The sequence below is a fragment of the Lepeophtheirus salmonis genome, chromosome 4 (genome assembly GCF_016086655.4).
Source record: "Lepeophtheirus salmonis chromosome 4, UVic_Lsal_1.4, whole genome shotgun sequence".
Classification (NCBI taxonomy): domain Eukaryota; kingdom Metazoa; phylum Arthropoda; class Copepoda; order Siphonostomatoida; family Caligidae; genus Lepeophtheirus; species Lepeophtheirus salmonis.
The window spans coordinates 43,846,186-43,918,274 of record NC_052134.2 but is presented as its reverse complement, the minus strand read 5'-3'; the positions used below and the strand labels follow the sequence as shown (position 1 = coordinate 43,918,274).

Here is a 72,089-nt window from a genome sequence, read left to right as displayed (position 1 = left end):
GAAGCTCCAAGTGGAACCAAGACTCTGCACCATGGCCAATGAAACTAAAATATAGGGAAATCACATTAGACAAACCAATTAAGTTGGTCAAATAATACATAAGCCTTTTAAAACTCACAGAAATCTGGATCAAACGAATACTAAGATCGACATATTGATTCTTGGACGGTCGTAAGTTTACGGCTCAAATACAGATCTTGGACAGATGTATTTCCTTTTGTGAACCTTATAAAGACTGTGGGAAAATGTATAATTCGGTCATCCACGCATTCGCTGAGTGCCCCTGTCTAGAAATACTTTTACTATTTTTATCCCTAAATATGAAGGGTCTCATAAATACAAAGTCAAGTTAGCTATCGGCCATTATTCCTTTTGGGTTATCTGTGAGAAGAAATTTGCCTGCAAAAACCAAGCCACTGTAAATGCACTTTTAAATTCCAAGGCATATATTGCCAAAAAACTCACTTTGAAAGGGCCGATCAGGGTAAAAGATTTAAGGACCATTTTAATAGATGTTACAGCCTAGGAAAATACGTTGCTTTTAGTATGAAAATATCGAGAATATGGAAAGTTATGAGACTTTGCCTCTGATATAGTGAGGTGGGTACCCTCTGAATCAAATGTCACCTGAAAAATTTAAAACATATTGTGAATATTTTTAGAAAGCATAATCGTCCCTCTGATAAATTATAGGTGTGGAAATTTTTATTATAACTTTTAACGTTTTCATAGTATTTGTGTCCATTTTTTAAATCTTTTTGTAAATTTTATTTTTTGTATGCTTTATTATGGACTCTTTTCATTTTTATTTTTGTTTCCAATATTGTTAAATGAATACTTAATACTTTTATAGAATTTTTTAAATTAAGACATAACTAAAAAGAACGGGGGAATTGGTCTCATTTAAACTAAAATGTTTATTTATATTGTTATAATGCAATTCCTCCAGGTATTTTATTTAATTGTTGTGGTAAATGTTATAGTTAATTTATATTTTTAAATTTTTTTTGAAAATCACTCCACTTCCTCAATTCAAACGAATGCCAAACAGATAAAAATAGAACGATCTGTCTGAAAGTTGGTGAGTGTTCTTCCAAGAGATACTACTAACTAAGGATAACCTCGATAATCGCCAGTAGTGACATCTCTTGGACTTTATACGGACTTTTCAAACGACCCTCGTGCAAGATGGTATTGATTTGTAATTTAAACTGGGACACCGAATTTGCGAAGAGATAGTTTACGTGTAAAAGAATATCTCTTTAAACCAGTTATTCATCTCACAAATTGTTTGCATCAATTGGGGAATTTTACACCCCAATTTCCCTTGTCTATTAAAAGAAGAAGGGATGGATTAATCATCCATAGCCATAGGAGATAAGGTTCAAGTTCCTGATGACCCTATTCCTCGTCATCGTGATCAAAGCTATCTTTAGCTACCTTCGACATAGGATTCGTTAGATTTCCCACAATTGACCTCTTCCCAAGGATTACGCCAAAATTTACAGATTGATTTTGTTCAAACTGTAACGGTAAAAAACAGCATTGATGATGATAAATTCCCGTTGGTAAACTAATATGATGTTAATACAGTTATACTGCTATAATATTTTTCTAGTCATAGTTTTATACCAACATCAGTAAGTTTCATTCAAATAATTAATTAAGAAGTTGAATAATGGTTATCCTACATAATCTTGAACAAACACGTACTAAAGTTGATACTTTATTTTTGAAGGACAAATTAGTTAGTTTAATTAATGGGGTTTGAGCGTTCTTTAATTATAACCATTTGTAAACAAAGCGGATAGTATCTTTATATTACATATTATCTTCGTACTAAGTTTGAAAAATCAATCAGTAAGTTTTGGCGTTCAACTACCTTGGCGGAGGTTAAAAGTTTTGTTTCAATCTTATGTCTCTAAGTGTACAAATATCGGAGCAAGAACTAGAGAGGGAAAGTGTGTACAATCTGGTAAAAGGCAATAACAGCACCATACAGCCAAGAAGAATCAAATTTCTGCAGCAACAATATTGCTGACTTCTGAACCTGCCTCAATGGTTCCTCCTTCAGCTCTGACCTCAATCTCCAATACTTTACAGTTTGGGGTGTCTTAGAGAAGAATATCCGCTGTACCTCTCATTACAGCGTACTGTCTTTATCCAATATCCCTGAGTGTGAAAAAATGTCAGAGTAACAAAAAAAAAAAAAAAAAAAATGAGACGCGTCTTCGATTTCTTCTACGCCTGTGTTAGTGCTGAGAATGGTATATCCATTCAGACTCCCTACAACACCAAGAAGTTCATTAAAAATTGGAATTATTTTGAAATTCGTATTCTGAATATAATTATCTTATAATATGGCTAACTTCTGCCCTGCCTCCATGGGCCTTTCCTTCGGTTCTTACATCAACACCCTGGACTATGCCGTTTGGGGGGTCTTGAAGAAGAATATATGCTGTTCTTCTCATCCTATTGAATGACCTACGAGTTGCCATGATGACAGGGTAGTAAACCATGGACTCGGCCTTAAACTTCAAAAGCTGACAATATGTTCGACGGCATGTTGAGGCTGGTATTGCTCGTGAAGGATGGAGTATTATTCAATAAGCAATATAGCTAAATATATAATTTTAAGCAAGTAAAAAATCGGTTTAGAGCTTTCTTTTTTATTCCAAAAAATTACATTTTTATAATTTAATCAAGTTATTGGATGTTTTGGGTCCCAACTCTATATGGGGGTAAGTTACTCTGAGTAAATAAACAGTATAAAAAGAAAAATATGACAGATAAATCCGGACAAAGTTTGACTTCAACAAGATGAAAAAAGTGGGTATATCGGTTGAATTAAAGGACATATATAAGAAGTTTAGAATCTTAGCAAAAACTTGGTTCCGATTTTGCCACAAAATATCAGCAAAAACGTTAGAAGCGACGCAAGGAGTGACTATTTCTGAATTAACTCGAGCAAGAAAAGAGATCAAGGCTATCATCGACTTCAATGAGAGGTAGCCAAGGACCACTAACGATGTTTTAAAGTATCTAAACGAGTCCACCTATGTCACCCGGAGGCTCTAAAAGCCTCAAACCCACCAGAAGAAGACGCCAATATTCCTAGCCGGAGTGAAGCGGTCAATTGTGGGGAATCCAACGAATCCCATGTCGAATGTAGCTAAAGATAGCTTTGAGCACGATGATGAAGAATAGGGTCATCAGGTACTTGACCCTTACCTCCTATGACTAGGGCAGATTCACCTTCTCTTGGTCACTACCAAATCAGTTAAAGATTGGCTTAATTCCTCCCCTGAGATTTTTCTCAGACAAAAAAGTTTAAGACGTCGATGCCCACAGCAGCATGAGGAACGACATGTGGATCCCCATGAGCAAACCCAAGGTTGTCCCAATGCAAAAGAGTATGCACACCACCTCCATCATGGTCCTCGGCGTATATCTATTGAAATTAATAAAATAATTCTACTTTATATATAAAGTTCAAACTTTATTTTAGTGTTTATCAAATTATTTTCATGCAAGAGTCACTCAAATGTCAAAAAGTGTATTAAGAACGCCCATTTGATTTTTGTCGTAAACCACTAATTATTTTTAAATAGACTTAAATATGAAAACAGAAGTTTCATTTAAATACAATTAAATAAGGATTAAGAGTAACAAAAAGAACTTTTGTCACATTAGATTTTTTATGAGTACTTTTAAGAGTACTACATTTCAGCAAATCCAATGAATTTGGAGCTCGTCAATATACAGGGGATTCCCGCTTATAGCGATTTTGTGAACAAGAAAGATCTTCGTTGTATGGGGACATTTTGAGTAGTAAACCCCGTAAATTAGGGAAATTATAATTCTAAAGTCCACTTTTTAGTATTTTTCCTTTGTTTTTTTGTATGGTTAGTACAATAGAACATTTTATTGAACATAATTATTTAAAATAATTTATTTCAGACAAAATACTTGTAAAATAATTATAAAATTTAAATTTATATGGATATAAACTTAACTTTTAATCCGGTCATTTCATATTGTAAAATTTAAATAATCGAAACTTAAACAATTTTTTATTCAGCAACCTTTTTCATAAAAAAATTTTTATAATAAGTAATAGCCAAAAGTGTTCAGTCTTTGTATCAAATCGAATACTTACAGGACACTCTGCTCCCCCGATGAAAAATTATATGTACCCGTATTATATATTTTATTTCGAATTATTTTATTAATGCTTTATATAACTCCAGAATTTAGTAAAGCTGGTCGAAAAATAACATTTGAATTTCTTACATGCCTTTGGCTATAATAATTAGAACATTTATTTCGACCAAAATGAAGATACATACTAAGACGAACTCACTAATCCTCTTACTAATTCCCATTTTAATTCGTATGCAATATACGTTTTACTTTTTTATGTTAGTACAATAATTCATTTTTTGGATTTTTAATGTTTTTGGTGCATTTCCGAATCAAAAACACATACCTTAAAAAAAACTTTGAGAAAGGGGGAATCGATCTTGTTTTATGAAAAAAAGTCAACTTATTTTCCAAAAAAGAAACTTCCCCTCCAGAGCCCAGATATCTTGTCTGATCAGAATGAAACATAGCTTTAGGTACGTAGCTCAGAATTCTGAACAGATTTTATTTTTTCTAAAGTCTGTATCCACCTCCGTTTTTGAAATAAATACACATTGTGTTTTTATCAGAGTAGATACCACTAATATTATATTGGTGTAAATAGCATGAAGGACCTCATCAAAACTGTAAAAAAATCTTATTTGCCTCATTATATAGTTAATTATAATTTATTATCGTAATATAAAAAAATACGATATGAGAGGAATATATTAAACTATATGGAGAATCAGACTAAGTACAAAGACCGTGTTATGTGTAATCCACGGTATTTGAAACTGCATTATCCGGGACCTCTTGTAAATGTATATTAATAAGCTTTCACATAATAAAACCCCTTTTTTTTTAGTGTCGTATCGGTCTTTATTTATTCGATCCTGTCCTTGAGGCCGGTCCTTAGATGTTTTTATAAAAATATCGATGGTTTATCAACGCATATCAGGTATATGAGATATATGTTAAGAACATTGCACATATCTTATATTTTTTTCTCGATATAATGTAATATAAAACGAACATATTCTATCTTTACTTAGTAATTTATTCTATAAAAATAGATTAAATAAAGAAATTTAAAAAAGACCCTCAAAAACGTCACGAGGTATCAATTTTAACTTTTTAGGTATCAAAAAGTAAGATTGAACTTGATTGGATGGTATGGACCAGATTGGACTACAGTCCTTGGTTCTAAATGAGGACGGACAGTCAACACAACACTACTTGTTTTAGTTATCTTTTTAAAGCTACCTGTTTTAAGTGTATCGCTGCTTAAATCGGCTCTATTCTGTTTTCAAATTTAGAATTGTACTAAATAGAAAACCTGGTTTACGAGGCCACTTGCACTAAGTGATTGCTTTTTCGGTTTCCTTTGCCTGACTACTTAACGCAGGTTTGACTGTAAATGCGTTCTGGAGTCTCTGTAGACGAGGATTTCGGTCATAATGAGTAAGACTTGAGAGTTTAAATTCATAGGATATGTGTGCTCAAACAGTATTAATCTCCCTGATAACAGGATATTTTTGTAAGTAACAATTATTATAATTAATAAAGGGAAAACGTTGTTGTACACACAACTTTTCAACTCATTCAGGCTCTCTCGTTTTTTATTTTAAAATTTAGCATTACAAAGTTATTACTGATTCTAAATCATCATTAATTTAAATAAAAGTTCATAAGATTCATAATAAACTACCCCTGGTATAAAGATTCTTTAAGGACTCGGCGATTTAAAGCTTCTTTTTTTTTTTTTTTCAAATAGGTTTTTTTTTGTTTTTTTTTGCCTTATATTCCTTAAGAAACCCTTTAATACAAATATTTTAAAATATAGAGTAAAATATTGGAAACTGTAGTAAATAGTTATATATTGGGGATGCTTTTTTGCACTTGGTTGGTTATGTCCACAGCATATATCCATTACTGTAATTCAGAGGAACTTAAATTAGATGAAAAGTGTAAGAAACAAAACAAAAAAATAATACATTATTTATAAATTGTAAAAACCTGATTTATTACTTCCTCATTGACCCTCACATCGCTGCTTTGGTGATACATAATCTGAGACCATTCACTTTGGGGCCCCAAGAAGGTAATACCTAATATGTTTGCATGTATCCCATTAAATTGAGCTGTTTTTACACTCCATTCACTCTCTTGTCTTAAATGAAATCCCGATTTTAATGAAATATGTAGCAACAAAAACAAAGATGAATAAATGAGTGGAAAATGGCACTCTTACATAACCTTGAATATCTACTTCATACACGACAATTCCATGCATGACTTTTGCTATCAGGTGTGTCCACAGGATTATAATTTAGAGGGGGCTTGGTTTTTGGAATTTTTTTGAAAATTTAATATTTGAAAATTAATTAAATATTTCAAATTTTTTTCCAAAAAATTTAATTCTTTGTGAACATCTTTGTATTTTTGAAATTTTTTCTCCTAAAAAGTTGTATTAGATGAATTTTTGTTTCTTAAAAACTATATGTAAGAAATTTAATTTTTGAATTTTTGTTGCTTAAAAACTGTAAAAAAGAAATATAATTTTGAAATAGTTATTATTGTCCTCAAAAATATTTTTTCAGGACAGTTCTAAATTTTTGAAATTTTTTTCACAAAAAATTTAATTTTTGATAATAGCCATGGGTTATTGAAATTTTTTGTTAATAGTTGTTGATTTTTTCAAAATAAATTATAAAAAATTGTATATTTGAAATTTTTTTTCAAAAAATTTTATATTTGAAATTTAATTTTTGTTTTTCACTTTTTGATTTTTTTCACAAAAAATCCAAAAACCAAGCCCCCTCTAGAATATAATCCTGTGGACGCCCTTATAGAAAAATGTTATTTTTTAAATATTGTTTATAATATTAAAGAATTGAAATTGGCATCGGTAATTTTTACTAGAATCACATCGAAATAGGCGTCAGGATTTTTTTATTTTTTTTTTTTTTTAATTCGTCCAATCTCTAATAAATATTCATAATTTTATTTTGGGCAACCTCAAAGATAATAATAATACACATAATCAAGATTTTTTTTTGTTGTTGTAATATTTGGAATAATTAGTAATAAAATGACCCCTTAGAGACACTAAGGAAATGATCGACAAATGAAACCCGTTAAATTTGGAGGTTATACTGATTGGCTTTAATTTAATTGGAAAGGTAAATTATGTAAACTTGATAAGTCATTGGTGTTTGAATATTTTTACATATTATAACTAATGAATGTAATTTGATAGTGAATTATGTGCTTTATTTTTGAAAAGTTTGCATTCCAACTAGTTGTATCAATCCTCATTATCTCATTTAAGTGATCTTGAGTACATTTGTTACTACATTTATTTTCCGCAAAATTCATAATAGATAATAATAACTCGCAGAACTGTGTTCTACAAACATTCCACGTACATGATCCAATTGCTTATTACGATGAACAAAATTCATACAGTTCATTAGGCCCAACAATCATACTGTTAATGAAATTGAGTTAAAAATATATTAAAACAATCTATTATGCTTTAAAATAAAAAAGAAATGGACTTGTTTCATTATGCAGGTTTTAGAAGATAAAATTTTCATCCAGAAAATCTGATGACTCGTTGCTGACCCGTAGTGAGTATTAGACTTCCAAGGGAGTCCTCAGGGCAAATCCTCACAAAATTAAATCCAAGGGGGATTTCGTTGCTGTGGATTCCTCCCCAAAAATGCAATCTTCTCTATTGACAAACACCTATACCGAATTTGGGATCTTACTCTCAAAAAGATTTCACTTCAAAGCTCTAGGGCCTAGTTTTTCCCTCTCTATTTCTCTTCCCTTCTCTCTCTTTCTTAAGATATGGCATGCAAAAGTATGGACTTTTCTTATGAGATCAATTTAAAAATAAGTTTTATCCTTGAAATATTGTGGTGGCCTTATCTCAACTTGATAACGATATAGAGTGTTTTTGAGGAGGCTTTTTTTTAATTAAAGTTCAGAATTTCAGCTATCAAATGAGATACTTTAAACTTTTTGAATTTATTCGTCTTGAAGCAATGAGCCTCTGAATAAAAAGAACCTATTTTCAACTTTAAACAAAACTCGAGTTATTAGCATGATATAGACATAATAAAAATGGTCTTAGAATTCTTTAACATTAGGCCTAAAATATATTTACATACTGTATCCCTGTCTTCAACGCCGAGGGCTTAAAAAAGCTTTGAGCCTGAAAAATAGCCAAAAATAACAAAAAATGAATAGCTTTTTTCTGAAGGCCACGAAACTAAGAGAAAAAAAATAAGGTCATATTTGGAATCAAGAATAAAATTCTTCTAAGTTGAGTAAATATTGTACTTGATCAATTTTTGCGGTTGAACAGTTAATTCCTCAGCCTCTTATGAAATTTTTATTTTTTAAATAAATTGAAGAAACTTTGCATTTATCAGTTTATATTAACATAATTTTATTTAAATGATTTAATAAAATTTAAACATCAAACTTTGATAAAGAATAAAATAATCTTAATAAGTCATATAACAATTATATAAAAGGCTTACCTGGCGTTGCTCAGACAAAATTACATTAACAATGGTCAATAGTATTTCTTCTTAATGTTTAGACCCCTTCGGTGCGGGCGAGCATTATAATATATGTATCATTATGAATTTTAAAAAATAAAATTGTTTTATAAACTTTAAACAACATACCAACATATATGTAAAAAGAAAATTGTCTAGATTTTTGGGAAAAAATTCCCAAAGTTCGTAAAAACTTTTCATCACTAACTTTGCAAAAAATATATTAAATAGTATTTCTTGGAATTGTAAAGAGGGGCACAAACCATCCATTTTTTTTTATCTAGCCAAAAACTTGCAAAAATCAAAAAGTTAAGGAGAATAATGTCGTCGAAAAAATAACCCTTGATAACTGGTTCATTTTTGGAAATATTGGAAAAATTATATAATAAAGTATTTCCAAATAGATAGATAGATGTTGTTAGAAATTAAAAAATTAAGTCCAAAATGCATTGTTATGTCGCATTTCTTTTTAAAAAAATTGAAAACTGACGTTAAATTAAAAAAAGAGAAAAAACATAAATATTATTAAGAAATGACAAATATTTCAGTTAAACATCAGTTTTAATGTGTTAAATTTATTTGCATACGAATCTCTAGACAAATTTCTACAAACTTTTTTTTTTTGCATCTGAAAAAAACGTCCATACAATTTTTAGAATAAGTAGTTATTCGTATAGCTTTTTTTTGAGACGCCATCTACGTTTGAAATTTAGCTTAACCCCCTATCTTGGCTTTTTGTGCTTCAAAAAACAACTTTTGTGTTTCAGGTATGGAATAAAGCCCCCTTATGTGACCTCCCCTCCCCCGGTCTTAGCCTGAACAGCTTCAAAAGAGGCCCACATGCAAAATTGCATCCTCCTAAGTTCAATAATGTGGGCATCCATAAAGGAAACCGACAACACAAACTCTATTATACATTCTCTCAAAAAAGTACCAGGAATTGTTAATTGAAATCGCGCTAAAGGGATTTAAATCTCTTTTTTTTTTAGGTTTGCAGCCTGTCTTTCATTATAATACCAAGTTGGAGTGCGATCTGTAGTCCAGTTTGCTTGCAACAGCTGGATAAGTAAGTCTACCACAATAGTGCTCTACAATTTTTGCAATGAAATTTTTCTCCCTCTATTCTGATGATTGATGGCTTGTTTGCATGCCATACTTGTAGACCCACGTCTCATCACCAGTTATGATGCGTTCCATGAACGTCGGATCGGAACTCACAGTATCAAGCATGTCCTACGAGACTTACTAACGGTACTGTGTTTGCATAAAATTCAGCTCTTTTGCAACAAGCCGTGCTGTGACACGTCTCATACCCAAATTGTCAGTCAAAAAAGTACAAACTGAGTCATGAGAGATGGTAAAGCAATGTAATAACTCCCTTAAGCTAGTATGACAATTTGTTTGTTCAATAATTTCGTAAATATAATACCTAGAAAAAAATATCCCTTCAGCGCGGGCAATTTAAATTTACAATTCCCGGTAATTTTTTTCACAGAATGTAAATATATATAGATTATCACATTATCAACCCATTCCAATTAATTAATTTATTTTTTTTAAGCAAAAGGAATTAATTTTGAAAAAACTTTTAAGAAGTGTTTTTTTTTTCTTCATTAAAATCAAATGGTTTTCACACTTAGGAATAGGAATATAACAAGAGAAAACCTAATCTTTTAATTAATTGTTTTAAATTTGTTTTACTCTACAAAAAAAAAAAATGATGGAGAGAGTGGGAAACAGGGTATTTAAAGAAAGTCATACAAGAAATAAGATCCTGTGTTGTGTTTTATACTTTCATATTGTCATCTTATTTATGCATGAAAGTTAAAAAGTTGAAATACCACAATATAAATTTATAAAAAATGGGTTTTCTAATAACTAAAAGAAAGAAAAGTGGTTATAGTGGGGGGGGGGGGACCACAAATAGTCCTCTACTGAGGATGAGGAAAAGTCCTCATACTGCAAGTCCATGTATTTAAATATTTTCAGTAGTGCTTTGTTCAATCCTTATTTATTCGCTTTAGTCCAGTTTTAGGACCGATCTTATCAATCCTTGGGACTGTCCTTAATACTCTATACTCCAAGGTCAATAGAGATACAAGCCTAGAACATTATGTAATCGGGCTTGCTTGAATTTTCAATTTGGTGTATCATACCGACAGATTATGACAAAACATCCAATCAATCATATTCTATGACGTCACTAATAAAAAGCGTGGTGGATGTCTAACATCAGTCGTATACACATTATGGTATAACCTTGTATTTTTATTAACTTTGGTATACTCTTATGAGAACTGAGGAGTGATGAATTCGATATAGAGCAATAATTACCAAATAAATAATCAGATAGAAATAGAGGGATTTCTCATCTTTGAGCTACTTCATTAAATCTATTCCTTCTAAAGTCGACTATACCTTGCATTCTACCCTAAACAAACTCTTTGATCGGTTTTAATCCTTGAGTGACCTTCATATACAAAAAAAAAATACTCATCTGGAACACATTAATAAGGGTTGTCAATTACATTTAAAAGATGAACTCGTGGTATTCAGCCCTTACAGACAGTTATACATCCAATACATTTCAATTCGGGATTTCAATTTCCTACTAGTTATTATTTTGATTTGTGAGTATTTTGTTATTGAAAAAAAAGGATGGAATTAGCACTTGTTTTAGTATTCAAGAAGGTGATCATTGCATTTTCATGTTGAAGTCTATTTAAACTTTCTGACATAGTCTTCAGATTAATTAAGAACATTATTATTGTCGTCAAATTGGATTCATTTTTATTCACAAGACAGGCCAACGAACAATAAGGCTATGGATTATCAGAGGCATATATGTATTTCATAAAAGAGATAGAAGATAACAATACTAATTTTTATATAATGGAAGAAGTAATGCAAAGATAGGACTCCAAAAGGACTCTATTATGTATATAAAAATACATTTATGTCTTATAAAATTGGTCAATTTCATATTTGAACTAAGGAAGCTAAAGCTTGTAAAAAATATAACTTATATATAGAATATAAATGTACTTAAAAAGAGAGTTATTCTAATATACAGCTTTTAAGTAAATTTTAATACAACCTATTAAGTTATACTTGCAACATTTTGCAAGGAGTAAAATAATAGATGTAAATAATATACAATAAACTTGTGCTAATTCTTCGTCCATAATGCATTTACTCTCATTCACTATGAGATTATAGACAAGTTATATTTACACAACCATAGAAAAAGTAACGTAAATTTTAATCTATTAATTTGGTTGTGTAGTCTGGAATGATTTTATTTTGACTAATAGTGGTGAAATCAAGAGCTGGACATATAAGAAGTTGCATTTCAGTCTTTCATTGCAACTCCTCCACTTCTATAAATTTCTTGAATAAGCGTGGCCCATATTGTGAAATCAAGTTGTAGCGCAAGGCTTCAAAATATGGACTCAAGTATATGTGGATTTACATGTCCGTACATCTGCTATCAACATGGCCCAGAGACTAAATTGGCACGAAATTTAAGCAATAATATCTCGTAGATAGCAAATAGTAGAAATACAGGTTAGATGCCGTAATTAATATTTGGTTATAAGCTATATATTGATATTTTGTGTGGCACGATGCCACATTGGCACAGTTATACAAAGAGCTAAAGAAAATTCAATTCAATGAAATGGAACACCGATCCACTATGATTCGGATTTTGGTACCCAATAAAAGCAAAATATCCAACAAGGAGGTTTTCTTAACTCACATTTGTACTTTTGAAAACTGTACCTAAAGGCCTTGGAGGGTACAGAGAATCCTCAACGAGTGATCAATAATGAGCCAAATGTATAGACATATATATTCCCCTAAAAGTCCAAATTTTAAAATTATGCATTGTTTTGTGTGTGGTTATTTTGAATCTCATACCATTAGACGTCTCTATCAAGAAGAAGATGGCCAAAATAGGTATGAGGTAGGTAAAGAAGCCTGCACTTCCTTCAGAAGAAGGATTGAGTGGATACAGTATATCAATCGATGTCCATTATTTATTTTATTTTTTAAATAAAAATTTTACGCAAATGCTCCGGTACAATTTATATATATGTATGTTCTATATAATATATAAACCAAATAAAGAATGTTGAAAAAGGAAAAAACAACCTTTGAAAATAACAATGTTATCGCATTTTTTGTGTGAAGGTTTTTTTTCGTGCCAATTTAGTCACCGGGTCCTTTATACATTTAGTAACAACTATTTAAATATAAAAGTAATTAAGTAACAGATAATAAGGACTATATATGTATTTAATTAACCTTTACCTGATTGTAAACCCTGATATGCCCTAATTTAATTCATTAATTAAACATTAATACTGAAATGTATTTAACTCCTTAAGAAAATGTGTAGTTAAAAGACAAAAGCAATGTGTTTTAGCCATTTGTGTGTTATTTGTATAAGCTTATATTCATAAGGGATTAAAATATACTCGTGTGTACATTGTAGGGAAGCTAAGAACAGTTGCATCACTTTTTACTCAATTAAGATGGATTTACTTAGATTCGTCAAAATTTAACTCAGCACACAAATGTATGTTTTAATATATTCGAGAAGTTATAACAGTAAATAGTTTTAAACAAATTTCATAATCAGGGATGGCTGCAACATATTTCTAAATATGAGTTGAAGTTAGGAATTGTTAGAGCACCTTTGACTTCCCTACTTCCCCTCTTTACTGTTTGGGAAGAATGTTGATGACTTAAGTAAAGTGGACTGTAATTATTTCTTTAGTATAATATATTATATTAATTTTCCTAGCAATACATGGGAGTCACATTGCACACTGATTAAAATTTACTCGCTATTGCATGATTAGAGAATACATTTAAATGTTCCTGCAATCACAACCCAGTGCGGCCATACATAAATAGTCTATAAGTCTTAGGACAGCAACTTCAACTTCGTATTTTTTTCTAAACGAGTGTATATTTTTTTAATCTGTTTGTTGTACAGGATTTATGCAATCTTCATCTCTGTTTGTTGTTGAAAAAACTTTTCTCTATAACGTGTTCTTGAACCTCTAACGACGATATCATGAACCCGAAACGAGCCATCATTTCACTTCAGGGAAGAGCTATAGGGGCATTAACAAGGCTCTAAAAGACCTCAAAATGTCCAAGTCATTGGTCTACTACACAAACAACCTGTACAAGGAGACCATGAGTGTAGATCACAGCCCCAGGAGTGGTAACTCGAGGTCCATGAGGACACCCAGGCTGATGGAGGCAATGAGGTCGAAGATCAACCACAAAAAGAAGTGATCCATGAGAAATATGGTTCATGAGCCTGGTGATTCTCAAGAAACCATGTGTACGGTTCTCAGGGAAGACTTGGGAATGAAGCCGTATCGTCTACAAAAGAGGCTGATTTTCAGTGAGGGTACAATGGCCAAGAGGCTGACCCGGGCGAAGGTTCTCCTTAAATTTCTCAATTCTTGTATGCACGTTTCAATCATTTGGACTGACGAGAAAATCTTCACCTAGGAGCTTACTTACAACGGCCACAACGGTTGAGTGCTGGCTTGGAGTATCAAAGGCATTTCTTTGAAGGAGCATAGCATGTTCAGGGGCCAAAAGACGGCTTGTTGATGGTCTGGATGTGTTTCACCTCCTGCGAGATGAATACGCCCTTGATTTTCATTTCCAATGGTGTGAAGGTCAATCAACGTATCTATCTGGACATGTAACAGTCCCAAGTACTTTCCTGGCACCAATGGGAAGTTCTTACTCCTTCCTGCAGGACGGATAACCTTCATATACTGCTAAGTCGCTGCAAGGGTGGTGCCAAAACACTTTGGAGCACTTTTGGAGCAAAGACATGTGATGTTGCCTTCTTCCTCCTTTGATCAAAACCTAATGGACTTCTCCCTTTAGTCCATTCTGGAGTCCATTCTGGATAATCCTTTATTTATATTCAACTCGATAATTTAAAAGGGACAACATGAAAAAAAAAATTTTTTTTGATATTTTACAGGTTTTCAAATCAAAACGCGTCCATGAAGGAAACTTTTTTCGGAGGATCAAAGGTTATTTTTTTTTTAAGTGAATAAAATGCAAAATAAAAAAATTTCTGGTATACAAAAATTCCGTACTGTTGACAGTTTGGTTCAGTCAAATATATATATATATATAAACACTACTCTACAAATCCCTCAGTCATTTATGAGTGAATAGAAATAAAGAAAATTAGACTAAAGAATATTTTTTGATAAATAAATGATTAGACTTTTCATGATGTAAGATAATTATCAATTTTCAATGTATGCAGATGAAGATATTATAAAATCTGTCTATAATCTACATACATATATTAATCAAGTAAAATGTGTCAGTATATCGGGGCCTCATTTTTGAGGGGGACCTTAATATCTTATAACTGCGTGACTACTTGATCTAAGAAATAACAATGCAGTAAGGAGAGTATGTGGCTAAAGCACAGTAGGGCATATTAAAAAAGAAAAGAAAAGGGAAGTACTTCTACGAGTACATTCATGCATCAAATATGTATCTCTGTCTGTTGACGCCTAATAAATACGAGCAATGTCGGTACTTCTGCTAAGATATTATAAATAAAAATAGTTTTTTTGTCAGATTGTAAAGAAAAAATGGGAGCAAGACATATGACACACCTGAATTATTATCAGCTACCTGTTTTTGGATTTTGGAAGGAGAAAATTACTGCCATAAAATGGAGAGCCTTCTACATTTAAAATAACATTAGTGCAGGCAAAACATTATAATTATATTTACTTTATTATACATTTTTAAATCAATTTACACCAAAGATAGGCGATAACTCTTCTTTTAGAGTGGGATGTTAATGAAGAAGTCTACACAGGTTGGTTATCTTACTTCAACTGACTTTATTAGAGTCCTTCTATGAGACATATTATTGGTATAAACAAGAAAAGCTCTAAGAGATCCTTCATTAACACCACAACGACCTATTAAATAATGAACAAAAAAGAAGAAAGAGCACGCGTAACAACCGTTTTTCCTTTTCTAATCGCTATACTTAGTTTTTTCTTTCCACACATTACCACCTCCTTGATTATATATCACTAAGCAGTATTTTAGATAGTTATTCCTTTTCAAACACACATGTTTGAGAAACATAACATTTCGTAACTATCTCCGACTTCCCTACATGTACATATATTATCAAGCTCGGTCTTCCCCATCAAATTTATTTACATAACGTAGGTACTTACATAAATGTATTATTTTTTTATTGTATTGAACTATCAATAAAGCTTTGTCTGATTTGTTACTTTGTTCCATACTTTATAGATACGATTTGTTAATAATATTTTGAAAATGGGACTAGGGAAAAAAATTATCCGAGGAAGAAAATGATCGAAGGAGGTTAATTGAGCAAAAAAAAAAAATGACCCGAAGCGTAATATCGTCACCAAAAAACTTAATTTTTATCCAACTTTGAGAGTACGAAGTTTCTTATAACTAAATCACTAAACCCCTAAAAACTGCACTAATTTAACTAGGTCTTGTTTAAAAGACAATTTAGTTTTTTTTAAATAAAATGGTTTCATTTGATTTTATCATAAAAAGGTTTTATTTACAATATTCAGCTTCTAATTGCATTATTTTTTTCCCCCTTTTGAATAGTATTTGATTGAAAATAAAGAAAAATGTAAAGAAATCATATTTATTTGTAATCTTAGACAAAAAACAATATCATCTTAATTTTCATTCACATATTAATCAAGAAGTCATGTTTAACCATTGTATTTTGGATTCTTAAAAAAAAAATGCGTAGAATGAAAAAAAACTAAGCTGAATATACAGGGTAAGGTCTCAAAAATTAGAAAATTTTAATAGCAGTTTTCATTCTACATATTTTTATTATGTGCCATTTTTATGGCAAACTTTTGAAGCAAAAGTTGGTAATTCAACAACTTTCTACACTTTTCATTCATTAAGTCCTCCTCCATTCTGGATTAAGGCTTCAATACGGGGACGAACAGAAGCACAGCTGGCCTTGATGAAGTCCAAGGACAAGTAGTTTCACTCCTCCGTGATCACGGTCTTGAGGGCTTTGACATTTGGGTGAGAAGTCTTGTTCATCTTGCCCTCCAAGACAAACCAAATAGCAAAGTATAGGGGGTTCACTTTGCGTGAGGAAGAAGGCAGGAAGTCTGCCTGTCAGAAGGTAGCCATGTTCTCCCTGCAGAAATGCTACACCTTCTTGAACGTTTGTGCCTGGGCGCCATCTTGGGTAAACACATATAGTTGTCCCTAGAAAACGTGCTCTTCAAACATGACAAGACATTGGTACCTAAGGACCTTGTAGTAGATGTCCGTGTTGACTTTTTCGTTGGCCTAGAAGAAGTAAGGAGACATCTTGCTCACCACAACACCGTCTGTTTGGTCACCCCTCGACAACTCTTGATTCCGAGGACCTTGACCTGAGCTGGATGTTTGGTCGACTTGAAGGTTCCCTCGGTTATGAAAAAAAAAAATTAACAAAAGATTTTTTTTTGTCCAACTTTTAAAACTGCAACGAATATACCTCACTCTTTGTTTCTCAATTTTTTGGATAAAAATTCCAAAAATTTGTTATACAAACTATAACTTTATTTAACAAAGGAAGCTTGCATCTTTTTTGGATAAAACAAAAGATTTTTTTTTTTTTTTAAACAAATATATTTGTTCCACCTTTTGTTCCAGGCAAAAATTTTCCACCTAGTAACTTTAAATATGCATAAATTACACGCTCACTTTTACAAATGAATTCAAGCCAAAAGAGAAATTTATTTTTGAGCACAAAATCAAAAGCAGATCTCAGTTTTTCTTTCAGTCGCCTGAATTCTGAAATTTTTTGGAATTATTGTAATTCGGGACTATTATCATTCAGAGTCATTTTTTAACTTTAAAACAATCCCCAAATTAAAAGTAAGATTAATAAAATTGATATAAAAGTGTTTTCATTGATTCTTCAATTTTTTCTGAGCTATATATATTTTCATTTTAGGCTGAAAATGATGAAAAACGACACACTTCTTTAGACCCTTATAATTAATTCATAATACAAAGGTAATATCATAGCTAATATTATGTAAAAATATTCAATGTATAATTTTAAAAAAGATCTACTCTAAAAATATGTATTTCGAAGAATTTTTATATCCTATATTGAATTTGGGGATTGTTTTAAGGGTAAAAATTACTCAGAACGATAATAGTACAGAATTACTTTAATCCCAAATATTTTAGATGACTGAGAGAAAAACAGAGATCTATTTTGGATTTTGCATCTATAGATAAATTCAATTATTGTCTGCAATTCATTTGTACAAATTTCCCCCTCTCCCTAAATTGTTCCACTGTGTTATGCTTAAATTTCGTAAGTCGTTGAATTCCAAAAGAAACTTTGTATATTTAAAGACATTCACGTAAATAGCAGGCCTAAATACACCCTTTTTCTGTACAGCCATTGGACTGTCATGAGTGTACCTGAGTATCTTGAAGTCTGCTATACCCGGGATACATCACTCGCACAAACCAAAATCAAGTAATATTTGGATCAAGCTATCTCTTATACGTTAAATTTGAAAGAGTATCCAGACACTACTTTCAATTTTAATATCATTTTAGAGGACTTTAATCCAGCTTTAGATGATATATTAGATCAATAATTGTATTTTCTTAGGAAAATATTGTATAATTTTTTTTAACCCTTTAACGTCATCACCAATAACAACAACAATCGATGGGTTGTTTTTACGGAACCCATATTTTAATTTTGGTAATGAGGCCCTTGGAACAGCATACGATGATGCGGGAAATCTATATTATATTTGAAATTTAATTTCTGAAATTTTTCTCAAAAAAAAATATTTTTTATGTATCAAATTTATTTCTACAAAAATATTTTCTTTTTCTTATTTTTTTTAGTACAAATTTCATGGGACATTACCCTCACTATGACATTTGTTGTTTATTGATGATAATTAAATAAAAGGATATATTGATAGAAAAGTAAGCATTCGTACGATATGGTGTTACCTCTCTAACACAAAAGACTATATGTATTTTGTTATCAGCTATCGTCTCACTTGATACATTATGGCTATTTCATAATGTATTCTTTTTAATAAATAAACGAAGTAATAAGTTATAAGTTATTTATGTTCCGTTTCCAGAAGGACAGGAATACACTTTCTTGTTGATCCTTCGTCGTATATATATTTGTCCATCTTATTATTTCTATGAATAAATTTTGGATATCACAAAGAAATACAAATATGTAGCGACTCTTTGAATAAAAATATTACAAAGTATTATTATTATACAGTATTGAGTAAAATATTATGTAGGATTTTAATATACATATATGTTACGGGGAATGCGGAAAATCAATAAAATTCCAGATGAGTGGTCATTTTTCTGCTTATTTTTCGATGAAAGGTTGCATGATATAATAAAAGTAGCGACGTGACAAGGCTGAGACAATAAGAGATATGTTATAGGGAGTATCATCAGATATCTTAAGTAAATGGGGAAATTTGCCCAATCATTACAGGGTATGTATGTACACAGTATAGTGGTTATAGTCAGGATTTTATTTTGGGAGGAGGGGCTTAATTTAAAATGGAACATTTTATCGTTATTTATTTTTATTTTGGGGGGGTAAATGCTCCTTTTCCACCTTATTTGTCTTGTTTTTGCATCAAAAAATGAGATTAAATATGTATAGCAGTTCTGACGAGGATACTGCAATGATTAAAAATTGCATTAGATGATAGATATATTACTTTTTTGATGAAGATTACTTATGGATATAAGAATTTTGTAGCACATGATATAGTTTTAGAAGCCATAAGAATTTAATCATAAGTAAATATATACATAATATATAAGCAATTTTTACAAGAAACGATATTAAATATATGATGAAAAAAAGGTAGTACAAATTTCAACTTTATTTGCTGCTTCTATTGGTTACAAATCATACAATATACCGGTTTGATTTTCAACTTTAAATTTTTTTTCATAACATGTAGTACAGAAAAGTTGCCTTGACTTATGAAAATACAGAGTGGTTCATTAAAATCTGAACACTTTGAATTTTAAACTTCAACAATAAAATTTAGATAAAATTAGTAGTATTAGAGCGGCGGAAGACCAAGTACCCACTGCGGATGTAATTTCATGGCTGTTAATGGCTTTGAGGGCATGGATGTTTGGATGCCAGAGTCTTCAAGGCTTCCCCTCGTCATGCACCCAAAAGGTGTAGTCAAAGAGATTGGCATCAGGGATGTAGGGGACCAAAAGTGTCAAAAAAAGAGTTCAAAAGAACGTTTTGCTACATAGGTTCCTTTCATTGCTGGTTTCAAAAGGGGATTTTCACCCTCACAAGGCTCTTCTTACCATCACCTTTTTTGACAGCTCTCTAGAGAGTCTAGTGTGAAATCCCAAAATCTCTTCATGGGCCCTCATGAACTTGAGCAGACTAGGATGGGATGTTTTCTTTAGTCCAGCGGATCCACCATGGCTTATTTGACAGATCCCTTCTTCATCTCCAACGTTTCGGACTTGCTGAGGGGGTGGACAGTGGTCCTGGTGACGTCCAACTGCTTGGAGTGCGCGAATGGAAATTTGTCGAACACGGTCAAGTGTCATTTTCTCGACTATTACGTAAGCTAGATAGCTCAGGTTTGTATTGTTTTGTAACTAATAACTTATACTTTAATATATCGAAATATGAATAAATGGCAATTAGTCAGCCTTTATTAATCATTGAATTAGTAAGTGTTCAGATTTCAATATACCACCCTGTTATTGGTACAAAAATTCTTTTTTCCTACGATTTCATCTTCATGTGGCACATTTTGTTAAAAGTTTTTGAAAAAATGATAATTTTTCCTTATTTGAACTATATTTTTTGATAAGCACATATATCATAATATGTATTTGGATTTGACAACTATTTATGATTGCAAATAAATTCCATATATTAAAATTTCAGATGTGCCGTACGATTTGTGACAACCATACATTATTTACAACAGGTATTAATCATCCAAATGATTAGTTTAAGTAAAATAGGTGTTCTAAGAAATTTTTATTTGTCGTTTGGTGTGCCTTTGGCACAAAAAATTTGGGAGCCACTGTCTTAGAGGACATGTATTTACTAGATTCAGTGCAAAATAATCCAGTTAAGCCTGATAATGAGCTTGAGCTTGTACAAAAGTTTCTCAAGTTTGAGAACTTTTGCTTGTGTAAAATTTTGAGATCTTATGTCAATTTACTTATCAAAAATATAAGAAAATCATATTTCAGTCTGGAAAATTCGTTCACAAATAATAAAGATTTATCCTTCAACGCTATCTTCACACAGGAAGGAGGCAGTGGTGTCTCTGGGGGAACCGATATCTGAGTCTTCTTAAAGGTGCCATCTACATGAGACGTAAACTTGTCAACCAAAAACGGCAAAGAGTCACAGATATTGTCTATTCTTCCAATCTTTAAAAGTTATTTTTTAACTCTCAAATTTTTCGATGTTATTTCATAGGAAGAAGAATCAGAAAAAGTAATACAAATTTCTATAAATGAATAAAAATTCGTCAAGAAGGAGGCGACGAAAATAGAGAGGGTCGTTTATATTGAGTGAACGCAAGATATCATTAGTTGTCCATTGTTGCTGTTTAAATAAAAATCTACAAAATGACGATTTGTGTTTTTTGTGTCAATTTCACTTGAGGATCTAGGATATGTTATTCGGGTTTCTTTGTTTGTTTTTTAAAATGTATTTTGTTACCCATAATCTAATTACTAGTTCTTTTTTCTGGAGCAAAAAAATATATTTTTTTTCTTTAGAGGATTAGCATCAATTGTATCTAACCAAGTAATTTGATACGGTATTAACTAAGTTTTATTTTTCTTGAAACAGTCATTTTTATATCCCACTTATATTTTCAATATAAAATACACAATATCCCTTTTTCTCTCTATCTCCGTAAATGAGCCTTATGGACTTAAAATAAACGATTTCAATTATGTATATCATAAAAGTTTCTTCACGCGACATCTCTTCCTACTCATTTCCTTTCGGCAATAGATTTTCAGCACTAGAAAGTCATATATATCTCTTATGATAGGAATCATTAAGGGCCTTTTAGAATATAATATATATTTATTTTCTAATAAAAGGGATTGCAGTTTCATCACATTTTGCTAATTCATTCAATGGTGGTACCATCTGGTGGGGAGGAAAAAAACAACCATTCTTTATCATGAATTTAATTATATCTTTTTTTTAATACTGTTAAATCCTATTTTAACGATTTTAGTTCCCCCATTTCAGTAATATGCGTGAGTAGAAAGTTCATATATATAATATACCAACACACACAATTTCTTTAAATAATAAACTTTTTATTTAAAGAAAGCATGTTATAATTCTCTTAATTGTATTTCAAAGTGTATGTATAGTACTGTATTCTGTCCTTCTTTTTTTTTTTTTAATTAATACTCCCAACCACCTTTCACAAAGACTTTATCTTCAAAGGATAATAAAAAAACTAACCTATACAAGAAATAGGGCCTCACAGGCCATTTGTAGGACAATTGTAATTTGAAAAAAACAGGATTTTTGGAGACGAATTAGCCATTTTTAAGCCTTTTGCATAATCGTTCCAAATATCTTTTGGAAGGGGGGGGGGCAAAATTTAGGAAATTACGTCATCGGTCAGGCTATTAATAAAACAGGCGATAAGACAAATTAAATACTAAAAACAAAATATACCTCAAATATTTTCACTCATTCACACACTGTCGATCAAAAAATTACCAGGGATGGGACTGTTGTAGAATCCAATTAAAAAACAATATTTATCTACAAAAATCCCATCCTAGACAATTAAGCTAGTCCAAAGAAGTTCATAGAGTAAGTTGATAAGTTTATAACCATTCGTATTCAAGGAGAGATTTTTTTACTATTATACTACTATGTAACATCACTATTGGTCCTTTTAAGCCCTAAAATTGTACTTGTTATATTTATAAATATTTGGTTTTCCATAAAAAATATTGCACGCAATTGAAAGGGTCTAAGAGATGTGTTCTAGGATTTGTAATTTCCCTGTTTTATCAAACATGACAAAGCCTAAACTAGAATGGGCACTCGGTAGAGTGCAAGCTTCACTTTGGTGCTTTTTTCTAAATTAAATATCCAATTCTTATTTTAACCTTGATTTTTTTTTTACTAATTAAAGCATGTTTATTAAACCTTCAGCTCTCTATCAAAATTATTGGCGATTATGTTTTTTTAACTTTTTGTTCTACCTTGACCTTTGACCTCTCAAAATTTAATGACCTCTTGCTATGAGCATATATAATCTGTAACTTTTGTTGTAATCCTGTTGGCCAACATGCAAAAAAAAAAAAAAAAAAAAAATCATAACCTCATGTCCAACTTCGTTGGAGGAGTTAATTGATTCTAGTTATAATGACAATTCTTGAAAAAAAGTAGCTATAAAATAAAACCACACTACCTCAACAAAATTTCAATACCATGCAGCTGCTCCAAACCCAAAATGATGCTTACTTACAAAGTAGGTAGCAAATACATAAAAAAGTAACCCCAACTAATACGTGTAAACCATGGACCCCCGTTAATAAAGAAAAGGTTGACAACATCTTATTCCTTATACTAAAGTATGCCTCAAAGTGTTCTATCCCTTGTAAACAAGTGAAGTAAGTCCCTAATAACACAGTAACTAGCAACCTTAAACCAGCATTTTTATTGTCCTCTTGTACCAATTCTATGATGACTTCAAGTAACCCTAGCTTCTGACCTTAATAAAATGATCATGCTTAATAAAGGAATTTCCCAAGCTCTCAATCCTTTGACCCACTGAGTAAATATTTTAAGAAGAATAATCAGATTTATTTTTGCATATACTTGTGAGTATGTTTGTACTTATTTCATTTCATTTGATCCTCTTCGGTTAATAGGGACTGGTTTTGATTTAACGAGAAGGCCAATAATAATCCTTTTATTATTTTTTATACCTTTTTTTCTGCTGAAAACAATAAAAAAGCTGACTTTATCAAAGTTTGTCTCTTCTAAACTAATTTTGGGCATAGTAGGGGACATTTTAATTTGATTAGGTTTAGATGATAAAAATAGGGAAATTCAAATTCATTATGCCATTTGACGAAAACATTTTAATTTTTTCAAATTAAAATGCCCCCTACCATGCCCAAAAATAGTTTAGAAGAGACAAAATTTGATAAAGTCAGGTTTTTTTTTTTTATTGTCTCCAGCAGAAAAAAGGTATTTGTACATGGGGAGGGGGGATCAAGCTGAAAATGGGACAGTCTAATGTACATTTGTACATATTATATTGTTATATGTTTGTTCTTTTATAATTAAAATTATTTTTTGAAAGTTTTACAATTTACAATCTACGTTTTTCTTGTTTTAAATTGAAAGGAAATAGAATTAATTTTAAGGAAAGTGTAATTACTTTATTAATTCCTGATTAAATGAAGTTTTTAAAAAGCATAATTATCAGTAGAGCTATAGGAAATATTACCTGGTGGCATGCTATTAAAAAAACCAAAATCAACGAGGAAATTCTGACCCGTGTACAAAAAATTGCTCTGGAGTAAATTTCCTGTCATTTACTTACAAAATTGGAATACCTCGACTCAAAACATGTTTTCTGCAATAGCAGGGACATCAAGCACGTAAAAAAATACTACCGCCACTTCATAAGGCATTTAGGCATCCATTGAATACTTGAAAATGAAAATCAAGCCTATAAGTTCAAAAATTCAAAAAACATTAACTACGCAACTAATACAGAAAAACAATTATTTATATAGTATGGTTTCTTAAATAGGACAGTGTCAGTAAACCCCCAGGACGTCTGGGCAACCTTGTATAAACCATAAAAAAATTAATGTGGGCTGGGAATTGATTTAGAAGTGTTCAGAAGGGACCTACAAACTTTGTGAAGTGTTGATGGTAGTTTCTACTCTGCTTTGTGGTTCTGTTTTAATCAAACCTGGGGTTATTTTGGAGCATTTTAAAGGGCTTATATGGTTTGTGAAGTAGCAACAATGGTTTTAACCTACTTAATGTATATTTTCCCTAGCCTGAATCAACTCATGTGCCAGGGTTTATTTTGAAATATTTGAAGGGAGTCTAAATACTTTGTGAAGTGGCCACATGTGTTTTAACCTGCATTGTGTCCCTACAGTAGTTTTAAGCGACCCATGGGCTTAGGGTTCAGTTTGAAGTATTTGGAGGGAGTCTAAATGCTTTGGGAAGTAGCTGTAGTTGTTTTTAACCTGCTTATAGGTCCTGCACTTCACAAAACAAGTTTTGGGTCGACGTATTCGGATTTTTTTTTATTAAATGACAGGAAATTTTCCCGATGGCAATTTTCCCTAATGGTATTCTCCTAGAGACATTTGAAGAATGATGTTTGGAAGGAGAGAAGCTTAACTGTCATTACATTTTATTGGATTCGCTACAAACTGCTATGAGAGGAAGAAAATAAACACAAATCCCTCTCTGTAATTAGTGAAAGCATATGTAGGTAATCCATCAGTGTAACTCCTATTCATTCATGAGCACTATATACTCAGATGTTTCCTTTTCAATAATTAAAGAATAACAATAACAGTTTTGGCAAAAAAAAAAAAAAAAACTTTTCAGTTTTGCAACTGCAAAAAGTATTGCGCTCGTCTAAGGTTATAGTTTTTCCAACTATAGCTATGTACAAAGTACGCACGTGTGTAGGAGGGGGAAGGGGTTTATTAATGCGAAGAACAGCATTAATAAAGTGCATACGTTTTGTGTATCAAATGCGAACAGGAGAGAGAGGAACAAAAAATGGCAAATCATTATATAGCTTCTTTGTACATGGAACAAACGGATAATTATCAGAATTGTTGAAAAAATTGACATTCCTGATGTATAATCAGAGTATTGGGCTGAAGTTATTGTTGTTGTTTTTTTTTTCAGGCGTAATATTAGATTACGGGTTCTTTTTGACAAAATATAACATTTTTTGTGAAATGTTTCATAACTTAACAGCTGAATCATACTGTTTTTTTGCAATAAATAGGATTTTATATATTTTCAAATTTAAGAATGACTTAATTACACTTTTTGACAATTCATTATGAAATATTACAAACTTGAAAAATAATTTCATTTATCATACTTGACAACAGTTTAAAATTATTGAGTAGTAGTGGTAGTACCCGGCATTTGCCGGAGTAATTATGCGGCGTCGAACAAACAAAGTTTACCCAAAAATATATACATTATTATCGCTTTCCTAACTTCCACCGTAGTCACAAGTCTGTGTTTATAATTTATTATTATTTCAAAATTCGTATAGTAATCATGAAAAGAAGTAAATCAATTGATGAAGTTTGAGCTATGAAAAGAGGAAAATGTTTTTTGGTTTTTTTTACTACTTTAACATTTTGAGGTAATTGACGGTAACTGAGAATCCCTCTTTTTCAACAACTCATGGAATGGCATTAAAGTCTATACAATTTTATAATTCTAATTATGCTGCAAACCAGGGCTGTGGAGTTTGTACATAAAATGTACAGATTATGACTCCAACGTGCTATTTTATAATAATACATTTTATACCCTATATGAGTACTATTGAGTCATTTGAGTGTAGAAACTATGAGAGGAATAAAGAAAAATTTATTTAGAATATAAAATATTTAATATGATCAACAGCAAATGAAATGGATCAAAAATTATAGTACATTATTATATGTATATTTCTAGTAATATATAAGTTTCAGAACATAATTTATGTATTCATAACCAACGAAAGGCAATACACACAACTTTTCACAACCACCTTACACTATACACTGATAAAATTGACTGTTCACTACACTAAGTAATGAACTAGCATGGCTAGTGGCTTTGCTCTCCCCCAACATAGCAATTTATACTTTTGAGTGCTCAAGAATTGTGATTCTATAGATTATAGAACACATTTGAAATTTGTGCAGTAAACTTATAAATGAGTTAACTTTCAAGTAAAATAAATTAATACTACTTCATCCCAATAATTTATAACCATTTAGGAAGAAACTTAACGAACACACAATGTAAGCCTTAGATTATAAATAAGTTTTATTTACATAAATTATAATAATTTCCAAAGCCGGAGTCGAAGTATTTATAAATTTTACGACTCCAGACTCCGACTTTGCAGCCCTGCCCCTTCTACTCAGAGGCGGACCAGCTACCAATCCAGCTATATAGTTAAATTCTATGAACCTTCAATCCTTCAGTCACAAAGAATATACCACATGTAGAATGCAATGCTAGTAACAGGAACTAAGCTCTATCACACCCACTAAATTCATGGATGCTCAGAATTTAAGGATTTTTTAAAATTAAAATCATTGCCAATTGGCAATTTCTAAGAACAAGAATGGTTTTTTTTTTTTTAAGCAAGTCGAAGATTTTTGTGTTTTTGGTTAGAATTTGATAATTTTTTATACTATTCAAAGAAACAAAATGACTGTTCTTGCTGATGTTAATAAAAGAAAAGTGACTAATTTTCAGCATAAAACAACTCCCAAAATTATATTTGTAATTTTTCAAAAAAACATGTAATTTATTATTTTTCGATGAGGTGATACTTTATTTGCCAAAAAAAGTGGATGGTCATAAGTAATAAATTCACTTTTCACGGTAAATGATTCATTGATTATATATTTGCAAATACATCCATGTAGTTTTCTAGGCAAAAAAATTAACAAATTCTCACATCCAGGACTCCAAAATTCATGTATCAAAATTTATTCGTATGCCATTATAGAGTCAATAGACTTGGGAGTAGAAGTAACAGGGGAATACTTTGTCTTGACATGTGACTCTAAATGATGTTATATTTCACCCATATTGTATTCAGGCTAATTATACCAACAAAGTTTCATATATTTTTTAGCTTTTTTTAAAGGTACTCTATTAGTGGATTACATTTGTTGTGCAAACAAAGATCAAATCATAAACACGGAAAACAATGTGGAAAATTATATTGTAAAAAGCATTAGTTTCTAAAATAATACATTTTTTAGTCACATAATATTAATAAGATATATGAAATGATTCTCTGTTGTAAAATGACTAAGGAGGGTATTTGTGTAAAGGAAAAACAAAGTTAACTAATTAGAAAAAGAAAAACGGTTGATGTGTAGACTCTTTCTTCTTTTTTGTTCATTATTTAATAAGTTGTGGTTGGGTTAACATCTCCCTCTAAAAGAAGAATTCTCGCCTTTCTTTGGTGTAAATTGATTTAATAATGTATAATAAAATTAATATATATGAACTTAAATTTGATTATAATATTTTCCTTGCACTTTGCTAATTTAAATGTAGATAATTCGTATAACAAGGAGTTGATATTAACAATGATATTTATTCAGTAGTACTATATCTCAAACTTATTAAAGTAATATTGGTCATGGCTTTATACCATAGATGCTTCTAATATTGTCACGAGGCTTCCAAATCCTCAGGATTTGCAGGAGGTGCATCCAGAGCTGGTAATGCTATGAATTTTGACATATATTTATCTAACTTTGCAAAGTAGGAGGTGTAGCCTATATGAAGCCTAACAAGCACTTATTGCCCCCCTTATATGTGCTGTCTAAGGGCGGGTGACCACATCTATTATACTGTATACACGTCTAAGTGTACATATATGTATATTTATATACAATGTATGTATATATCATTATCTATATGTATATTAGGGGGTATCACGGGAGCCCCAAAATTGAGATATTACGCATTCTGACCCCTCAAAAGCTGCGAATGGTAAATAGGAATCCATTTTACTAATAAAAAAATTGTAAGGAAAAAAATTTACCCCCCCCCCTTTTTTTTGTCCGGAAAGGTTTCTGTATAATGTAAAGAAAAAAATTGAAATAAACTTTTTTTTTCTTATTTATAAAAAAGTTTTATCTGCTTAAAAAAATGATACTGCACGATATGTAAATTTTTTCTATAGTTAATCCCTTACTTCTACAGCCAGATAAACGTTGCGCGCTCCTGGATTTAGTGCGAAAATAGACAAAAAAGATAAAAATGACTTATGAAAAGGAGAAATTCTACCAATATCTTATTCTTTTTATTCAATATAAGTTAGTATATAATAATGTGGAGAATTATTCTTAATCTTTGCTGAAATCTATTTTTAAACATGCAATATATAAATATACCAAGCTGGTTACTGACACTTATTTTTGAATTTTCTTAGTTTATCTCTTGATTTTAAAGTCAACAAAATGTATCTGTGTCTTTGGTTATATCCGTAAACCTTACAAGAAGCCTCTGTAACTAGTTTCACTGCCCTTTCTACAGATTAGGAATGGCATGGATATTTCTTTAATTTCAAAGGCTTTCATAAGTTCTTTATCTGACCAATATTGTAAGATTGTAGGAACTGAAATTACTATCTTAGACCAATCAATCAGATTCATGAAATGATTTGATTCATAGTTTATTTTATTAGGAATTATGTATTGCCTATGGGGGCCATACGAAATATTTGCATTCAAGACTTTGTTCAATACAAATTTACTAACTTCTGAATCTTCATCTACCAATGCGGCTAACAATATATTTTCATTATAAGTAAAGAAAGAATTTTGGGATAAAATTTTTGTACAATAGGGGCCAGATCTTGATCAATAACTCTTGATAGTAAAATTGCTAGCTGAAAATGCTTCGAACCATCATAGCAATTCGGTTGACATTTACATAATTGCAAACCACATTGGAGCGTAATAGTTTAAGATAAATGCTACCAATTTTCAGAGGTTTTTGCCACGCTTTTTATTCGATTTATAATCTCACAAAATGCGACTAACCTTGGTAAGTCATCTAGGCTCGTGCAAGGTTCCTGGTGATTTAAGAGGAACCAGGAGGAATATTGACAAACTGAATTGCCAAAACAATGTCCTAAAGGTAGCGTTGGTAATTACTTAAATCTACCAAAATTTCTTCATTATTTTTTTTTAACTTTTCCCACAACAGCCCTGAAATTGACCGGAATAAACTTTCATGATCTCTTCTAGAACCAATAGTATTTCTCTAGCTTGATCCTCCTCTTTCCAAATTCTTGGTGAAACATGGTCAATGTTGGGGTTCTTAAATGGGGGGGGGGCAACATTAATATGTTTGTATAATTTTAAATTTCAAAAAATAATATGAAAGTTTATTTTTGTTCCTTTCAATTTTTGGTTTCAAATTATGAAAGTTACAATTCCCTACCCTTATACATTTCTATAGGAATAAAAATTAAAACAATTTCATGTTAGAGTACCTTTAATAATGACTATATGCTTCTCTTTTTCTGTGCAAAATATATTTTTTGGTAGGAAGCTGCCATTGTTTCTCTCTTGATGTTCAACACTTGTAATAATTTTGGTAAGGTAAATCTTGCCATCAAAATCAATACATTTGATTTTCATTGATTCTTCTTTTGAAGATTTTGCTTGAATTTTCCTGTATTTCTGTCTTTCTCTTTTAACTGGTTGCCTATCTAGCATATTGGAAGGTGCAATTAATTTGATATCTTCTAAAAAAGAATTACATATCGCAGCTACTGCTGTATCTGACAACCGAAATCTGTCCAACATTATTGGAAGATTAGGGTAGCTCCCCTTATTATGGTCAGATTTTTTGAATTTCTTCATAGATTCTTCTTCAAAGTCGAAGTTCTCATATGCATTTTCTGGCATAGGGAAATCTCCCAGATCTGAAAAATTTGTTAAGGACTGAATATATTAATTTTGATCCATTAGCCGTCTCTCTTATCTATTTTCACGCTCAATTCGACATTCTCTCCTGTTGGTCAAATGTCCAAACTCTTTCAGGTAGTTACAAAATAAATACGTCCTAACATCCCCACCCTATTTCTTTATCAATATATGCCTGCCACTCTAGGGGGATCTTTCTTTGACATTTGCATGTATCTCTTGGAATTGTATTATCATAGCATTGACATGAAGCGATATCAAACATTTCCTCACATTCATTAAGGAACTTTTTGACCATAGGATTATCAGTTTTCAACCCATTGTTAGAAATTTTATCAACTTTTTCGTCTATTTTTTGAATTTTACCTGCAACAAAGTATTTGTTCATTGCAAGAATGATTAATTGCTCCCATATTGACAAAACTAAATCATCCATTGTTAAATAAACCTCTCTTTTAAACCATTTACCAGGACCAGTTTGATTTAAGTCTTGCCTTGCAATTAAAAGGGATTTATAGACATCCTTTATAGACGGGGGGAATTGGTGGATTTAGATCACTGAGCTGACCAAAAAGGAAATGCAGAGTTAAACTTCTTGTAGCCATTGTTGTTTCTGTTGGAATACTACTTTGTGAATAATCACTTGCATCGCATTTATAGTTAAGTACTCTTGAACAATAGTTAGATTTGAAGTTGTTTTATAAAACATACATGTTAATAAGTCTATTTTTCAAAAATACAAAAAAAGTAATAATAGAGAATGTTAAATTTTGATTTCTTTTTTCCAAATGTACAAAGTAAATTTACTTTACAAACATTTAGCATTTATGCTATCCACATTATGACACACTAACATATTAAGGATAAAAAAATAAGATATTGCAGGATTTATCTCCTTTTCATAAGTAATTTTTATCTTTTTCGTCTATTTTCACACTAAATCCGGAGGTGCGCAACGTTTATCTCGCTGTAGAAGTAAGGGATGTAACTTTGGAAAAAAAAATACATATGATGCAATATTTTTTTTGATACTGAGAAATAATATCAAAATCCACTATTTTTTTTGAATTTGTGAAAAAATGTAAATTTTGATTAAAGAAATAAAGTTAAAGAAATTTCAGTCAACAATAATATTGCGTGTATCTCATTGGCTTTACCTCGAGAAATATGAAAATGACCTTTATAGTCTTAAATTTCACACAGAGTCGGGAAGCAAAACGTAAACTCGAGAGATTCCTCGCATTCATGACCTCTGTCAGAAGGTGGCGGTAAGCTCTCGTGCATAAAGACAATCTTCAATGCCCATTACGGCACTCCTGATGGTCCTAGCAGCCACAGAGAAGTCGTTGGTGATGGGATTCATCGATTTGGCGGGGTCCTCTTTGATTTTCTTCACAGAGATGGATAGGACCTCTGTATCCCCTTTTAAATTGTGGCCTCCACTTTTTTTTTTCTGAAAAGGTCTTCTCCAGCATACTTCATCTTGGCCACCTTGAAAACCAAGCTCTTGGAGCACTTGACAATGTCCATAATTTTTGATACCTCAACTTCAGCATCTAGGAGATCATTTTCTTTTTGCTCACTCATGATGAAAAAATGTTTATTAAGGTTTGCTTATGGACAAACAATGGCTGAACCACAATGTCGAAAAATGATCACTGACCTTCTTATACTAAGGAGAAAATTAACATGAATTAACAATCCACGTTTTGCTACTTAACCTTATATACTATAAATTTGTGTGGACATGACATCAATATTTATGTACTGATTACGGTATCAAAATAAGATCGGTATTCCGATACATTTCCCACTAAAAACATAAATATTCTTAAGGACAATGCATATGAATTTACGAGGGCGTCCATAGGAGTTTTGATCGTTATGTTGGAACGGGATAGCTTAGAAATTTGATTACGTTAAAAAAGACTATTTTAATTGCTCAGAAGAATTTTTTCTGACATAATGGCATTTCAAAATAAATATTTCCGTGTTTGGGTATCCCTATAGTACACGTATAACAAACAGCAAATATTAATAAGCCTTGAATGCTTTATAAATAAACAAATATATATTTTTTCTTTTGAAGAAACAATTCTTGAATAACTTATAAAATAATTTTTTTTTAATGTGTTCTTTTCTTAAGGAAGTCTTCACTTAACCATAAGCCATGATTTTCATCATTGTGATCAAAAATGAGAAATTTATTAGTTATTAGGCTTCTTTTTTTTTTTTTTTGGTACATTTTCTCTGATTTAAAAAAAATGGTATTTTAGTCACCTGCAAAATATTATCTGGATAAATTTACTCTTTACGCGACTTCACCAATTTTCCCATTTCTAGACTAAAACAAGCAATGATTTAAATCAAAAAACCTCTTCATTTTGAAAAAGATATTTCCATTCCAAAATTAAAAGCTGTCAATTGACATGAAAGCTTACCCTTGGAGTTTAAAAAATCATATTACACATGTTTAGTAATGTTAAATCAAGTCGTTACTATTATCCTTATCTTGCAACCTTTCCTCCGAAAAGAAACAAGCAAAATAGGTGTAAAGTCACGTCATGGTCGTTCCTAGAGAAAAAAAACCATCAAGGATCAATATATACAGTACTGCCTGTATATAAATATGTTTAATGGTATATGCACACCCTGCAATATTACATCAATACGACTTAATTTTTTTGGAAAAAAATGAAAATTTCAAAAATCCGTAGCACTAAAAAAACTTAAATATTAATTTTTTTAGAAAAAATTTCAAAAATCCATAGTTATTGACAAAAAATTTATTTTTATCAAAAAAAATTTCAAAATCAACAGCTATTCCGAAAAGTTTTTATTTTTTGGAAAATAATTTCGAAAATAAAATTTCAAATATTATTTTTTTGGAAAAAAGTTTCAAAAATCCATAGTTATTCACAAAAAATTATATTTTTAGGGAAAAAAAATATTTGTTCTGCTGTCTAATTTACCCGTACTAGAAAAAGTATTTCTAGTAATAAGATAAAATTCCTTTTGGGGGTGGGGGCTACAGCCCCTCCAGCCCACCACCTGTGGACGCCCCTGTAGACATAACTTTATTAATAAGAAAATGTGTTTTAAATTTCTTTTTCCTTTTTATAAGAATCTATGTTTAGCTTTCAACATTGAAAATTTCTAGTTTAGCACTGTTTTTAGAGCAAAATTCCGCAAAATTAACCCATGGAAATGTTAGATTTTGTAAAATTATGTTAATTTTACAACCCTAGTTACAACTATTCTCGTCTCCCCTAGGCAATTTTTTTTTGTAACATATGTTATTACGTATTGAGAATTGAAATTATTCATTTCATATCTTCATAAAAGATAATAATATTCACAAAAAAGTTTACTTATGAAGTTTATTAATCTAGTAAAAAGTTTTTGTTCTTTTTAAATATTTATTAGGACTTCCTGTGAAGGTTACACAGAATAATATACAATATACTTTGATGTATAACTTACTATCTGTTTATATAATATTGAATGAGAACAAATATACGTTTCTTAAGATAATACAATATACCGACGTAATAGATATTACCTGTATCTATCATCCGTCAGTAAAAGAGTAGATAATACATAAATAAATTGAAATGTCTTATTATATGATACATAAGATAATTTTATCATAAAATACATTACTGTATATGTTAGGACAATATATCCGGAGATAATAAATGGCATTTATGCAGGAGGGTTTAAATCAATTCAACCCATTCGATTATATTGCTATTGAAAACAATGTTATAAAAAGCAAAGGGGAACCCACCATTGCTTAGGCCAAGGAGGGAGAGGGGCATAACATTGTTAATGCTCAATGTTATTAATGCTTAAACCCCTTCGGTGCCGGCGAGCACTATAATATAGCGCCTGTATATAATACGAAATGTATAATTATAAATTTTAAAAAAAATTGTTAGAAACTTCAAAAACCAAACCAACAAATATGTATGAAAAAATTTGTCTAGTTGAGAATTCCATCTTTTATTTTGTCAGAAAATTGGCCGACATGACTATGGCAACGGGTTTAGAAATATGTCCATTTGAAAACTAGATTTTGGCAAGGTTGTACCCAGATTCAGCGGTCCAAGTCTCGGCTCTTTCATTTCCACGGTTTCGGTCTCGGTTCAGCTTTATCGGTCTAGGTTCCGGTCGTAGGTCTCGATTTTTTTCATACATGCTCAGTTTGGTACCAGGCACTTAAAACAAGAGACGTCACTAGAAAATTCGGGCCCAGTAAATGATATTAGATAAAAACAGGGACGCAGTTACCTTATACGCAGAGTGTGTAGTGCCCCAAGCTCAAGCAGGGCCCCGAAAACTAAGCATGCTTAAGACAATGTTTTTCAAAGAGGGCCGGTGAGACTTGGGGGGGGGGAGTAGCGCAGGAAGAGGGTTGACTTATTTTCCTATCTACCAGATGATTTCAGGGCTTATAAAATTATGCAGATGGAATATTAAAAGGTTAACCAAAAAATACAACAAACGAAAATAAGCATATGGACTAAGACCGATAAGCAATATATTGCCTTCTCGGCTCAACTTTTGTCGATTCCGGTTATAGCAGTCTCATAACCGGAACTGCTTGAACCATTAAACCCGCTAGACCGGTAAATGCACAATCTTTGATTTTGTGAACCCATTAAGAACCAACTCAAAGCATTACTGAAACTATAGGGTCAAATATCAAATTTCAATAAACAGTAGATCTTTGAGACGAAGTAATTATGGGATTAGCGTTCTTACAATTTTAGTGCTCTGCTAATCACTAATTTGCTAATTTTTTCTTAGTCCACTAATTAGCAGAAGTCACTAGCAAAATAATCACCTCGTATCCTTGAACATAAAGACAATAATTGATGAGGTCAGAAGTCACTATCAAAAACCTCGTGTGTAGGGCATCAGCCCAATGAATGATCCTTCTATTAATAGGGAGGGGGTTTTAATTGAAAATTCAATTTTAGTCCAACTTATTATGACCACATATCTAGAAAGTATTTTATTGAAGAATAATAATCACCCTTTCCCCTATCTCGAAAATAACTTTTTGACACTACATGTGTGGTTTTTATTATCTAATTTCAAATTAGTAAAAATAAAATTTGCGAATGTTGTGATCATTAAATCACTTTTATACTTGAATCAATAGTGTTATAACATTTTAAGTTAATAAAATATAGTTTTAAGGTCATATTAAAAATCACAGGTCATAAAAATGCTAACTTTTTGTAATTTTTTACATTAACCTGTGTTTTAAGGTGGCCTATTTTTGGGGGGATCTGTTAATCAGATTTGCTGTTGTGTATTGATGAAAAATATATGTTTGAAAAGTTTCAGTCTTCAACTGTCATTTTTTGCTACCTCTATACCTATTTAAAAATTATTTTTAAAGGAAATTATCTATTCGTAAAGGGATACATAGGTTTTAATTTTAAAGATATTATGCTGAATTTCAAAAATCTCAATAAAGTTATTTTCCTCAAGTGATGTATAAGAACATAATCCTGATTTATAATTTTTTTTTCTCCACTCCACGATCCTACCTCGCACACTGTATGAGTATAGACATATAACAATATTTAAATATGATTTCCTCTAAAAAAATTTCTTTATTGAAAAGTATACACATTTACAAGCTTATTTTCTAACTAAGATAAAAATCATTTATTGAAGAGCTTAGCCATTTCTGGACTCAAACTAAGATATACGTTCCTTTGATGCTGGTTTTGCAAATATATAAACATTTCTTGTCACTTCGTTGTAACATTTTAATTATGCTTCTGTCATGTTTTTAACTACTCTTTCGAATGGTTGAGTGTGCAAGGGATATTTGTGTGGAATGAACAATTCCTCATTTTTTATATTGTCATCAATTTTCTTATCAAATAAAGATTTGGTAATGTAAGTTTTATCTCTTTCCTTTTATTCTTTAATCAAGTGTATAGTTTTAGATGCATACCTTGCCCCCTGTTTTACGTATACAATATACATTCACCTTTATGGTGAACCTTATTGAGATATAGACAAACATTACAAAATTCAATATTTGCTTTAGAACAATACAGACGTAGATTTGGTAGTTGTACGCCATTTTGCATAATTTCCTGGATTTATAAAAGCTATATCATTCAAAATATGTCCCTCCGTCATAGCATGATTAATTTAATGGTAATATTTTTAATTTGTACTCAATTAAATGTTATTTACTAGAGGTAGTAACCAGCAGTGTTGGGCAAGTTACTTCCAAAATGTAATATATTTCATATTACTAGTTACTTGCATTTGAAAATAATACGTTTCTTAACAATATTACCTTCTGTGTTGAGTAATAAGTAATAAATTACTTATTACCAGGCTGCCCACGAGCACATAAAGTGCACCTTACTGTGAGGTTCTTGTCTATTTCTCTGATAAATTGAAAATAGTGCAAGTACTTGGAAAAGGTTGCATTATCCTTCATTGTTGCCATCTTGAAATCTCCAAACCAAATCGTCTTCTTCTTTTGTTGATTTAAAACCTTCTTCTTCTCCTCTTTATTTACGGCTGTTGCGCCTGTGTTGTTTTTTTCGAAAACACCTCGCCTGTGAGACAGCTCGGTTTGTAACGCGCGTTACCGGACTCAGTAACGGTTATAATACCACGTTAATATATTTAGTAGCACGTTATATCACTCTGTTACTGCCTAATGTAATATATTACAGTAACGCGTTACAAAAGCAACGCGTTACGCCCAACACTGGTGACCAGCATTACACGGAGTAATTAGGTGTCGGCCTTATTATTAATTTTGCATTAAAAATATAGAAGATAACTCCCAAAGAAATCCTCAGCTTACCTCTCCCTTTCCCATAAGCACACTCAAACGTAACTACTCAATACTTATATCTATTCATATGTGTTCCCTTCAATGTGATGTGATGACTGATGAGCATAGTTGATATCTTTGTAAGGAAAAAAAGAGAGCAAGGAGAAGACAGTAGTGAGACATATTCTACACAACATGATCTAAGACCCTTATAACTATCAATTGATTTTTTTTTATTATATGGGGGGAGAGGAAGGGGGGGAAATTTATTACTGTCATAAACTTTTTACATTTAAAATAGCATTAATTGAGGAAAAATATTATAATTATATTTAAATTCCTAGATATTAATTTTATCCTGCATTATAATAACAATTTATATCAAAGAAAGGCAATCTTTCATAGGGAGATATTAACACCAGGACGACCTATTAAATAATGAATAAAAAGACGAAGGAGCACTCGCAAGAACCATTTTTCCTTTTCTTATTTTTAAAGGAGATTTTTTTCATTACAAACAATTCAACTCTACTAATGAGTACTTTAGTTTCTAGAGCACTTAGTAACCAAAGCAAACAAACCAGTATTCCCTGTATACTAAATGCAATCCACCTACGATAGCTGATTTATTTTTTAAACCCAGTCTTTATATTTTATTTAAATCTTAACATATACTGCCAATGCGTATGAATTATGATATACTAAAGGAGAGCAATAAAAAAAACAAATTGTTTACATATACCATGCTATACGCATACGCCTGCAATATTTCATTAATCTGACTATGTTATATAGTATATATATTATGTATATTATATACATCAGCGAACACTATATACAGTACACCTTGTATACATATTTGTGCTTTTCTTTTTTAATGTGAATTTTAACTACACATGCTCGTTGTTAAAAATGAGTGCTCAACTCATTTTTAAGATACATTAAAAATGACTGTACACCAATTCAAACATACATGCAGAAAAGCTTCGCTTTATTCATATATATATATTTATGTACATATGTGTGGCGATAACATTAAAAACTGGGATTTTTTTGGTGAAACAGAGAAAAATGCATTATAAGATGTTTACTTCAACGAACCCCGAAGAGGATTTTTTATAGAGTCAAATACAATATTAAACCACTGAAAAGCTGTCCAACAAGTTATTAATATGATGGATATTTGTTTCAATTTTTACATGAAGATATTATTTACAAGTTCCTTCAATTTGATCGTTCGGTATTTGAACTTTCAATCGAATTTTGATATCATCAATATAATCAATTTCAGTTGGTGAGACTTGTTCTTAATCAGCTAATCCCTTACTTATTTTTGTTATTCTCGCAACGTGAAAACTTATACATTCTTCTTTAAAAATAATTTTCAGGTTATAAGGTCGCAGTATCTTTTATGATCAGTGTTACCAAATAACCGATTTTTATTAGGTTCAGTTAACCTTAAAAAGTGCGGCTCCTAAAGTGTCGCAATATTGAGAAAAAGTATCCCAGCTTGTTCTTATGTTATCCCCACATATATATACTGTTGGAAGTTACAAACATAGCAGACGGACAAAAATCGATACATTCCTTAAACGTTGCTCCGGGAAAGGAGTTAAATTAAATTAAATTTCTGTATTGCAACTTGGGCCACTTTTCATGAGATATAGCATCCAATGGATGCTCTTTTCCCCTCTGACAAGAAGCCGTAAAATTATAATTCAATATTTGTTGGTGATCTCCCAATATTTTGCTGAATACTTTCCGCCGTGACTCCTACCACTTTCTCCAGTCTTTTCCATTCCCTTAAGTCGTGTTCCAATGTCTTTATCATATTAAGATAACCTGCAGAGGGTCCTCTCATCGTGAAACACCCTTACGTGTGAACTTGAGGCCCAAATCTATTTTGTATTTGTTATATTTGTGTTTTGGCTGGAGTCTTGTGTCCCATATTGTTTTAACATATTCTTTCGTATTTTCCTACATCATTCAGCAATCTACTTTTGATGAAATGATTTGGCAAAATCATGGGTTTGGGTCTTTCCGTCGGTTTAAATGGGGAGCTCAAGGTACTGCTTCAGTATTGTAACTGCAGTGTGAGTAGTTGTATTGTATTAACAACATATTATTAATTTCTACAATTCCTTCATATCTACCAAGATAAGTGATTTATTGAGATAGTTCACGCACACCCATTGTCTGCAATATACAGAGTGTCCACGATAAATTGCAACTATCTTAAAATTCAACCTGCTTGATAAAAATGGAATTTGGAGTGTATTTGTTAATATGAAAAAGTTAGACATGATATTAAATAATAAATTTATTCAACATGTCCTCCCTCAGCAGCCACCATCTTCTCCATCCTGCCCCTAAAGGATTTGCATTCCCTGATGACTTCCGTGGAATCGACAGCATTCCCCTCCCTCGTAATGGAGCCCTTCAGGGCCGCGATGCTCTTGTGGCTGACCTTGCACACCTCCCTCTCCAACTTCCCCTACTAGTAGTAATCACACGGATTGAGGTCGGGGGAGTTGGAGGGCTAGGTGTTGCGATCCCAGAAAGTGATGTCGTGGGAGTTGAAGAGGTTAGTGGTCCTCATGGCGATGTGTGCGGGCGCTGAGTCTTGTTGGAATATGAACTCCCTCCCAGCGGCCGTATCCTTCATCCAGGAGATGACGAACTCCTCCATGACTTCGCAGTACCTTATCACGTTACCCCTTTCCTTGGGATTGAAGAAGAAAGGAGGCATCACCTCACCGGTGCTGCAGATGACACCCAGGGTCATCACGGAGGTTGGGAACTTTGTGGTGAAGACTGCAGGGACCTCTTCTCTCTCCTTGGCAAGCCACCTGTCATTCTGCACGTTGTAGCTTCTGTCGACAGTCCAGTTCTTCTCGTCGGAGAAGAAGATGATTCTTCCTCCATGGCTCTTCAGGTCATTGAGGAGACGCTTACCGTTGGTGAGCCTGGTGGCCTTCATGGATGCCGTGAGGATGTGTTGTTTGGCCATTCGGTATGACCTGTACCCGAGTTTCTCATTCACAGCCTTGGAGACCAGCTGCTTGCTCACTCCACGGTTCTTGGCCAACCTGGACAAGGAAGTCCCTGGCGAAGCCTTGATGAACTTCCGGAGGCCTTCAAGGAAGTGGGGAGTACGGATTCGGACACTTTTCATGTTGTGGGCCTTGCAGCAGACCTTCCCCTCAACCTCCCAGGTATTGAAGACCCGGTACACTGTGGTCTTGGGGTAGTTAAGAAGCTTGTAGATAGCAGAGGGCTTGTGTCCCGTGCAAGCCAATTCGAGGATGGCGTCTCTCCTTGCTTGTTCTATGATGACTATTGTTTGTTGTCAAAACAATTGTGGTGGAAGTTATAGTGTATTGTTCACGCAACCTTTTATATTAGTATGATTTAACCCCGAATATCCACATTATGGATCTGGATGAAGTTTAAAGTAGTTCCAATTTATCGTGAACACCCTGTATGTTCCTCATCTTCGTTTCTGGTACCAAGTTCTCCCTAGGCATTTGATAAATAGGTACAAGCATTTTCTCTTTAAGGCCGCATATAAATTATTTTTTCAGGGAAAATGGATGTGAAATCCTATCTTATATCGAGTGAACAGAAGAAGCATCTAGTGAAGCATCACATCTGTCATTCCCAAACCACCTCTCTATTTCTCTATTTGCAATCTTCTATATCTTATTTATTTTGGTACATTTACGTAATCAATTAAGAAATAATGAAAACTTAGATTGCGTTAAAAATAGCTATGCAGAAGAGAACCACCCTAAAATAACTTGTGCAGACAAAACTGCACCAAAAAGAGTCTTGCTGAAACGAATTTAGCGGAAATGAATGACTATCATGTTATATATATGGACACTTGAATTAGTAATGTACCAGACTTGGAGATTGAACAAAAAATTAGCAATGTTAATTAGTGTTGGGTTTCGTTCTGAAAAACCTAAGCCCTCCTGAGACTGTTATAGTTACAGACCGAGTCTCAATACTACTGTTCATACTTTTTGTTCATTTTGAGTGCGTCAACAAAAACTCGCTTCTTTTGTAGGGATCTCCCAGGACCAAATCTATAAAACAGAGTGAAAAAAAACCTTGGTTATTTCTTTAAATTTACTTACTCTCAGGATTACTTTCAGGAGATTTCCTTGGCAAGGAGAAAATTTCATTCCTCAAAAGATATCGTTTTTGAAATACTACAGGTGACGTTACTTTATAAATTTTCCTTGTGACGTATGCAATTTTCTACTTCCCTTTGAAAAAGTAAATTTTTTAACTTAATTAAATGGGTGAATTCCCGAGTGTTTCATGGCATCTTCTAGCCATTTAAATTTGTCAAAATGGATCACATGTAAATGGTTTTGCTGCTTGGTTTGACTGTGTCCAGCATATGTTTGAAGAAAAAGAATGATAGTATTAGATAAGTAAATAGCACATTCTTTAATTAATTAAAAGGAATTGGGCATTGTGTTGAGCACGGGGAAATTGCTGGAGCAAAACTTATTATACTACTGAATTAAGATCCTTGTTAACATATGATGTATTATATTATCTTTTTTGAGAGAGATAATTTATTACTACTATAGACAGGAGAACATTCAAAATTATATTAGTACAGGAAAGTTATTGTAAAATTATATTTAAACATATATATTATTATTTTATAATGCTTTTTTTTAAATAACACCAAAAGTAGGTGGGAATTTATCATTCACTGCAAGACGTTAACACCACGACAATTGATTAAAAAATGAACAAAAAAGAACCATAGCATTAACTCATTGTCCTTTTCTAATCTCAAACTGTTATTTTTCTCTACGTTTTGTCCATTTCTATTAGTAAAACCACGTGCATATTACATTTACAATTTATATTATTTATTTACATCATCGGAAAGTCAATATTTTTTTACGTCAAGGCGCTGCATGTAACAGCTCCAATTTAGTATACCCAATACAAATAAAGGAATTGTATACTGATCAATAATAGTTTAAGATCTGAAAAGGTGAATCATAAATTTAACTTGGAAATTTTTATCAATATCTACTTTATAATTAACTCGCCGTACATTGTATTCCCCTTTTCTTTTCTTTTTAATATCATGACGCGCTGAGCTTTAGCTACCAATACCCGTTGCTACATTGTTATTTCTCAGATCCCGTAGTTCTAAGATATTAAGTGCACATTCAAAAATAAGTCCTCCACAGACAAACTTGGCTTTATTGATGATAACATAAATATCATCAATAGGGATTTTAGTGTTATTGTTTTTCTTTATGTACTATCGAAAGACACCACTAATTTTTCCTGTAACGTTACCCTTTGGAAATCTGGTTGAAAGAATACATACATAATTCCATTAAAATTTAATGTTCTTCACCATAATGACTTTAGATTTAGTTTTGGAATATATTCATTTAAAAAAGGCAAAAATGAACATTTTAATATTTAATCAATATATACAATGGATATCTTCCGGGTAACGTATGTTCAAAGATTGAAAATTTGTCTAAATCCTAGAGTAATTCAAAAAAGAAGGGTATATGTTGGCAACTTTGATAGACAACATATCTACCTAAAAAGATCACTAAATAAAGTATAGTGTTCCTTATTCCCTAATACGTTTGAATTTTCAAAATAGGGAGTAATAATTAGCAAAAACACAAATATCTTACAGATTAACAACGTATAGTTGTTTTTTTTAATGTATGTTTACGAGGATTTGAACAATTTTCACATCCCTACTTATATTACATACCGGGTAGTCCATTGAAATTTGACCACTTACTAATTAAACATAATTGAGTAATGATGTGAATAAATAGTTGTTGACTTTGTCAAAAAAAGAAGAAGTAGTTGACCAAAACATTGAAATAGTAGTAGTAAGGTATGTTAAAGGGTTTCAAAAAAATTAGATTTGAAGGAGATAATTAACTTTATTTGATGTATGTTTTTCTCCTGATTTCTGTGATACTAATATCTTAAATATTTATTTGATAGAAACGGAGTAATTTTCGGATTTCGATTGTGAATTACGCCCTTCATACTCCACGTTTTATTGAATATTATTGTTTTTTATTGGCTATGACGTATGCCTTAGGTTCATTTTATGTTTTCACGTTATGAGGAGAAAAGAAAAGAAGAAGAATCAAAGTTTATATTATTTAATATTTTTTATGTATACGATCGACGAGAACAATTTGTAATAAATAATATAATTATAAAATATGTCATACATATTATATTAATTAATTAATTTTAATTAATATAATATTTTATACATATTAATAAAGTATATTTTAATTTACTTTAAATGATCATTATAAATTATCAATAAGAATATGGAAATTTTAAGAATTAAGCTATCAAAAAGTGATTGTATATCTTCAAAGTTAAATATTTAATTACTTATAATTGCATTTACATACAGTTCCCACTGGCAAAGTGGCCGAGCTATTGCAAGGATTTGTTTGAAACCATGTTACCAAAATCTATGTAACAATCAATTTAATTACCACCTCCACCCATTAGAATCAAATGACAATCACTAGGGAAGTTCTAAATGTTATGGAAAAAAAATGAACTTAAATAATCCCGTAGTTCTAAACCAACTGCAGGTACTTGGTTTAATCTGAAAACTGTTTTCAGGTCAATGGAAGTGAAAAAAAATTCACTTCCATTAATAACACATTTGGAATCTAAATGGTATATAAGTTAAAACATATTAACTTGATTTTATTAATTTATAAACATGAATTCTTGAAGCAACAAATCAGCACCTAATTGATGAAAATGCATATCATAGTCAGTTGCTTTATCATACAATTCATTTGACGCCCAAAAACTGGCTATATATATTGATGTTTCTTCATCCCAGTCTTCTATTTTAAAGTTGTATAATTATTTTATACCATTTACATTCCAAATGTATGGACTGCCCCATCCTATTGCTATGATTGTAAAACTAATAAAGTTAATCGTGAAATTCCACAAATATGGTGAGTGCCAGCTTCATGAAATTTTGTCAGGCGATAGATGAGAGTTTCAATTGACGTGTATAAAGTGGCAAAATGGATTGAAAGTACCACTCCGGAAATATAAACGAGTATCCGTGACATGAATAACCGTAATATTTTTGTTATTTGGATTTGTGAGTTATCCTGAATATATTTCAATTCAAAAACCAATAATTATTGATTTTTAAATTGAATAAGGTTCGTGCTTATGCTCCGAATTTTGGTGCCTTGAATCCTCTTACTCTTTAGTTTCTCCAAATGAGATAATTGAATGCCTGCATTACATTTTGGCATAGATTTAATTAATAATTAGTATGAATATGTAGTTTGATTCAGGAAACGAATCAAACACATGATCATTAATAGATTGAAAGGCCTAACTATTTTGCTTAAAACTGACATTTTTTACAACGGCTATTCTTATTATTAGTAATGGCAGATTCCAAAAAAAAAAAATCCTAATACCGATTCCGATGCGATTCTAGTAAAAATTACAGATGCCGATTCCTACTCTTTCATATTTTAAATAATTGTTAAAAAATACAATTTTGCTATCAAGGGCGTCCAGAGGCTTAAAATTTAGGAGGGATGGGCTTTTTGGATTTTTCCCCCAAAAATACGAAAAAATGAAACTTCTAAGTAATTATATTTGAAAAAATAAATTGATATTTAAAATTTTTTCAAAAATCTACAACTATTCACAAAGAATAAAATATTTTGGAAAAAAATTTCAAAAACCCATTGTTATTCTCAAAATTTTTGAAAAAAAAATTCCATGATCTACAACTGCTCAAAAAAATAAAAAATTTTGGACAAAAATTTAAAAATCTGGGACTTTTCTCTGAAAAAAATTATTTGGGAAAAAAATTACAAGAATTAAATTTCTAATATAAAGTTTAAAAAAATTTATGATATAAAATTACAAAAATTAAATTTATAATATAAAATTACAAAAATTAAATTTATAATATAAAATTACAAAAATTAAATTTATAATATAAAATTACAAAAATTAAATTTATAATATAAAATTACAAAAATTAAATTTATAATATAAAATTACAAAATTAAATTTATAATATAAAATTACAAAAATTAAATTTATAATATAAAATTACAAAAATAATATAAAATTACAAAAAAATTAAATATTATAATATAAAATTACAAAAATTAAATTTATAATATAAAATTAAAAAATTAAATTTATAATATAAAATTACTTTCAAATATAAATATAAAATTACAAAAATTAAATTTATAATATAAAATTAACTTTCAAATATAAAGTTTTATATATTCAATTTTTGGAAAAATACTTAGTTATTCACATAAAGATTACCTTTTTGGATAAAAAATTGAAAATTTAATTAATTTTTCGAAAAAAAATTTCATATATTATATTTTCTTTTAAAAAGCAAAAATTCCTTAATTTTAAAAGTAGTTTTTTTTTTTTAGCCTAGAAAAGTAATAAATAAGAATCGTAATTGCAAATTAAACATTCTTTTCCCGATGCCGATCACTTTTCCAGATTAAACACCCAATTTTCCGATTCTGATTAATCATCCCATCAATAATAAATATATACTATAAAATTGTTGGAGCTTAATTAAATATTATGTATTTTGTTTTTTTTGGTACACTATCTTTTTTCTCCCATCTGTTGTCGGGACTTCAAAGAATTTATGTTGCTCAGTATCATCTCTCGATGTATTTTATCTCTATGTAAAATACTTAGTAATTTGTCACGGCGTTAACTCGCTAACCCAAAAATACCCTATGTTTTTTATTGTCAGCTGTCGATTCGCTCATCTCGATTGATATGTCAGAGTTATTTCATAATTTATTATTTATGAAAAATAAACGAATTAATGTTATTTTATACTAGTGCTGCGTTTGCAAAAGAATAGGAATATAATTTCTTATTGATCCCTCGTCGTTTATATATAAATTGACCATTTTATTATTTCTATGAATACATTTTGGCTATTATATAGAAATAAAAATATGTAGCTACACTTTCAATAGAATATTACTAAACAATATTATTTTAATATTACTAGATATATACATAGGTATATGTAATTAATTTTAAATGTGGTGAAGTAATAATACGATGGTGATAGACTGAGAGTACAAAAGATACATATAGGTGTTGGTATGAGTGACTTATTTGGCTAACAATCACATTATTTCGGGCTGTTTCTTTTCGGAGGAAAGGTTGCGTGATGAAATAAAGTAACGACGTGTTGTGTATTAGTATGTACGGCATAACCTTACTAACACAAAAGTATAAATTCATATAATATTTTTCTAACAGCTGGCGATGTTTCTGTTTATTTTCCCTTAATCAGTGTTCTCAATTGTCTCCATTCGAATTAGTTTTTGTTAAGATATAAGCAATTCTAACAATTATTGAATATTTAATCATTTCATAGTTGGGATGAACTAATCCCAACTAATTTTGGATTATATTATATTACTTTTTGGAGGAAAGGTTGTGAAACATAATAAAGGTAACGAAGTGTTATGTAACGCCGTGTCAAGTTGATTACTCTACGCCCCTAGCAAAAAATAAAATATGTATAAAGTTATACAATATATGAGTAATGAGTAAGTCAAAGTACATAAAACATGTTGGTTATAAAGTTATAATATACATTTATTATTTTATATATTTTAAAAGGAAGAGGAGGATCAGACCATCAAATTTAAAATGATTAATGTTTTTTATTTATCAGCAAATGGATGTTATAAAATTAAATTACATTTAGAATACAAATTTAATCATTATTAAACACTAAAATAATATTTTATAACTAATACATAAGAGAACTCTGACTCATTGGCTTGTCAGAGTGCTATGAGAGGACGGTATGTTCTAGCAGAATATGAACAGCACTGAGAGTATAAATAATAAATGATGACAATGATTAGTAAAAGAAATAAACATATCATGGATATTGCGAATAAAGGGAATGAAAGCAAAAAAAAATCTCTTTCAACCGTGGATCGATGGATAATATAGCCCAAGGTCCATCCAACCTCATTGTTTTTAATTTTTCGAAGAAATCTTACTCCTTTAGACCAGTCGTCAAAATGATAGCCCAATGTTAATAGGTGATGTAGAAACAATCCCTCAAAACAAGAATTTGGAGAGGTTGTAATGATGGAATTGTCTTTTTCACAAATGTCCTTAATGGTGTTAAGATATTCTTGAGGTTGAGGAATGGAAGGTAACAAATTTAAGGATTGTAAATAATAGAAGTAAGTGGAAAAGGCAATGTACGTTCGTCCCAGAGTTAGAGGGATTTCTTTGGGATTTATGCAATGGCCTTTGAATATACTTGTACAACGCTCAAAGTTGAATGCCTCTGAAATGATCAAATGTTGACACTTCCTGAAGTTCCCAGAGCCTTTCACGGTAAAGTTCACTTTCTTTACCATTTTGAGAAACATTCCATCTCTGATATCAGTACATGGACGTGTAAACATTTTTGTATTAATCAATTCTGCATTAGAATAAATTCTTCCAGCCTTATGACATGGGGATGCAATTTCTTCCGGGATGTGGCCAAATCTTTTATAATAAGAATATACAAGCATTGATAGATAACGTTTGAGTGCTTCATATTTTCCATAACAAAGATCACTCCGAACAAAGAGAGAAAAGTTCTTATTGATGAGATTAATTGGTCGTATGTGATCCTCGTATTTATCTAGACCTTCTTTCAGCTCAAAAGTAATCTAAAATAAAGAACAAAATGAGTATATAAAGCTCTTTCAATAAAATTATAATATATAGCATTTCACTTGCTTGAGACGAAGCTCCTCCCCAATCCAAAGCACCTAGAGTTTCATTGGAAAAACTATGACTCAAGTAATTGACGGTGATCCATCCATAAATTCCCTCATCAATACCGGATATAATTGTTGCATTCACATTTTTAAACTCACTGAGAGCTTTTGTAATATTACTCATGATGGCCTTCGCAATTCTTGGCTTTGTAGCTTTAAGAATCCTCATCCCCGCAGTAGCTCCAAAGAAAATGTGAGATCCCTTTGGAACCAGAGTTTTGGAGCGGTTAAAACAAGGAGACTCTGTGATATAGCTACGAACATTTCTTGGATCCTATAATTATGATAATCATAAGAGCTATATTCTGTGAAGCAGACTTTTACTTTGATATAAGAAGATACTCCAGAGCTTGATGAACTTTCACATCCCATTGTTTGAGTTATTTCTTCATTTATGAGGAAGGGAAGCTCACTTTTGGATCTTATGTTGTACTTATGATGCCACTTATATATACTAAGTGAGGTGTGAGCGGATCCAGCATCAAATACAGCCCCATAATGGTGAAGAAAATGGTTTTGATAGAACCAAGTGCATCCCAAAAGGAAAATGAGGGATACTATCAATACAATTAGTAATATTTTGACCCATCGGTATGATCTCCGTTTTATTTTTATTAGTTCCAAATTCCCTGGGGGTGAATAGGCCCATATTTCGTTCATCGAATTTTGTGACCCATTGATTAAAGTAGTGCTATGCTCCAAGAGTGCAAAATTTATACTGTTTTGAGGAATACGGGATGTAGATAAGATATGATCTATTATATTCTCAACAGATACTTCTCTGTCGCTTCGGCTACGAAATGAAATATTCTCTTCTGGATAAAAAATGGTTAGAAAGCTTTTCCTGTCCTTCGGCATCCTTGCATTGACCAATTGACTAAGAAAGACAAGATCCTGAGATTGATTATGAATTTAATGTAATATTATGATTTATGCTCAATCATAACAGTTTTTACACGTTGATCTCTTTTACCTGCTGAAATAACATTTATCTATGTTCATTTTCATACATTACTATTTCTTATTAGTTATTATTATCATGATTTTCCAATAGTGTTCCTATTCTGCTTCTGAGTTTGAACTTCAACGAAAAGTAAAAACATAATAAGATTTAGTATAGACCAAGGTTAATAGAAATTTCTATTAACCTTTAAGAGTTATGATTTGTTATGACGTTCGTTTCTATGTCACTGTCTTAAGATTATTTAAATAATATAAACATTACACATCAATCATGAGTTACACCCTTTTTACAAATAATTCATAAATTTATATCAAAACTCTATATTACACGAAAGATTTTGATCCCCATATTATTAGAATACATGCAAATTGTGAGGATAATTTTGCAATATGTGAGTGTCTTAACTATACATGAAAAAACGTAGCTAAAAGTAATTATTAAACCTAGAATGAGCTTCACTATATAATAAATAAACATATTCAGAGACATATGTTTGTAGCAAAATGGCTAACAAATTTTTAATAATAGAGCAAGGGTTCAAAGTTCATCCCCGACATATATATACATAAATAAATAGTATATGAGATTAATATAGTTTAGTTGATTTTTTTTAAACTGATTGTATGTACGTAAAATATATAACATCCTTTTCATACCCTAGTTAATTTAATTTAATATGAGACAATTTAGATGCATCGGTAAGCTTAATTTTCTGATATATTGTGTCCTCAATTGCTTATATTATCATCTTTTTTATGCAGGAATACAAGTTTTGTCTCTTGTCATATCCATAATATGTGCAATAGATGGAAAGTTATTTCGTTCAAGAGGATATCTCAAGGATCCCAAATCTGATCCGACACTTGGAGATCCTCCTACTGCTCAATGGTTTGATCAGAAGTTAGATCATTTCCAGCCAACAAGTTATGAAATTACATGGAAACAAAGATATTTTGTTAATGACTCTTTCTATACGAATGGTAGTCCTGCATTTATTATGATCGGTGGAGAGGGTCCAGCAAATCCGATTTGGTCCATTCAAGGGTCATGGATAGAGTATGCTAAAAGTGTCGGAGCCATTTGTTTCCAACTTGAACATAGGTAATTTCCATGTTCAAAAAATTATTATGATATCTTTGATGAAAAGAAAACTACTTTTCCATAAAATAATAATCTAAACTTTAACATTTATTTGAAACAAGACAGTATAAAACACATTTATATCAAATAAATTATTTAAAAAATTATTCTTTCAACTAAAACAGATACTATGGAGAAAGTCATCCAACGATGGACCTCAGCGTCAAGAATTTGTATTATCTTAATTCTGAACAAGCTCTTGCCGACATTGCTAACTTTGTATCCTACATGAACACTCAATATAATATTAGTAAATGGATTGCTTTTGGTGGATCTTATCCTGGAACGTTAGCATCATGGATTAGATACAAGTACCCGCATTTAATACACGGAGCAGTTTCTACCTCTGGTCCTGTATTAGCAAAATCTGACTTTTATGAGTACCTCATAGTTGTGGATCAAGTATTTAAGGTCACAGATCCTAAATGTGGTCCAGCTGTTCAAGAGGGTATGTTTGAAATTGAAAGACTTCTCCAACATCAAGTTGGAATGCGAGAACTTTCGAAAATGTTCAAGTAAGCTTATTTTTGATTATTATAATTTTTGATGTGATAGATATTATATGTATTTGTATTAATTATCTTTTTAGGACCTGTAATACTCTTAATGCAAATAAAGCTAAAGACGTGTCAACTTTTATCGAGAGTGTCATTGGGAACTTTGAAGATATTGTACAGTATAATAAGGACAATCGAGCCTTTGAAGGTGCTGACAACTCCGATATTACTATTGATACACTATGTAAAATCATGGTTGATGAAAGTATTGGTCAGCCAATAGAAAGACTTGCCTCTGTAAATGATTTAATCCTAAGAAGAGTGGAAAAAACCGAATGCCTCGACGCAAGTTATACAAACTCCATCAATAGTTTGGGATACCATAACTGGACAGGAGAATCAAGTCGGCAATGGATATATCAAACGTGCACAGAGTTTGGATGGTATCAATCATCCAACCAGACAGATCATCCTTACAGTAACTATTTTCCAGCAAAGTTTTTTGAGGATCAATGCATAGATATATTTGGAACACATTTCAATAAGAAATTACTTGAAAATGGAATTAGACGAACAAATTTAATTTACGGAGGCAAAAACCCTACAGGAATTACTAATATAGTATATGTTCATGGATCTTTTGATCCTTGGCATGCTATGGGTATTACAAAGGATTTGTCAGAAAAAGCAACTGCTATTTTCATTACTGGAACAGCACATTGTGCTAATATGTATCCAGAATCATCTCAGGATCCCTATCAGCTTAAGGAAGCACGAAAGGAGATCTTAAAGAAAATAAAGTCCTGGTTGGAATGAGTATAGCTGCTAAAACATGGATATTTTTTTTTTTTATAAACTTCAATATTTTTTCGTCATTTTCTAAAATAAATTATTTGAATTAATTGATGTTTATATATGCTCTTATGGTCTGGACTAAAAATTGTAGAATGGCATTGTTTAATGTTACGATTAATTTACTTACAAATGATCACATAATTAATCCCAGAATGGATGTTCTGCTATCTATATCCGGATAACTGAATCTAATCATGATAAATAATAATCAAATTAGTTAAAATTATCTATATTATTATTTTTTGTTATCTTTTAAGTATGTACAATATCATATATTTATATAAGTATATTGGGTTTGTTGTAGTTAGTAATCGCTGCTCCAAAATTATCCCAAAATGAAATCAATTACTGCGATACTGTTCGTTTGCCTTATGAGCATTGCTTATGCTCAAAATGGAAGGAATTCTTTTCTTATTAAACTCATGGATATGAAAAAAGTACTTTCTCCTCCAGAACTCAAGGATACATCCCGGATTTCTATAAGTTTTTATGATTAAACTTTAGGTCATTTCAATACTAAAAATAAAAAAGCATGGAAGAAAAGATACTTTTTTAATGAAGAGAATTTTAAGTATAGTGAGAATTGGCCAATCTTTCTAAAATTGGTGGTGAAGCTACAGCTTCAATTGGATGGATGAACTACGTATCCTAGTATAATTATGCACAAAAAGTTGGAGCATCGATGATCAAATTGGAACATAGGTATGATATATACATTTGGGGTGTTCAGCATGAGTCAAAGAGCTATTCATTTACTTAATTGAAAAAAACCATTCTTAGAATACTTTGTTCTATAGATTTTTATGGTGAAAGTCGTCCCACTGAAAATTTGTCTACCGAGAATTTGAAATATTTAACATCTCAACAAGCAATTGAAGATATTGTCGAATTTATCGCTCATATTAAAAAAAAAATGATATCCCTAATAATAAGTGGATAACATTTGGTGGTTCTAATCCTGGATCTCTTTCTCTATGGATGAGATCACTATATCTAGAGCTTATTGCAGGAGCCTTTTCCTCCTCTGCTCCAGTTGAGGCAAAAGTTGATTTGAAGAGTACTTAGGTGTTGTAAACAATGACATGCGTATTCGTGATCCAGATTGCCCAGCCGCTGTGATTGAAGGTATCAAAGAAACAGAAGCTCTAATCAATAGTGGAAAGGAAGGATGGCAAAAAGTAGCAAAACTCTACAAGTAATATATAATAATATTTTACATACTTTGTGTTAAATATATGTACTAATTCAATTTCAAAATTATCTTTCAAAATATAGGCTCTGCCCTGGTTGGTCAGGTGATAATGAGAAGGACGTAAAAAATTATTCGGACTCGATAGTTGAACCTTTTGCAGGTGCATCTCAGTATGACAGCTCTTTGACTACTAACGATGTGTCTCAACTTTGTTCCTTCATGAAGAATATTTAATTTGGTGATACAAATATGGAGAAACTTGCAAGTACATTAATCGCTGTGTATGGTGGCTCTTGTATCAACGTAAATTACAAAGATATTTGATGGACTTTATGAGGAATGAAGAATGGTCTGTAGAGAATGATGGCTACCGTCAATGGATTTTCCAAACTTGTAATGAATTTGGATGGTATCAAACCGGTAATCTATGGGGTTCATTTCTACCAGTTGAGTTTTTTGTAGAGCAATGTAAGGATGTATATGGTGCTGAATTTACAAGTGAAAAGGTTTATTCTAGTGCCAAATATAGCAACGACTTCTATGGAGCCAAGAATCCTTCCTTGTCAAACACAATCATAAACCATGGATCTTTTGATCCCTGGCATCCTATGGGTATCCTGAATGACATGAATGATAGCGTTAAGGCTTTTGTTATCAATGAAACTTCACATTGCTTTGACTTGCAACCAGCAAACCCTTTGTTCGACTCTGATCAACTTACTCATCTTCGTAAAACAACATTTGAATACATTAAAAAGTGGATTAAATAGTCCACCAAGAAAACATAATAATGTTAAATCTACGAATTACTTATGTTTAAAGCATGCAAAATTTGGGAAATAAATATTTGATCATATAACAAAAGTATAATTTGGTACTTAACAATTTGAAAGAGTGCATCCGGGCAAAATGATGAACGTAAAAAATCTCCTGGAGATTGGATTAGAGTATTAATATTTGATTTTTCTTTCAAAAGTCAAAAAGTAGTTTTTATTAAAAAGGAAATCCCCTTTCATTAGATTTCAAACTTCAAGGCTCCATCTTATCCTTCATTAAAAAAAAATTGGGATCTCTCCGGAGGGGGAGAAATTGATGTAGTTAAATCGGAAGTTGGAACTGCTTAATACTTGTCTGCAAAAGATATGTTCGTTTTTTTAAATGAAAAAAAGGGAAAATAGGGGGCCGGGCTACAAACAACAAAGATTCAAAAGGAGGCTACAGAAAAGGCCGTTATTGAGATGAAAATATATATGTATTCAGCTACGAGAGTTGATCTCCTTTGAGATTTTGTAGCATTCTTTTATTCAGAAACTGAAATAAAGAAGTGCTAGCCTTCAATTTCCGAGTTTAATTCCGGAAACATTAAACTGGTGACCCCGACATGAGTAAATTTAAATTAATTCCGGAAGTCTCACGTAGTAGGGCAATTTAAGATTTACCCCTTCTGCCTGAGCATGCCCAAAGTATTGTTTTGGGTTCTCGAAGCACAATTCAATTTGTATCTTGTCATGGAGGAGTTTGAAAGATATAATCATCTACTATCGGCGATTAAAAAAGGAGTCCTGGATTTTTTCAATGATGAGGATGAAGATACCCCAAGCAGTACGCCCTATTCTGACATGAAGGCAAAAATCCTGGATGAGTATAAAACTTAGACACAAGATAAAATTGAGACACTTTTTAAGGTTATCAAAGCGCCTCAAAATCACTCTGTCGACAAAATTGTGAGCCTTGTGAGGATTTACCTCCCCAACATCTCGGACATGACATCTGTGGGGGGAGGGGACCAGAGGGCCATAGAGCTGGCTTGTGCGTGCTATTTGCTGATAATAATTGTCAGACAAAATAAAGATTTTCAAATACAATGCGACTGCTTCAGATAAACCTAGTATCCTTAGTAACATCGAGAACCCTTCTGATTCTTCGTTTCGCCCTACTAGTAAACAGATGGAATACTTCTACCATCGGAAATGGGATAAAAAGGGACTAACTGCGAAACGCCTCACATTTGCCCAAAACTTATTAGTTCAAAAAACGGATCAGAAGTCGAGTATCCAACTGGACGTTAAAAATTGAAGTTCATCAAGTATAGACTCAGGTTCAATGCCTAATACTATTTTATTTGTCAGAAGTAATGAAAAACTGTCCCTTATCGATACTGGTTCTCAATGGTTTAATCTTCCAAAAACATAGTATTCAAGCTATATTGATCGAGCGCCTCCCAAACTTGTTGCTGCCAATGGAGCTCCCGTAGCAACATACGGTTTGAGGAAATTTTGATCGAATTCGAGCCTTTTACCTGGTTTGAATGGGAGTTTGTTGTGGCAAACATATAATACGGGGTCATTGGTCCGGATTTCCTAAGCCATTTCAGATTGTCTGTCGATATGGAATGTAGGATATTACGACGTAATAAAGTGTTGACAACAATAGAAAAGCGATATAGTATCGCCAATAAATTATGTTTCGAATTTTCTACCCCTCAGTCCGAGGAGAAATTCTGTTCTGAGCCTCGTCATGGTGTCAAACACGAGATCTTCACAACAGGGTGCCCTTGTTTAAATAAACTAATTAGTAAGAATACAATAATTATGCTCCTTTTCCAAAAAGACAGGAATACAATTTCTTGTAGATGTTGTATATTTATATATATATACATGTAAATCCGGTGAGTTTTTTAGATGGCCCGTTAATTTGTAATTGTTAGTATAAAGAACGATTTTTTTTCCTTAGCATTTGTCATTATTATTTCATTCCTGAGTAGTGAACATCCTTTCCTAAATAGATTCAATTATATTCAAAACATGTTTGAACGTTCGTGAGTGCTCATAAAAGACAGAGCTATACCCTGAAGATTTGTTTCGGAGATATAATTGTAAGTCTTTGTTGGAATCAGAGTAGAATTGAGGATTTCGTACATCCCATCCATTTTCTTCAACTCCGAATTTTCACTTGTTTCCGTCCTTAATATTGACAGTTATGTGTAATTTATATAATACAGGGGTGCAAAAAAAAAAGCTCCCATTAAAAATAGAAATCTAATATAATGAAGGATCCAACATTGAAGACCTCAAGGTTGGTTATAAATGCAGAAACCAACCTTTCAGCTGTTTCAATAAAGACTTATTACATGCTTAGAATTAAAGAATCATGTCCTCCTTATCCCCAAAGAGTAATGTGTGACTTAGATCCTAACTCATATTTGATATTCCTCACAATAATAATCCAATAATATTCGTCAAAGGCTAGAGCAGAAGTTGAAGTGAAGGAATTCAGAGGAGTCATTGGAAATATTGGATGGCATTGGGAAAGGAGAGAATAAAGCAGTCCAGTCTTTAGTATTCCTATTTGTATTTCAAGTTGTAAGTTGAAGTATACAAAAGTCAAAAGAGCTTCTCACTCTTTAATATCGACTACGAACCTCAAAGGATGCAAAGAGGATGAGTTTCTTCCATAAAAATTTCCAAATTAGGTGTTTCATTGAAGATTAGTGTCTCAAACACTCTTCATTATTTCATCCTAGCATCGACTCGTGAAGATAGTATAATTTTGTTTTAAAGTAAAAAAATTAATTGGGATTTTTTCCTTGTCTTGATTTTTGTTCAATATTGCTTGCATGTTGACGCACAACATACGTAAAAAGAAAATTAATTCAGATAGTTTTTTTTTTAAATTATTTAGTGACCGTAAAGTTTTACAATCTTTAAAGAGGAATAACTGGGCCTCTAATCAAAATAATTTATTAAAAGAAATAGAAGATAATTAGTTGAAGAAAAAAATCCATGCCACACTTTTTAGAGGAAAAATCATTCAAGCGGCATTTCTAGTTTCCTCGCCACATATGTAAGGTAGGAATTGTATGGTGCCCTAAAATGATTGGTCTCAGACTATGTATCACCAGGGCAGTGATGTGAGCACCAAGTAGGGTGTAATATATAAGGTTTCGAAATTTTAAAATAATATCATAGATTATTCCTTTATTTCCGATCTAATTTAACTGGCGGATTAAAAATCTGATTTTTTTAAAACAAGGGACCCCAAATTTATTAAAAAGTAGAGGGTTTCATTTTTGTTATCAAAATGATTGATATTTACAGAAGTGTCATTTAATCAGGGGATTAATACCATTTCACTTTTCAGCAAACATATCATATAAATTTAAACTATCAAGTCTTACTCGTTATGAACAGACCCCTCATCTTCAGAGGCCCCAGGTCTCAAATATATATATTTTAGTTGGGAAAACCTACGACAGGGGTTATATCTTAAATTTTAATACTATCCATATTAAAATTAACAAAATTTTGTGCGTCTCTCTGACCGTGGAGGACGTATTTTGACGAGAGTGTGTTACTCATTTTATAAAGAAAAGGGAAGTACATATTTTATGAGTCAACATAGAAATTATTTTGAACAAATATCAAGAAAAAAAAATTTTTATTTTACATCATATATGTGGTCAGTCAACTAGAAATGACGCTAGAGTAAAAATCAACATATAAGAAATTCCACTTTTATTTATTTACTTAATAAATATTAACGGCCAAATAGTTTATAGACTGATTTGTTCCATTATGGGATTTATGATCCAATTTGAGGGATGGGATGAGATACTCAAGAATTTTAGCTATAATTAAGAGCCTTCCATTAATTAATGTTACACTAATTGACACCGTTATGACCTTTTGAATATAATTGGTCATATTCATAACCTCCGATATTTGTTAATATATATTAAAACGGAGTTGTCATTATAATAAAACGAGTTGATCCGATCTAACTTAACAATATTATATCTTGCAATGTTCTTTATAAATATAACTGTATTATACACTATTAATTATACGATTAGACGCTATTATTATTATTTTTCCAGACGCTATAAATCATGTCCGACAACATTTTTTCCGCCCATATTTATAAAGATATATCAATTATGATTTTTTTAACATTACAACTTATCTGAAAGGTTACTACATATAGAAGCTTTCCTTCACCAAAATTTGACTTTACTTGGTACTATTTAATCAAAATAATATTATCAAGAAAATGTGTTAATGCCGAGTACTTACTGGATGGAGTAGAGGAAGACTTCGACTACAGATTACTTGTAATGTCTCAGTCTGACAACATTGAAAATAGATTCGGTTGGTACGGACAACTCAGCGGAGCCAACTACTACATCAGTGTCAAACAAATCCTGGAAGTAGAAAATAATACCAGAATAAAGTATCTTGTTATATTCGACGACATGAATGTCTGAGAGTTTAAAGACGTGTTGGCAGGGGTTGACATTGAAAAGGCTGAAATCATACTCTCTGATTGGTAGCATTCAGATCAGGAGACAATGCCCACTAAAGGTTAAAGCCCTGTATTTTGTTCCGGGATACATAACATTTTCTCTCAAGAATAAGCTTAAATGTGTATCTTGCAGATCATTGCAGTCTTTTGGTGACTCTCCACTTGAAACTAGGATTAGGCAGAGGAGGGTAGTCAACTCCATCAGACATGCTTTTCCTCACTTGTCTCTACGGTCATTCTATATTTACTTACATTACCAGTATACCAGAAGAAAAGGACTGCCTTATCAGGACATCAATACCAAGAAATTTCTTTGTTGCTACATTGTGTGAAAAAATACAGGAGAGCTCTGAAATAGCAATTAAAGTCATTGTTGGCTAAAAATGTGAACAGGGTCACAAATGTACAAGCATTCTTGAAAAAATTTCTCCAATCCTTTTCATGTCACTCTCGAATAAATATAGAAAATATTGGCATCACTGAAATTAGAAAAAGGGCCCCATCAGATATCGTTAAATATTCCCTTTAAATCTATTTTTTTAAATCAAAATAATTACTAGACATTACTAGATAATTAGCTTTTGCTCTAAATCTTTAAGATGGATTTATTTCTAACATTTTATTTATTAGTATTTTATTGTCTAATTTTATGATTTTGACATTTACCTTATTATTAATAATTAGTTAGATCTCATCGTTAGAGATATATCTATCCTGTGCACAATTGTATATAGCAACTTCCACATGAAGAAGAGGGGGCATTATCTTTTTGATTAAACTCTACGTCTCGCTTGTGTCTTGCAACCTAAAGTTATGACATATTTAACTGGATTCCGATGTCAGAACAAGAAAATATTATTTGGATCAATCTATTATTTCAATATTCTGTATATATAATTTATTGTTATTAGTTATATGATTCCAATTGTTTAATTTTGTATGTTTAACATAAATGTATGATGGTATATTTTTTAGTATGTAGATTATATTTAATTAAAGCCTTCTTTTTTAAACTTTGAACTTCAAATATATTTCGAAATACTCTACTTTGTTGTTTCATTAGCTATTATTCTGAGAATAAGGTTCATAATGAATTACAATTTCATGGAGTGTGACGTTTTCAAATATACTGTAACGGATAAAAAATGTCTAAGTCAATTATACGTAGTATATCTTCATTAAACATTTTGCTAATAAATACTTTCGTTATAACCTCAAAAATCATAATAAAGCAGGCAAATGATAATCATATCAGTATTTTAAACAATGATACCATATGTCTTCGCCCCCCCCTTCTCCTTGCACGTGTTTTTCTCTATAATATTATCAACTTTATTTATTCACAATTAGGGCTGGGCATTGCGCGAGTGTGTGTAAAAAGTGAGAGCGAGACATATGGTACTAATGATTAAAAGTTACAATTTTGGAGGATAGAATATCACGTGATGCTGGTATAAAAATGAGAATCTTTTATATTTCATATTACATTAGAAGAGTGATTATAAAAAGTAGTTGAAATTTTCAAATTCAAGAATACCTGATTTACTTCGTGAAAACCATCAAAAAACTTCCAAATTTCTATATATTTATTAACAAATATTAATAAAAGTCGTTAATATAATATGTCATACAATGAGTAGTCAAAAACTTATTATTATCACTCATCCCGTAGCAGTAGATTAGTGGTAAATTTAGACATTCCGTCACCAGCCTCTCCAGTTTTTTAATGAGTTCTGATATCTGGGGCTGGCTAAACAATGCAATACCCTAGAACACCTTGAGGATGGACTGCAATAGGATACCTAATCCGGCAAACTATTGCGAGGGTGCCAAAAGTTAAAGTTATTTTGACATGTACCCGTACTGATTATATGAAGTGTAGCAATAAATGGTTTTTTTAAATTTAATTACAACTAAATTTATAAATTAAAGTATTATAACGTATATTTGTGATATTAAGTTAAAGAAGTATGGGTAAAATAAAAGACAAATAAAAAACGAATAATTATAACAAAAATATTTTTTAGAAATTTTAATAGTAGCTATACACAGAAAGTGAAACAAATTAATAATAACAAACGACACTAAATATTAGAAATGGATTCAATTAGGGACAAATGATACGAAATTGAAGTTATTAACACTAAATATTACAAATATATTCAACAAATTATTAGGAACAAATGTAAATTAAAAATACATAAAAATAATTTAAATTGATCAATAATAACTTAACCAAGTCTTTACACGAAGAAACTGATGTTAGACAAACTATTTGCACGCCATTTGAAGCTAAGACTCTTTTTAAGACCATTCGTGCTGTTGTTTTTGACCATATGATTGTATTTAGGAATAAATCTAATTTATTCTTAAAAAAGTTATTTGATAAATACTTACTCTTTCAAATCTAATATTTCAATACTCCACTTTATAATTAGCTTGTTCCTGACACTTTTTACTGATAAACAGGATCAAATTTTTGTATGAATGACTCTCAATATGCTGAGAATTAATCAAGGTAGTGGATGACATAACTCTCTTCAATGTAATGGTCTGGTGAACGGATCTTGACTCTTAAGGCAAGATCCAATGAACAAGTGTTTCACTCAGTGGATCTCATCTTTTTTAATAGAAAGATCATTCATTGTGCAGGCCTCCCATCATATCAAGATGACTTCTGATCTCGTTAATAATTGTGCCTTTACATAAATCCCTACTTATTTTGAACGAAATCATCGTATACTTCTACATATAGGAAGTAAGAAGTTCCATAAAACGACAGAATAATCCACTGAAATCCCCACTGAGGAGCAGAGAGAGTTATCATCCTCCACCCGTAGCTCCTTCTTTGAAATTATTGAAAGTTAACTCTGCTTCGTATCCTATTTTGAGGAGTAGGAAACATAGTCTGAATTCAGTTCCTAATCTAGATAGTTGAGTCAAAAATAAAAATAAACTTTCAAATTCATAGGGAGAAGGGTTCCCAATTTCATTTATTTATAGTGGGTCGGGTTAAAACATAGAAAAAAAGCTTTTTACAATCCCACCCCAAAATTTTAATGGGACCTAACTGAATTAATTTTTGATTCCTCCCCCCAACGTTTATTTTCGTTAAACAAGTAGAATCCACTTATAAATACTGGTAAAAATAATACCAGCACACACTTTTATTGTAATAATTTACACTAGCAAGAAAATAATTATGTAAATAAAAAATTTAGTTAAATAGAAAAATGAATGACACAATTCAATAAAAAAGAAAAAAAACCCGAAGGCATTGATGAAATTTAATTTCATGTTGTTTAGAGTTATAAATCAATGTGGCATCACGATGCAATTCATTGTTGTCATTCCCAGGTAAAACACTATTCATTTGCTTATGTAATGACGCTTAAATTTCCTAGAAGGTCAAATAGCAAGCTTATTCTACTTCTTATAAAGTTTAAAAACTCTTTAATGTTCAATGAAATACGTTGATTATTTAGTTATCGATCTGAAAATGTTTAAATGACACTCATTAAAAGAATAGATTCTTATGATGTTCACATGATGCTAATGTCGAACTCATGTAGCACATCAGAATAATTACCAAGAGTGTGTACATTTGATATACAAAAACGTTTACTAAGGAGAATGTTATTCCATATATCTCTCAAAAATCTGAAGATAGTAAAGCTCCAGGGTCGGATGGAATTATTGGCCAAGTTTACTCAATATTTCCAAGTGAGATTGTTCCTTTTCTTTTCAAAATCCGTAAAACATTGGAGCATAGAGGTAAGATGCATAGTTTAATGACAAAGGGAAGAATAGTTCTAATTCAGAAAAAAGGAGACAGTTCCGATTTTAGCTGTAGGAGACCCATTACGGTACTCAACAATTCATACAGAATTCTGTCCGGGGTTATGGCTGAACAAGTGAAGGAAATTCTCAATAAAAGGATTGGGATTCAACAAAAAGGTTTTTTTAAAGAAGAGGAAAATATATTATGTATCTCGAAGAAAGACAAATATTTGGAGCTGTAATTGCGACCGACTTCTCCTAAGCGTTCGATTCTATTACACACGAACAAATATTAAGAACTGTTAAAAATATCCTAGTTTTTTAATCCAGTACGAGCATTATTATATAATGGAACATGAACTATATCAATTAACGGAGTGGAAAAAAACTGGAAGGACATTTGCTCATTTGTTCCTCCAAGATTTTGTAAATGGATATCCTTTAATCTTCAGAAACGAATAGATCTGTACAACACATTCGTGGTACCTAGAGTTCTATACAAAGCCACATCCTGCTCTTTTATAGGTGAGAGAGCAATTATTGAAGGAGAAAAATGGTTTAGCACTCAATTTCATGAAAGTTACATTTCTTTGATTAAAAGACCGAAAAGTCAACTTGGAGGTGACATTACAAGACTTTCCATTGTCATTCCTAAAATTTATATTATAACTTTAATAGATGTAACAAGAATCCCTGATACTGAATGGCGCCAAACTCTGACACATAGCAAGATCTATTGGAGGATCATGTTTGGGTTGGACTTGACGAACGATACCACTTCAAGGATATCCCAAGTTTGGGGTGCAGGCCAAAGAATCCTTTGGAATTTCGTTCCAGTTTATGAGATCTACACTACGATTGACCAAATTAAGAAAAATGTTGGGAAAAAGTTTTTCTTTCGAAATTTACGAAACCTAAAAGAACTAGAAGATGGTACCATCAGGAAAAAAAGTTTCAACCTTACACGATTTTGAGCAACCTGTACCTTTTGTTGATGGTACATTCAGATACCATCTATTAAGATCTCTGAAAGAGCATAAGTTGCCAAAGCCGTAGCATCTAAAAATGTCCAGGTCCTACAACAGTTTCAAAGTTGATACGATATGCAACAAATATTTAGCATTATTTAGTCAGTGGAGGGGATCTACAGCTGACAACAACATACATAGAGTATTTTTGTGTCAACGAGGTAACGCCGTGTTATATTAAACCTAACCTAAACCACTTAGAAAAATCAAATTTTTGTTTTACTGGAAATTGGAATATGAATAATTTGATCGTATTGAAAATAATTACTATTGCTAGTATTTAATTTTGACTTTTTGAAGACAAATAAAATATTAATACATTAATCCAATCTCTAGAACATTGATTACGTTCATTATTTTGCCCGGATGCACTCTTTGAAATTATTAAGCATCAAATTATACTTTTATAATTATGATAAATATTTATTGTCCTCATTTTTTTAATGCTTAAAACATAAGTCATTCGTAGATTTAACAGGATAATGTTTTCTCGGTCAACTATTTAATCCACTTTTTAATGTATTCAAATGTTGTTTTACGAACATGAGTAAGTTGATCGGAGTCGAACAAAGGGTTTGCTGGTTGCAAGTCAAAGCAATGTGAAGTTCCATTGATAACAAAAGCCTTAACACTATCATTCATGTCATTCAGGATACCCATAGGATGCCAGGGATCAAAAGATCCATGGGTTATGATTGTGTTTGACAAGGAAGGATTCTTGGCTCCATAGAAGTCGTTGCTATATTTGGCACTAGAATAAACCTTTTCACTTGTAAATTCAGCACCATATACATCCTTACATTGCTCTACAAAAAACTCAACTGGTAGAAATGAACCCCATAGATTACCCGTTTGATACCATCCAAATTCATTACAAGTTTGGAAAATCCATTGACGGTAGCCATCATCGTCTACAGACCATTCTTCATTCCTCATAAAGTCGATAAAGTCTTCGTATTTTACGTTAATACAGGAGCCCCCATTCACAGCGATTAATGTACCTGCAAGTTTCTCCATATTTGTATCACCAAAATTACTATTCTTCATGTGGGAACAAAGTTGAGACACATCGTTCGTACTCAAAGTACTGTCATACTGAGATGCACCTGCAAAAGTTTCAACTATCGAGCCGAATAATGTTTTTACGTCCTTCTCATTATCACCAGACCAACCAGGGCAGAGCCTATACGAAAGATAATTTTGAAATTGAATTAGTACATATATTTAACACATAGTATGTAAAAAATTATTATACATTACTTGTATATTTTTGCTACTTTTTGCCATCCTTCCTTTCCACTATTGATTAGAGCTTCTGTTTCTTTGATACCTTCAATCACAGCGGCTGGACAATCTGGATCACGAATACGCATGTCATTGTTTACAATACCTAAGTACTCTTCAAAATCAACTTTTGCTTCAACTGGAGCAGAGGAGGAAAGGGCTCCTGCAATAAGCTCTGGATATAGTGATCTCATCCATAAAGAAAGAGATCCAGGATAAGAACCACCAAATGTTATCCACTTATTATTAGGGATATCATATTTTTCTTTAATATGAGCGATAAATTCGACAATATCTTCAATTGCTTGTTGAGATGTTAAATATTTCAAATTCTCAGTGGACAAATTTTCAGTGGGACGACTTTCACCATAAAATCTATTTTAAAAAATATAATAAAAGTAATTTATTCGTCATATAAATTGAATGCCTTATTAAAATCATGCTAGAAACAACAAATAAGTTTATCATACCTATGTTCCAATTGGATCATCAATGCTCCAACTTTTTGTGCATATTCATACCACGATCCATACTTCATCGAGCCAATTGAGGCTGTACCTTCCCCACCAATTTTAAGAAAGACTGGCCCATTCTCCTTATCCTTAAAATTCTCTTCATTAACAAAGTATCTTTGCTTCCATGCTTTTTTATTTTTAGTATTGAAATGATCTAAAGTTTGATCGTAAAAACTTGTAGAAATTCGTGATGTATCCTTGAGTTCTGGAGGAGAAAGTACTTTTTTCATATCCATGAGTTTAATAAGAAAAGAATCTCTTCCATTTTGAGCATAAGCAATGCTCATAAGGCAAACAAACAGTAACGCAGTAATTGATCTCATTTTGGGATAATTTTGGAGCAGCGATTACTAACTACAACAAAGTTAATATGCTTATTTATATGATATTATCCATACTTGAAAGATAACAAAATGTATTACTATAGATAATTTTAACGAATTTGATTAACAATGTAAAATGTTATTTATCATGATTAGATTCAGTTATCAGAATATAGATAAAAGAACATCCATTGTCGGATAAGTTATGTGACCATTTATTAGCAAAAGAATCATAACAATATTCTGCTGTTCTGGGATTTTAGTACAGACTATCAGAGCATAAATAAACATTATATTCGTTCGTGTAATACTATTTTTAAGTAATTTCTTATTGAAATATGTTCCAAATATTATATGCATTCATCCTCAAAAAACTTTACCGTAATATAGGTAATGTAATAATGACCTGTCTGGTTGGATGATTGATAGCATCCAAACTCTGTTCACCTTTTATATATCAATACTCTCAATAAAAGTTAACACGTCTTAACTTTGTTTCCATTCAAATTATTACTCCTACTAAAAAGATAGTTAGTAAATTTTTTCGAAAGTACTCGCATTCTGACTTGATGTTGGGGATGTCTTTTAATTTGAAACATACCCACTCATAACAGTTATACCACATATAGGATTTGTCACCTCAAATACTTGATCCACAACTTTAAACTAATAAAATTAGGATTTTGTTAATACATGACCAGAGGTAGAAACTGCTCCGTGTATTAAATGCGGGTACTTGTCTCTAATCCATGATGCTAACGTTCCAGGATAAGATCCACCAAAAGCAATCCATTTACTAATATTATATTGAGTGTTCACGTAGGATACAAAGTTACCAATGTCGGAAAGAGCTTGTTCAGAATTAAGATAATACTAATTCTTGACGCTGAGATCCAGAGTTAAATAACTTTTTCCATAGTATCTGTTTTATTTGAAAGAGGAAGATTTTTAATAATTAATTCGATACAAATGTGTTTTATACTTTCTTGTTTGAAATAATGCGGTAAGTATCGATTATTATTTTATGGGAAAATAGTTTTCTTTCATCAAAGATATCATAATCATTCTTTGGATATAGAAATTACCTATGTTCAAGTTGGAAACAAATGGCTCCAACACTTTTAGCATACTCTATCCATGACCATTGAATGGACCCTCTCCACTGATCATAATAAATGAAGGACTTCCATTCGTATAGAAAGAGTAATTAACAAAATATATTTGCTTCCATGTTATTTCATCATGTGTTAGGTGGAAATGAAATAACTTATGATGAAACCATTGAGTAATAGGAGTCTCCAGGCGTCGAGTCAGATTTAGGATCCTTTGAGATATCCCCTCGAACGAAATAACTTTGGATCTATCGCACATACATGTAGGTGCTATATAACAAGAGTCATAACCTGCATTTCTACCAAAAAATAAATAGAATTTAGTAAAAATATGTATGATATGACTTATAAGCAATTAAAGACACAATAAATTAGAAAATCAAGCTAATCGATACATTTTAATTGTCTCATATCAAATGAAATAGGCTATTAAAAGTAATCATCATATAAATGTTATCATTCGAATTCTATATATGCTAATTTTAAACATAACAAGGAGTCTACTAGTTAAAACTTGTAAACGATATATTTGTTTGAAAAAAATTACAAATTAAGATAAAACATTGCAAAGAGCCATTATATAAATACACGCAATAACTATGTTTAAGTCTTAATCAATAAAATTCGGGGAATTGATATTATGGTTAATTGTAAGGAGGTGAGATGTCATCGCCCACAAATGTTTGTTAAGATATTATCTATTAACCTATTTATTTATACTCATAGTTATTATTTTTATAGTGCAAGAAGGGAAATACTCTTTTATATCTAATAGTATCTTTCCTTTCAAAGGTTCTATATGACCTTACAAATGCGTACAGAGGAAACCTTCTCATTTATTATGAGTAAGGAGGTCATTTTTGTAATGAAAAGCTACTTTTATAGATTGGAAAAGGAAAAACGGCCTTTGTGTGTGCTCTATCTTCTTTTTTACACATTATTTAATAGGTCTTTGTGGTGGTAAATTATCTCTCTGAAGTAAGTATTCTCGCCTATCTTTGCTCAAAGTCGAAGTAATTCCTGCCTATACCATTGTTTGGTAAGGAGTGGGACTTTTGTTTATTCCTTCCATCTCATATCTGCTCGAAGCTAATCTAATGGAACGTCACAACAGCTATGCTCAGATATTCATATACTATGAAATACAAATCCTCAAAGTTGTTTTTCGTCTTTTACGCACTTGTGGTTATTTAATACTTATTGTTTTCACTTGAAGAATAAAAGAATAATGATGACATCTTTGGTAAATAAAAAACACCTTTTCAGGTTATAACTACAAAAAGAGAGCGATCTTCAAAATTTTCCTAACCTTTTCCTTGCTCATGAGTAGAATTGTCATTTTTGTAAGGAAAAAAAGAGCTTGAGAGAAGGCGGGAGCAAAAAATATAGTACTACTGAATTAAGACCCTTGTTACCATCAGCTGCTTATAATATATTTTTGTTGGATAAAATGAACTTGTGCTTTGAAAGAGGAGAATATCATAATTATATTCAAATTTGTATATATTTATTTTTAGTTGCATTGTTAAAACAATTTACACCAAAGATAAGGGAGAAAGCTTGTTTTTGAGAGAGAAATTAACACCACGACCACCTAATATATAATGAACAAAAACGAAAAAAGATCAAATACGAGAACCATTTTTTTTTCTTTTTTTCTTTATTAATTTAGTTCTCTCTAACAAAAATGTGAAGTATAACAAGTAGTTTTGTCTAACATCAGTTTCTTTGAGTATATACATGGGTATACTTCATCCTTTTCTTTCTTAGCCTTACAATTGACTTACGTGACAAAGAATGAGGATTCTATATGGAATTTGATATAGAATAGGAAGACAACGGATTTTATTTCCTTAATTTATCTTATTTTCTTTTATTCTTATAATTTGTATATTTATTTATCCATAAAAATGTATCGTTATACTTTGAATATTGAGGAGTTGCATTTTTATTTATTAGTATTTAGCTGCTTGACGTATCATTGTCATTTTTATTCGTATATTTGAATAATGAGTTTATAGCCATGGGCATCTTTAACCATGGAGAGACGTCCATCATATAACATAATAAAGAGCTACACTCGAGAACTGAAAGATTATTCCAAAGTGCTAAAACATAATCACTACAATTAGTAACACGTCAACAGGTGGTCAAAAATCTAAGTGAGCAGTTTTGACAAAGTAGGGGGCTTTTAGATAAATGGAATACATTTTGTTAAACTTTTGGTTACTTTTAAGGCTCAAACCTTTTTTAAGCGATTAGTGTTGAAGATAGGGATAAATTATGTTCTAAAATTCAAAAGAACAAGTTTGGTGTTTTTTTGAGGAGATATAAGGAGAAAATTCAATTTTTGGCTAAGAAAAAGTCAAATATATTTTCACAACCTGATAATAAATATTCTAAAACCATTTTTAAAATGTCTGTATCATACTTATAACTCGAGTTATCTTTGTTTAATTTGAAAATATGTGCTTTTTATTTGGAGGTTCATAGCTTCAAGAAGAATACATTCGAAAAGTTTAAAACTATCTCATTTGATAACTGTAAGTATTTACTTTAAATTTTTTTTAAATAACCTCCCCAATAATGCTCTATATCGTTGTCAATTTAAGATATGGTCACATTATACTATGACAATAACATTAAGCATTAAATCAGTAGTGGAACGTGACCGTATAGTATAGTTAATATTTTGTAGCAAGATATCGCTTTTTCTATGACATCACTCTGTTTGAATATTTTGCACAAGAAATGTTCTTTCCTAGAACGTGACCAAAGGCGAAAAAGTATATAAGCCCGATGTTGTTTCTGAGTTTAAACCAGAACCTGATCAGAGCTATGGGAGGAAAGCAGAGGACAAGAAATGCTTGAGAGGAGCAAGGGATATTGTTGAAACAAGAGGAGAAGTAAGAAGAGAGAGAGTAGTCCTGACACTCACACCAAAGCTAGAAAAGGACTGCAAGGCCACCCATTCCTTGAATGCAAGAGGGAAGTTACTTGATGCACCACAAACATCCAAGGGCATAGCATACTTCCTAAATTATAACCCAAACCAAAGAAACAGAGAGGAAAGATTGAAGCCGAGCCCTTCCAGAGTCGAGTTTGATCTTATCTTGTGATTTTGTGTATATACAATGGAAAACTACACAGTTGCTGATCTTGTGATATAATTGAAAATGACGTTGTCTTGGATTTCAACGCCCTTGTCCTCGACATCTCAACATTCATGGCCTCTTTACATTCATTTTTGAGTTGGAGTATTTTGCTCCTTGTTGATACTTGGATGGGTCTTGATGGTGAGGGAGGTGAAGAAAGGTAATCTGGGAGTTTTGCCCACACTGATGGAACAGCCTTTAAATTATTACTTAATTTCGTTATTAATTAATACATGCATGCTGTGCCAGGCGCCATTCATACATTGGTTGCAATTGTTTGTTGAGTTCATGGCCACTACTTGCCTCTTGCCCACTTTCTTGTTCATGAAGTTATGTTCTGTGAAATACAGACTGCATATTTTTGAATTCTTTGTTATTGTTTAAATGGGCTATTCTTAAATTTTTTATCTATCTTGGGTGGGCCCTCTCCCACTTAGATTCAAGTTCTTGATTGGAGGTACATTGAAGCCTGGGAATCGGTGGTAGCTTATATCAAGGTTATTAGGGGTATATCATACATCTTGTGGAGCAGGCGTCATTTTTTTCCCTTCTCAGAGCAGTTCAGAGTAGTGATAAAAGTCTGGCATATTTGCTAGCTCACCCATTTTAAGGGGAGCTAGCAAACATTTGAATTAATTTCTTCTTCCTAAGCTGTTGTCATTATTATTTCAAGGCAATGCAAGGGACCGGGGGAAGAGCATGTATATTAATTATACTATTACGTTGGGGAGTGTAATCATACACTGAATAATATCGTTATCAGGTAATAACATATAATAGATGACCATAATACTTAAATAATAAATATATATACAAGTATACACTATCACTAAGAGGTACACTGATTGCTAAAACTAATCCCTACCTCATATAAATAAAAGTAAATAAAACAATGGTGATACATAACACTTTTCTACTACTAGGCTTGTTGTTGTTCACATTTTTTAATCGTTTAGTCCACTTTAGTCGTTAACTTTTTCGAATTCGTTTAGGGGACTGAATTGTTCCCATTGAATTCGTTGAATCATTCACTTTAAATCGTTCATCATTCACTTTTTAAACGACTTTTTCTACGTTTCTTTTTAAACAATTTCAGAAAAATGACACACAGATAGGCTAAGTTACTGAACGTTGTACGTTTCAAATTGTCGGACACTTAACTGTTAAGTTGCAACAATTCTTTAGTACTTCAACCAAGGATATAAAAAGAGATTTTTTTGTAATCATCACGCATTTCAAAATAATCCTGTAAAATGTCGAATCGATTAATGGTATAGTTTGTGAGAAACAAAAGTTTAAAGTTCGAGGTTCTAATTCATTTGTAGTTAAAACTCAACCCTTCTATATTTTATGGTGTGTGATAATATCCAGATATTTCCTCTCCATTTGGTTTTATTTGAACAAAATTCCCATGTTCGAGTTCAATAGGAGCTTTGTCATTAGTATTTTTTTTTATTTGCTGGATTTTTGTCATATTATTTGCGAAATAATCGCAGTCTGATAATATGTACCAAATAATTGACAAATTCAAATTATAGGAAAGTGTTTTAAATTGAATAAAATAAAAAATAGCCAAATAAATAGCTCGATACCGAAGAGAAAATCATTCAAATAGCTGTTGATCAGGAAGAAGAGACATACGGTACATTCAACTACCTCACGCCTCACATCAATCATATTAATAACTACTAAAAGGGATCACGTTTACATCCGTGCATCCAACTCCCGTCTCAGCAAAGAATATACCAGATCCACTTCGGCAAGATAATGTCATTTATCCCATGGATACCTCCCATACATATTTGATCTCTCTCCCAATTATAACTATCCAAGTATCATTTGGAGTCTCTCAGAGTTCGAGTCGCTTGACTCCAATTCATCACCTTGAGAAATTATCAACACTTCTTTTTCAACCATAAATAATTATTGTTATGGATCCCTTACCAGGTGCTCATACCAACAATACGTTTAACTGGATTAAAGAAATTATTCTACTTGAAGCAGTGTCAATATCGGGAGTTGAATCTTGAAGTAATTTTGATGAATACCTTTAATTGAGGGAAAAATATAAGAAGACGGCAGAAGAATCTTTAGCTAATATTATTCTCCATCTTTCCCAATGGTTTATTCCCCAATAAAGGCGATATATTCGAACTAATTAATCAATTAAGAACTCAAATTAACTTATTGTATATTGTAATATTAAATTCATTGATTAATAAAACTATAAATTAGACAATGTGAAAACAATCTTTAATCATTGAATCAATGAGAAACTGAATTTAGCAATAACGGAGTGGCAAATTCAAATTTATTAGTTTCTTAATCCCGTAGGAGCTCAGCTTCATTTTGCATTTTTAAATACATTAGAATTGTCGAGGTGTAGGGTAGTCGATTGACTTCCTTGCTTATTAATAAATCGAACATGAATTTTCCATGTTAGTGCATGAAGCCTTTCTCAACAAAGAGAATAAATTGGATTTTGTAGAATGGTAATACAAAATGTCTATGCAGATAGTGATGTTGTAATCAATAATTAATATTGATAAATTAAGCCAAAGAATGTAAAAGGCTATAATATCAACATCATCTATCGGAATATAAATGATAACTCTTGAGTGTAAGAGTAAATGAAGGATTTAGAGTTGGAGACAATTCCTCTTCATAATAGGTCCAACAT

General features: G+C 31.5%; 3 protein-coding genes and 1 pseudogene across 3 annotated transcripts; 2 read left to right on the top strand and 2 right to left on the bottom strand.

The window, feature by feature from the left end:
- Positions 1 to 47,115: 47,115 nt before the first annotated feature.
- LOC121116039 (ectonucleoside triphosphate diphosphohydrolase 1) lies at positions 47,116 to 49,249 on the bottom strand. The gene is made up of 3 exons (XM_040710238.2): positions 48,588 to 49,249; positions 48,223 to 48,537; positions 47,116 to 48,152 (listed from the first exon to the last, which is right to left on the bottom strand). The coding sequence occupies exons 1-3, from the start codon at positions 49,119 to 49,121 to the stop codon at positions 47,259 to 47,261; spliced, it is 1,743 nt and encodes a 580-aa protein (XP_040566172.1). The 5' UTR covers positions 49,122 to 49,249; the 3' UTR covers positions 47,116 to 47,258.
- Positions 49,250 to 49,708: 459 nt separating this feature from the next.
- Positions 49,709 to 51,945, top strand: LOC121116040 (putative serine protease F56F10.1). Its single transcript, XM_040710239.2, has 4 exons — positions 49,709 to 49,925; positions 49,989 to 50,328; positions 50,493 to 50,882; positions 50,957 to 51,945. The coding sequence occupies exons 1-4, from the start codon at positions 49,904 to 49,906 to the stop codon at positions 51,678 to 51,680; spliced, it is 1,476 nt and encodes a 491-aa protein (XP_040566173.1). The 5' UTR covers positions 49,709 to 49,903; the 3' UTR covers positions 51,681 to 51,945.
- Positions 51,946 to 52,401: 456 nt separating this feature from the next.
- Positions 52,402 to 53,715, top strand: LOC121116618 (putative serine protease K12H4.7; annotated as a pseudogene).
- A 9,701-nt stretch (positions 53,716 to 63,416) lies between these two features.
- On the bottom strand, positions 63,417 to 65,270 carry LOC121116038 (putative serine protease K12H4.7). Its single transcript, XM_040710237.2, has 3 exons — positions 64,775 to 65,270; positions 64,281 to 64,679; positions 63,417 to 64,203 (listed from the first exon to the last, which is right to left on the bottom strand). Exons 1-3 carry the CDS (start codon positions 65,140 to 65,142, stop codon positions 63,519 to 63,521), a joined length of 1,452 nt encoding a protein of 483 aa, XP_040566171.1. The 5' UTR covers positions 65,143 to 65,270; the 3' UTR covers positions 63,417 to 63,518.
- Positions 65,271 to 72,089: the final 6,819 nt, after the last annotated feature.

Excerpts from the sequence above, each read along its gene's own strand:
- LOC121116038 (XM_040710237.2), bottom strand. The coding sequence starts at position 65,142 with ATGAGATCAATTACTGCGTTACTGTTTGTTTGCCTTATGAGCATTGCT. Across the intron at positions 64,680-64,774 it reads ATGATCCAATTGGAACATAG|ATTTTATGGTGAAAGTCGTC; the intron begins GTATGATAAACT and ends TTTTTAAAATAG. Across the intron at positions 64,204-64,280 it reads AAAGTAGCAAAAATATACAA|GCTCTGCCCTGGTTGGTCTG; the intron begins GTAATGTATAAT and ends TCTTTCGTATAG.
- LOC121116040 (XM_040710239.2), top strand. The coding sequence starts at position 49,904 with ATGAGACAATTTAGATGCATCG. Across the intron at positions 50,329-50,492 it reads TGTTTCCAACTTGAACATAG|ATACTATGGAGAAAGTCATC; the intron begins GTAATTTCCATG and ends CAACTAAAACAG. Across the intron at positions 50,883-50,956 it reads GAACTTTCGAAAATGTTCAA|GACCTGTAATACTCTTAATG; the intron begins GTAAGCTTATTT and ends TTATCTTTTTAG.
- LOC121116039 (XM_040710238.2), bottom strand. The coding sequence starts at position 49,121 with ATGCCGAAGGACAGGAAAAGCTTTCTAACCATTTTTTATCCAGAAGAG. Across the intron at positions 48,538-48,587 it reads GAGTATCTTCTTATATCAAA|GATCCAAGAAATGTTCGTAG; the intron begins GTAAAAGTCTGC and ends TCATAATTATAG. Across the intron at positions 48,153-48,222 it reads GGGGAGGAGCTTCGTCTCAA|ATTACTTTTGAGCTGAAAGA; the intron begins GCAAGTGAAATG and ends TCTTTATTTTAG.